This window comes from Elephas maximus, chromosome 2 (assembly GCF_024166365.1).
Source record: "Elephas maximus indicus isolate mEleMax1 chromosome 2, mEleMax1 primary haplotype, whole genome shotgun sequence".
Lineage (NCBI taxonomy): Eukaryota > Metazoa > Chordata > Mammalia > Proboscidea > Elephantidae > Elephas > Elephas maximus.
In genome coordinates this window covers 195,912,041-195,984,129 of record NC_064820.1, presented here as the reverse complement: position 1 = coordinate 195,984,129, position 72,089 = coordinate 195,912,041, and the positions used below count along the sequence as shown (strand labels likewise).

The 72,089-nt window shown below is 42.4% G+C and overlaps 1 protein-coding gene across 3 annotated transcripts; it reads left to right on the top strand.

Annotated features, from left to right (window-relative positions):
• The first annotated feature begins 13,358 nt into the window (after positions 1-13,358).
• On the top strand, positions 13,359-41,679 carry THOC3 (THO complex subunit 3). Of its 3 annotated transcripts, none has more exons than XR_007516190.1 (8): positions 13,359-13,665; positions 14,301-14,457; positions 15,844-16,048; positions 26,782-26,943; positions 27,074-27,174; positions 29,391-29,608; positions 30,343-30,407; positions 41,489-41,679. XR_007516190.1 is itself a non-coding variant. In XM_049874362.1 (6 exons), exons 1-6 carry the CDS (start codon positions 13,399-13,401, stop codon positions 29,552-29,554), a joined length of 1,056 nt encoding a protein of 351 aa, XP_049730319.1. In that variant the 5' UTR covers positions 13,359-13,398; the 3' UTR covers positions 29,555-30,187. The 3 variants fall into 3 exon arrangements, 1 of the variants encoding a protein (XP_049730319.1); XR_007516191.1 differs by having other exon boundaries at positions 30,359-30,407; positions 41,489-41,678; XM_049874362.1 differs by lacking the exons at positions 30,343-30,407; positions 41,489-41,679 and having other exon boundaries at positions 29,391-30,187.
• Positions 41,680-72,089: the final 30,410 nt, after the last annotated feature.

Genomic DNA, 72,089 nt, shown 5'->3' with positions numbered 1-72,089 from the left:
ATAGGACAGAGGAGAAGTGCCCCATAGCGTTTCCAAGGAGGGCCTGGTGGATTTGAACTGCTGACCCTTTGGTTATCAGCCATAGCACTTAAGTACTACACCACCAGGGTTTCCGTGGGGTATATATATATATCTGTTTTTCTCTTTATGTTAGCTAAGCATATAATAGAGTTGTACTACTATAAGCTTCATAATTAAAATTTTAAACTGCTGAAATCCAGCTTTGTATCCTTTTCTTACTTTTATTTCCTCACTTTCCTGCTAATTCTAATGAATCTACCTTGCCCAGGACACCCAGACCTTCCGCACCCTGTGATGGTCTCTTTGATGTGTCAAATTAGCTAGGCTATTAAAAAAAAAAAATTAGTCCCCAGTTATTCAATCAAGCGTTAGATATTGCCATGCAGGTATTTTGTAGATGTGATTAAAGTGCATAATCAGTTGGCTTTAAGTAAGGGAGATTATTCAAGACAATATGCGTAAGCCCGACTCAATCAATTGGAGGGCCTTAAAAGCAGGGCTGAGACTTCATGAGAGGAAATTTTACCTGTAAACAGTAGCTTTAGCCTGGGCTAAGAGCTGCAGCCTACTCTTCCTCATGGCTTGCCGCATGGAATTCAGACTTGCCTACCTCCCCCCTCCCGCAACACAATGATATAAGCCAATTTCTTGCAATAAATATCTTGATATGTATCTCCTACTGATTCTGCTTCTCTGTTTGGAACCCTGACTGTTACCTGGTAGAAACCCAAGGTCTTGCTAGACATGACTCATATTGGCCGATAAACGAGAGACTAGAGTAGGAGAGCAGAAAAGTGACTTTTATTTTGCTGTGCAAGGAAAGGAGGCAGTTGCAGCAGCTGCTGCTAAAACCACTCTGCAACGGCCAGGGGAAAGGTTACTTTTAAAGGGTTTACAAGCGGGAAGTTCATACGAGTTACATCAGCAACATTCTCAATCATAGTATGCAGGTGCAATGGGATTTACATAGTGTGGAATTACGGGGCTTGCCAAGCAAAGGAAGCAGAGTTCTAATGCAAAGCTGGGGAGTGGGAGCAAACAGGATTCTAATGCAAAGCTGTGGGGTGAGCTAAGCAAAGAAAAAAAGATTCTGAGGCAAAGCTGCTTGAGGCAGTGGAATTTTCCACAGCCTAAGAATCTCTGCCTCATGGCTGATACAGATTTTGGTACTGGAAGTGGTTCTAGAAGAACTGATTAAGGACGAGTTTTCTGAATTAACTCTTTGATTAGATTTCAAGGCATTAATACCTCTATTTCCAGTGGTAAAGAGGTCTGATAGTTCATGCATGTTGTGGCAAAAGAGGTACTCAAAATGTCACTATTGAATACTCCTAACCAAATACTGATACAGGTGAAGTTTTGGATGAATACGTATTTGCTACCTAAGAACATTTTAGTCAGAACAAGGAGAATAATTGCATTGGCTGGTTGTTTCTAATTGCCCTGGAGAAAGTGGGGAAAAGAAAGGGTAAGCTCTGGACTTCAAATTCCCAGCTCGAACTCTTTATAAATGACCTAAAATCTTCTATATTTGACCAGGTAGAAACTCTTATCTCCTGTACCTGCAGAGTTGAGACTTCTGAAAACCAAACTCAGAATCTCATCCTGTGAGTGCCTGAATTACAACTGAAATTGAATTCCCAACCTTGCAAGTTGTCTTCTTTAAAGCTAGACTATGGATTGGGAAGGACTGGGATCCTAAGAATTGGAATGGTCTCATATGGGCAGATCCTGATGAAGCTGGGGACATCATGCCGCTAAACTCTGCTGAGTCTTATTTGCCAGTAGAACCAGCCCTTCCACCCCTGCCTGAGGAGGTTAGCCCTCCTTTGGCTGGAGAACATGTGATGGCCTGGCAAGGTAGTTGCCTTGAAGAGACTGCTGGTTGTCCTCTGGACCCACTCCCCCATCCTTCTTTGCTTCTAGACCCATAACTAGACTCAAGCCCTAAAATGAGGTACAAAGCGTGAACCCTAAGACCGTACAGTATATGCAAAAGAACTGCAAGATTTTTCCAGTTTGTATAGACAGAAATACGGGATGTATATGGGAACGCATATTAAAGGATAGGATAAAAGTGAAAGGAACATAATGTTGAATCAGGCCAAATTTATTGGTCTGGGCCTGTAGGATTTTAGACCTATCCAATATGGATCCTGTCCATGAAGGAGTCCAGTATGAGTAGTTAGGCATTAACTGAACTCACCACGCTTCCCCCCTTCCTCCGGAACCAACAGCTACTTATTAGCAGACTTTAAGTGCAAATCCAGCCATTAGCAAAGTAAACTCCTCAGGGCCAGCACCCCCACCCCCACCCCAAGTTTTCAGACTTCCCCCTTACCACCCCGGCTGCTCTGGTGTCACATTCCTTTCTCCCTTTGTAACTCACCACTTTTTGAGTACATAAATGTCAGGAAAAAGCCCTCGAAGTGCACCAATATTATAACGTAGGTAATTATCAGTGCTTTGCAGTTTTGCCCGTGGGAATCTGCTGTCCTGTACGTAGGTTACCCCCTTATTAAAAACCTTTAGTCCAATCAACGTGGCTTTTGCTGTCCCTGTTTTTGGAATCCAAACGAAGCCTTTCCAAGAGCATTTCCAGGCTGCTTTACCTCCCCCCCACCCCCACTTACACCTTTAGTGCTGCCCCAACTGCTGGCCAGGTGGGACACAATCAAGGCCCACCAAGTAGAGAATCTGGATTCAGTGTTCTAGCTCGAGAGGTTAGAAAGGACTCTAAAAGTTTGTTTGATTGTTTGCCTGAAACTTGGACCCAAAGACGACTTACACTACATGAAGTTAAAATGTCAGGACTGCCTTGGTATACTGTAAAGGCAAGTATCCAGAGGCTTAGGGAGAGTGGAATATTAAAGTGGATTTATCATGTGAGGGCTACTTACTCACCCTAGGAGGGTCCCGAGGACACACCTTTCATCATGACTTTGAAAAATAAATTTGTCAGGGGAGTGTCAGCATCTTTAAGGAGCCCTTTGGTCCCTCTTTGTCGGCCAGAAATCACAGCGGGAACTACCACTGTTAAACTGGATACCTAAATGCAGTGAGGATAATGGGGCTGGGGGTAGAGATGGGGTGGTAAGGGCCAAAAGATAGCAGTTAATCAATAAGGACAAAGTAGGTGTGTGTGCCGCAATCGTGTAAGCTAATTCCTTGGCAATAAGTCTCTTAATACACATCTCCTACAGATTCTGCTTCTCTGGTTGAACCCTGACTGGTTTGCAATCATATGAAAAGACTTTGGCAGAGATGACAGGCTCCCACCTGTTTTGTTTGCAACAACAGCCATAGTCCCTGACTCTCGAAGGCTTACGCTTTGTCTTAGGCTAGGTTCTCTATAAAAGCAAAACCAGTAAAGTATATAAATATGTGTATATATAAAGAGAGAGAGAGACGGAGACAGAGAGAGATTTCTATCAAGGAAACAGCTCACACGATTGTAGAGGCTGGAATGTCCCAAGTCCGTGGATCAGGATAGAGACTTCTGATTCATGTAGCTGCAGAGGCTGGCAAACCCAAGATCAGCAGGTCAGAGAGCAGGATTCTTGCTCACAGGTTGTGAAGATGGACGAATCCCAAGATCAACAGTAAGCTGCTAGCTCAAGTCTCAAGAACTGGAGGTCAGAAGAATAAGAGGCAGCTGCAGGCTCCAGCAAGGGCAAAAGCCAGAATGTCCATTTATATTTGGATGCAGGCTACATGCCCAAAGAAACTCCCTTTCAACTGTTTGGCTACTCATAGCAGATCCCATCATGGAGGTGATCACATATAAACACTGAGAATCATGGCCCAGCCAAGTTGACACACAATTTTAACATACTTAACACACAATCACATACTTCAAGTCCTCCTTCTCCTTTCTACTTCCCCTTCACTGCAAGAGTCTTCCCGCCCTTCTTTGAAAATCCCCTCCAGATATCCTGCCATTTCTGGCATTACCATTTATGGCCTAATTCTGGCCCTGGGTGGTCTTAAAAGTCCCAAGGCTCCCAAATGTAAAAACATCCTTCAGAATTTGAGCAAAGACCAGCTTTACTCAAAAAGCTGGGTGACAGAAGGGGCTATGAAAATGGCCCATCAAGTGTATTCTTCAAAAATGTCAGTGTCATAATAGGCAAAGGAATACAGGGGCATTTTTACAGATTCAAGGAGACTAATGAGACGTGATAACAGGGTCCCAGACTGGATCTTGTACTGGTGGAAAAAGAATGCTATAAAAGACATTACGGTTGAAATTGACAACATTGAAGTGCATATGGTAGATTGGATAAAAATTCTGTGTTAATGTTTAGTTTACCAATACTGTGGGTAGGAAACCCTGGTGGTGTGGTGGTTAAGAGCTATGGCTGCTAACCAAAAGGTTGGCAGTTTGAATCCACCAGCCTCTCCTTTGAAACCCTATGGGGTGTTTATACTCTGTCAGAATCGGCTCGATGGCAGCAGGTTTGGTTTTAGGTGGTAGGAAATGGAATATTCGTGTCCTTAGGACACACTGAAATATTTAGGGGTAAAGGGTAATGATATATGCAACTTAATCTCAAATGTTAGGCGAAAGAATAATATGTATATTAAGACAGCAAATGGAGCAACATGTTAACACTATGTAAATCTGGGCCCTGGGAATAGCAATGCTCTTTATTGTTCTTGCAAATTTTTGTAAGTTCGAAAAAATTTTCCACGTAAAGTGTTTTTTAAAATGACCGTGACTCTGTTTCTCTGAATTTTATGTCCCCTTGGAGATTCTGTGACTTCAGTCTTACAGCTGCCACCTCACTCACAGCCTCCGGACCCATGGTATTTCAATTTCGGTTTCTGTCCCAGGCCAGAGCAGTGAGAGACACCACAACTGAGGTTCTAACGTTTTTAACAAGTGTTTTACAGGATACTGGAAAATAACATATAGGAAAAGAAATAAAAAATGCACAACATATAAAAATACAAAATAAATACAGAAATACAGTACGATTTACAACATGGAGGTTTCAGATACTAAGACGGTGTAGATTTTGGAGTCAGTCACGTCTGAGTTTGAATCTTTGCTGTGTCACATGCCAGTCATGTGACTCCAAGCAGGACATTTTACCTCTTCAGTTTCTTTATCTGGAATGAGGTGGCATAAATCCCCAGCGTAGGAACAAATGGTATGCTAGTATATGAAGAAGGGAAACCCCGGTGGTGTAGTAGTTAAAAGCTATAGCGTGCTACAGCTGCTAGCCAAAATGTCAGCAGTTCAGATCCACCAGGCACTCCTTGGAAACCATATGGGGCAATTCTACTCTGTTCTATAGGGTCGCTATGAGTCAGAATAGACTCGACGACAGTGGGTTTGTTATTATTATTATTTTTTGGTATATGAAGAAGATTCCCGAAAAAGAAGGGTAAGGAGGGAAAACTTGACACCAAGTAGTTTCCTACCCCAAGCCTTTAGTGACTTCATTGGTATTCTTTGGGATCTAAAAAAGCTTAGCAGCTTCCAATAATTTCTGGTTGCAGGGGAGTAGGGAAGGGAAGAAGGGAAAGAAAGAGGTCTCGTTTGTTTACTAAGGTCTTTCTGAGAGTCATATGCTTTATATGAGGACTCATGTAGAACTCAAGGCTTCACAACACTCCCCTACGTTGCTGGTGGAAGTATTGATTATTAGAACATTAGAACATCTTCATAAGCGTTTCAGCAGCATCTATCCAGATAAAGCGCACATGTGTGCAGTGACTTTTTTATAGGGATATTTGCTGCAATACAGTTCAAAAAGCAAATTAATGGACACTTAAATGTCCATCAAGGGAGATCAGCTGAATAAACTATGATACATTCTTATTAAAGATTGCATCCAGCAAGAAGGAAACAGAGGTGTGTATGTGGATAAGGGTGATTTTCTACATATGCATTCATTGTAGAAAGCAAGTTATGTAAGGGATGCTATCATCTGTGGGGGAAAGAAGATATACACACCCTATATCCCTCTCCCAGGGTGCTTGTTTACACTTGTGCTATCTCTAGAAGGCCATACAGAAATTTAACAATGCTCAGTTTTCAGAAGGTGACGTGAGAGGGAGGGAGGCTTCCTTTTCACTCTATTCCCTTTTGTACTTTTTTATTTGCTAACAAGTACATATGTTGCCCTCTTTAAAAAAAAAAATTTTAAAAATAGCCTCTTCTCAGCTGTGTCTGCAAGCAAGCTTCTGGTCCTCGGCCCCTGGGCCCCTTGGCCCGGCCTCTGTCCTGCTCAGGCAAGTGTTACAAATCTCTTTAGTTTCTCTGATAAGTGCCTGGGAGCACCACACTCCCCAGGAAGTCTCTTGCTCGAAGGCAGTCAGTTCTCTTGTTTCATGAATTGCAAACCCTCAGTAGCCACCTCGCTCCACATGTCAGGAGCCCATTGAGCAGTCTCATGCCAATTCTGCTACTGCCAGTTCCCTGCCATGCTTGCCACCCCTTCTCACCGTCTTGTACCGTCTCCAGTGTTACAGCTGTCTCCTGGGCCTAGGAGGGTCTCAGCACAGGGATCCTGGGTGGAAAGGATGCACGCCACTTCTAGCTCTTTTTGTTGGTGGTAGTGCCCCTCCCCTGTTTCTGTTTTCTTCTATCTTGTTTTATCTCTTGGAGGATGGAAGGTATGACTCAAGTAAGGGCATGGCTTGAATGAGGGTGGTAAGCGTGGTGACTAGGGTAAGGGTGGTGACTTGAGTCACACCCTCTCCTAAGGTGATGACTCAAGATACATCCCACCCTAATCCTGTCTCATTAACATAATAAACAACTCACTCACAAATGGGACCATAACTACAGGCATAGAGGCTAGGATGTACAACACATCACAAATGGAGGATAACTATATTAGATCACAAAATGGAGGATGACCACGTCAGTGCCTAATTGCCAAATATCGTTACATAACTGCCAAACCACTGAAAATCATGGCCAACCCAAATTGACACATTTAACCATCACAGGTCTTATACACCTTATTTGCATAGTCTCACCCAATCATTACTTGGAAGTCACAAAGACTATGGCTAGACAGGCCATATTAAATAATTCACTGCACTACAACTTTATACCCTTTATGTAATAGCATTCGTAATCATGTGCATGTTGTTTTTAGATGCTGTGGAGTCGGTTCTGACTCATAGCAACCCTATGTACAACAGAACAAAACACTGTACCATCCTCACAATTGCTGCTGTATTTGTGCCCATTGTTACAGCCACCATGTCAATCCATCATTGAAGGTCTTCCTCTTTTTCACTGGCCCTCTACCTTACCAAGCATGATGTCTTTCTCTAGGGACTGATCCCTCCCGTTAACATGTCCAAAGTACGTGAGACAACGAAGTCTTGCCATCTTCACTTCCAAGGAGCACTCTGGTTGTAGTTCTTCCAAGACGGATTTGTTCCTTCTTCTGGCAGTCCATGGTATATTCAATATTATTCACGAACACCAAAATTCAAAGGCATCAGTTGTTCGGTCTTCCTTATTCATTGTCCAGCTTTTGCATGCTTAATGAAGCATTTGAAAATATCACGGCTTAGGTCAGGCGCACCTTAGTCCTTAAAGTGACATCTTTGCTTTTGAACACTTTAAAGAGGTTTTTTGCAGCAGATTTGCCTACGCAATATGTCGTTTCCTGTCTTGATGGCTCCTTCCATAGGAGTCGATTATAGATCCAAGTAAAATGAAATTCTTCTCCATTTATCATGATATTGCTTATTAGTCCAGTCGTGAAAATTTTTGTTTTCTTTATGCTGAGGTGTAATCTATCCTGAAGGCTATAGTCTTCGATCTTCATCAGTGAGGGCTTCAAGTTCTCTTCACTTGCAGCAAACAAGGTTGTGTCATCTGTATATCGCAGGTTGTTAATGAGTCTACCACGTTCTTCTTCATATTGTCCAGCTTCTTGGATTATTTGCTCAACATACAGGTTGAGTAAGTATGGTGAAAGGATACAACCCTGACGCACACCCTTCCTGATTTTAAACCACGCAGTATCTATCCCCTTTTTCTGTTCAAAAGGCTGCTTCTTAGTTTATATGCAGACTCCACAAGAGCACAATTAAGTGTTCTGGAATTCCCATTCTTTGCAATGTTATCCATAATTTGTTATGATTCACACAGTTAAATGCCTTTGCATAGTCACTAAAGCACAAGTAAACATCTTTCTGGTATTCTGTGCTTTCAGCCGAGATCCATCTGACATCAGCAATGATATCCCTGGTTCCATGTCCTGTTCTGAATCCGGCTTGAATTTTTAGCAGCTCGCTATCGATGTACTGCTGCAACCATTTTTGAATGATCTTCAACAAGATTTTACTTGTGTGTGATATTAATGATATTGTCTGATAATTTCTGCATTCTGTTGGATCACCTTTCTTTGGAATGGGCACAAATATGGATCTCTTCCAGTTGGCTGGCAAGGTTGCTGTCTTCTAAATTTCTTGGCATAGATGAGTGAGCACCTCCAGAGCTGCATCCACTTGTTGAAACATGTCAACTGGTATTCTGTCAATTCCTGGAGCCTTGTTCTTTTGCTGATGCCTTCAGTGCAGCTTGGACTTCTTCTTTCAATACAATTTTTTTTTTTTTTTTTATTGTGCTTTAGGTGAAAGTTTACAAATCAAGTCAGTCTCTCATACAAAAACTTATATACACCTTGATGTATACTTCTAGTTACTCTTCCCTTAATAAGACAGCACACTCCTTCCCTCCACTCTCTATTTTTCCTGTCCATTCAGCCAGCTTCTGTCCCCCTCTGCCCTCTCATCTCCTCTCCAGACAGGAGCTGCTCACACAGTCTCATGTGTCTACTGCAAGAAGCTCATTCTTCACCAGTATCATTTTCTATCCCATAGTACAGTCCAATCCCTGTCTGAAGAGTTGGCTTGGGAATGGTTCCTGTCTTGGGCTAACAGAAGATCTGGGGACCATGACCTCAGGGGTCCTTCTAGTCTTAGTCAGACCATTAAGTTTGGTCTCTGTACAAGAATTTGAGGTCTGCATCCACTGCTTTCCTGCTCCCTCAGGGGTTCTCTGTTGTGTTCCCTGTCAGGGCAGTCATCGGTTGTAGCCAGGCACCATCTAGTTCTTCTGGTCTCAGGCTGATGTAGTCTGTGGTTTATGTGGCTATTTCTGTTTCTTGGGCTTATAATTATTTTGTGTCTTTGGTGTTCTTCATTCTCCTTTGCTCTAGGTGGGTCGAGACAAATTGATGCATCTTAGATGGCCACTTGCTAGCGTTTAAGACGCCAGATGCCACTCTCCAAAGTGGGATGCAGAATGTTTTCTTAATACATTTTTTCATGCCAGTTGACTTTGTTGTCCTCTGAAAACATAGTCCCCAAACCCCTGCCTCTGTTGCACTGGCCTTCGAAGCATTCAGTTTATTCAGGCAACTTTTTTGCTTTTGGTTTAGTCCAGTTGTGCTGACCTCTCCTGTATTATGTGTTATCTTTCCCTTCACCTAAAATAGTTCTTAACTACTATCTAGTTAGTGAAAACCCCTCTCCCTCCCTCTGTCCCCACTCTTGTAACCATCAAAGAATATTTTCTTCTCTGTTTAAACTATTTTTCGAGTTCTTATAATAGTGGTCTTATACAATATTTGTCCTTTTGCAACTAACTAATTTCACTCAGTGTGATGGCTTCCAGACTCCTCCATGTTATGAAATGTTTCACAGATTCATCATTGTTCTTTATTGATGCATAGTATTCCCTTGTGTGAATATACCACGATTTATTTATCCATTCATCTGTTGATGGGCACCTTGGTTGCTTCCATGTTTTTGCTATTGTAAACAGTGCTGCAGTGAACATGGGTGTGCATGTATCTGTTCATGTAAAGGCTCTTATTTCTCTAGGATATATTCCAAGGAGTGGGATTGCTGGATCGTATGGCAGTTCTATTTCTAGTTTTTTAAGGAAGTGCCAAATTGATTTCCAAAGTGGTTGTATAAGTGTTCTAGTCTCTCCACAACCTCTCCAACATTTATTTTGTGTTTTTTGGATTAATGCCAGCCTTGTTGGAGTGAGATGGAATCTCATTGTAGTTTTTAACTTGCATTTCTCTAATGGCTAATGATCGTGAGCATTTCCTCATGTATCCGTTAGCTACCTGAATGCCTTCTTTAGTGAAGTGCCTGTTCATATCCTTTGCCCATTTTTTAATTGGGTTGTCTTTTTGTAGTTGAGTATTTTGCAGTACCATGTAGATTTTAGAGATCAGACGCTGATTGGAAATGTCATAGCTAAAAACTTTTTCCCAGTCTGTAGGTAATCTTTTTACTCTTTTGGTGAAGTCTTTGGATGAGCATAGGTGTTTGATTTTTAGGAGCTCCCAGTTATCTAGTTTCTCTTCTGCATTGTTAGTAATGTTCTATATGATGCTTATGCCATGTATTAGGGCTCCTAGCGTTGTCCCTACTTTTTCTTCCATGATCTTGTTTTAGATTTTATATTTAGGTCTTTGATTCATTTTGAGATGGTTTTTGTGCATGGTGTGTGGTATGGGTCTTGCTTCATTTTTTTGCAGATGGATATCCAGTTATGCCAGCACCATTTGTTAAAGAGACTGTCTTTTCCCCACTTAACTGACTTTGGGCCTTTGTCAAATATCAGCTGCTTATATGTGGATGGATTTATGCCTGGGTTCTCAATTCTGTTCCATTGGTCTGTGTATCTGTTGTTGTACCAGTACCAGGCTGTTTTGACTACTGTGGCAGTATATTTATTTCTAAAATCAGGTAGTGTGAGGCCTCCCACTTTGTTCTTTTTCAGTAATGCTTTAGTCATCCGGGCTTCTTTCCCTTCCATATGAAGTTGGTGATTTGTTTCTCCATCTCATTAAAAAATGTCATTGGAATTTGGATCAGAATTGCATTGTATCTATAAATCGCTTTTGGTAGAATAGACATTTTTATAATATTAAGTCTTCCTATTCATGAACAAGGTATGTTTTTCCATTTACGTAGGTCTCTTTTGGTTTCTTGCAGTAGTGTCTTGTAGTTTTCTTTGTATAAGTCTTTTACGTCTCTGGTAAGATTTATTCCTAAGTAATTTATCTTCTTGGGGGTTACTGTAAATGGTACTGATTTGGTGATTTCCTCTTCGATATTCTTTTTGTTGGTGTAGAGGAATCCAACTGATTTTTGCATGTTTGTCTTGTATCCTGATACTCTGCTGAACTCTTCTATTAGTTTCAGTAGTTTTCTTGAGGATTCTTTAGGGTTTTCTGTGTATAAGATCATGTCATCTGCAAATAGAGATACTTTTACTTTTTTCTTACCAATCTGGATGTCCTTTATTTCTTTTTCTAGCCTAATTGGTCTGGCTAGGACCTCCAGCACAATGTTGAATAAGAATGGTAATAAAGGGCATCCTTGTCTGGTTCCCGATCTCAAGAGGAATGCTTTCAGACTCTCTCCATTTAGGATGATGTTGGCTGTTGGCTTTGTATAAATGCCCTTTATTATGTTGAGGAATCAACACCATCAGTTTTTGATCATATGCTACCTCTTGAAACAACTGAACATTGACCAATTCTTTTTTGTACAGTGACTCTGTGTATTTCTTCTTTTAATGTTTCCTGCATTGTGCAATATTTTCCCTGTAGAATCCTTCGATATTGCAACTTCAGGCTTGAATTTTTTTTTCAGTAGTTCTTTCAGCTTGAGAAATGCCAAGCATGTTCTTCCCTTTTGGTTTTCTAACTGCAGGTATTGTCACATTTCTTTATAATTCTTTACTTTTTCTTCTTGAGCCACCCTTTGAAGACTTCTGTTGAGCTCTTTTATCCAAGTTTCAGAGTCTTTTCTGACACGTTTTTAGTGTTTTCTTTCTTTCCTATCTTTTTAATGACCCTTTGCTTTCTTCATATATGATGTCCTACAACTCTCTGGTCTTCGTCATTAGTGTTCGGTGTGTCAAATCTATTCTTGAGAAGGTGTTGAAATTCAGGTGCGATATACTCAAGGTCATATTTTGGTACTTGTGAACTCGTTTTAATTTTCTTCAACTTCACCTTCAACTTGCATATGAGCAATCGATGGTCTGTTCTGCAGTCAGCTGCTGGCCTTGTTCTTACTGATGATATTGAGCTTTTCCATTGTCTCTTTCCATAGGTGCAGTTGATTTGATGCCTGTGTTTTCCATCCGAAGAGGTCTGCATGGACCTCCATTTCATTTTTGGTGACTTCCAATTTTCCTAGATTCATACTTTCCTAAATTCAACTTTCTTATTATTAATGGATGTTTGCAGCTGCTTCTTATTTTGAGTGGTGCCACATTAGCAAATGAACGTCCTGAAAGTTTGACTGCATCCATGTCATTAAGATTGACTGTACTTTGAGGAGACAGCTTTTGCCCAGTTGTCCTTTGAATGCCTTCAAAACTGAGGGGCTCATCTTCTGGCACTATATCAGACCATGTTCCACTGCTATTCATAAGGTTTTCACTCGTCAATTTTTTTTCAGAAGTAGACTGCTGGGTCCTTCTTCCAAGCCTGTCTTAGTCTGGAGGCTCTGCCGAAACCTGTGCACCATGGATGACCCTGCTGGTATGTGACATACTGGTGGCATAAGCCACCACAGTTTGACAAACTGATAGAATTATGGTGGCATGTGCATGTAGTATCTTTTAAAAACAAAGGATTTGTTTTTGGACTTATCTCCAGATCCGTCCTCAGAACCTCTTCCCTTCTCCCATAAGCCCTCGCCCTTTTCCCAGGACAAGCTTAGTAGCTGTCCTTTTCCATCCAGAATGGAGGGAGTAGTGAGCAGGAACCCCAGAAGAAAAGTTTTTTACTGATGGGAAAATTGAAATTTTGAGGGGTAATTGATTCACATCCTTTATTAAATATGGGTTAAAAAAATATGCCCTCCTGATCGTTATTGTGTGCTGCCCAGTCCATTCCGACTCATAGCGACCCTGTATGACATAACTGCCACAGAAGGTTTCCTAAGCGCAGTGTTTAAAAAGCGCTTGGCCGCTAACCAAAAGGTCTGCAGTTGGAACCCACCAGAGGCTCTGCAGAAGAAAAGACGTGGCAATCTGCTCCTGTAAAGATTTCAGCGTAGGAAACCCTATGGGGCAGTTCTACTTTGTCACACAGCGTCGCTGTTAGACTGGATTGGCAGTACAGAACATCTATACGACAATCTTAACGGGAAACAATCTTTAGGGAAATAATCTTCAAGAGAACAATAAGAGCCCTAAAAACCGCGGGATATTGTTAAGGAAATTTAAGAAACAATCCTTGCTATTTGGAAAGGCAAAGGCGGGCGTGCGCGGCATGCCGGGATTTGTAGTCCTTTCCGGAACATGTGCACAGTGAGGCTGCGCAGGGGGCAGGCGGGCGCTCTCTGGAGCTCGGAATGGCCGTCCCTCCGGCTGCATTGGGGGCCTCAGCGTTGGGCCAGAGTGGTCCCGGCTCGATGGCCCCTTGGTGCTCAGTGACCAGCGGCCCGTCGCGCTACGTGCTGGGGATGCAGGAGCTTTTCCGGGGCCACAGCAAGACGCGCGAGTTCCCGGCGCATAGCGCCAAAGTGCACTCTGTGGCCTGGAGCTGCGACGGGCGCCGCCTGGCTTCGGGCTCCTTCGACAAGACGGCGAGTGTCTTCTTGCTGGAGAAAGACCGGTTGGTGAGCTACCAGGGCTGGGCCCAGGCTTGGGAGAGGGACTGTGGTGAGAGAGGGGTGAAGACTGACGGTGAGGGGGGTGTGGAGATGAGGAGGGGGTGTGGTGGTGAGGACGATGTTGGTTGGGGGTGTGGAGGGAGCCTGATAGTGAGGAGGGGGTGTAGTGATGGAGGGGGAGTGGAAGGAGGGGATGTGAGGGAATGTTGGAGGGCGTTGTGTGGTGATGAGGAGTGGCAGGGGCAGCTTGTTAGAGAAGGGGTGTCCCTGTGGTGGTGAGGAGTGCCTCTACCCGGCGTCCTGTGGGAATGAACAGGTGAGTTGGGGGCCGTGGTAGTGGAGTAAAAAAAAAAAAAAGAGTAGGGGTGGAAAACTAGCATGAAGGAGGAAGACCAGGAACCACAAAAGGGTAAGGGAGTTGGGTGGAACCCAGCTTCAGAACATTTCAGAGTGTGGTTGGGGAGGAGGGTAAGGGGATATTCCGAAGAGTTTTAGAGAAAGGCCTTAGAAGGATGGGATTTTTTTTTTTTTATTAACCAGATCTTTTTTGGTCACAAGATACCACGGTTTGAATAAGGCCAAGAAGTTACATGTGAGGCAAGTACATATGTGTGAGTGACATTTGGCTTCTGCTCTTTCAGGTCAAAGAAAACAATTATCGAGGACATGGGGATAGTGTGGACCAGCTTTGTTGGCATCCCAGTAATCCTGACCTCTTTGTCACTGCGTCTGGAGACAAAACCATTCGCATCTGGGATGTGAGGACTACAAAATGCATTGCCACTGTGAACACGAAAGGTGAGTACTCAGAGAGGGCGTTAGGAAGATAAGCTACTTTTATTCATTCAATAAGTGCTTAACTGAACATGTTCTCTGTGCCTGGCTCTGTACTAGATGTGGGATCATGAGCTGAATAAGGCACAGTCCCAGCTCCAGAGACCTCATGGTGTAGTGCAGCAAGAGAGACAAGTAGAAAATCTAACATAGTATGATATGGTTCATCCTATATTGAAGATGTCTACAAGGTGGATACCTGGAATAGAAATGCCTAAGTCTACCCCGGGAGAGACAGGGAAGGCCTTACAGAACTGGAGAAGACTTGCAGAGTAATGGTAGGAATTTAATGGTCAGGATGTAGTGGGTGAGGGTCCAACATTTACAAAGGCATAGAGAATTTGGGAAACTGCTGATAGTTTAGAATGGCTGAAGCTTGGATTGTCTTGATTGATGGCCTTGGAGGAAATGACCAGAAAGTTGCACAGTGCATTAACAGGCTCTGTTCTTCACAGGCACTGTCCTGGGAACCTTGAGACCACTTACTGTGTTTCACTGACACAGAGATGTCACTGATTGTAAGATGTACCCATATTTTATGTGCCATTAAGAAAGAAAATAAAACTGCCAGATAACCATGATACATCATAGGTTTAGAGAGGCATCTTGATATTAAAATGTGAAAAAATATGCATCCTAGAATTGAAATTGATGGAATTTTTAATTGATAAGTTTGGTGTGGGTCACTGGGCTTTGCTAACAAGCCTCGTACCGGTAGATGGAGTGGTATAGTGCTTTTCCGAAGTATACGACTGTTGGCACACGAGTGATTTAGGTGGTATGTGGCTGAACCTTTACAAAAAAAAAAAAAAAAAGCTGTGTGTATTTTAATGTCTACTAGAAAAAATAACTGACTTACAGAATTTATTGCTTAAGATGAAGCTAAACTTATTTTAAGTATTTTTGAGACAGTTTTAAGAAAAATACTGAATAAACTCTAGCTGTCACATACATAGGACAGACATTTTGAAGGTGGCATGTGAATGACAGAAATTTGGGAAATGTTGGTTTAAGAGAATAAGGAGGTTTGGGGTTAGAACTGGGTTCAGGTCTTGGCTCTGTTATTTCATAGCTCTGACATTTTGGCTAATTTTTTACTTTTCATCTTTCAAATGAGGATGATAAAGTGTACCTTAGGAAATTATTGTGAGGACCAAATGAGGGGAAATTTGTAGATGAATTGGCTGGACTCAGTTGGTGATCCTTTAGTGGTAGTTCCCATCCGTGGTCTAGGACCTCAATAAATGAGCCTTTGAAGGACATTTATTCTGGCCTTTTTTCTAGGATAACAAAATAAATCCCTGGAGGATTATGGGCAAATTATCTTGCTGATTGTATCTGGGTTCCCAGGGGAGAACATTAATATCTGCTGGAGTCCCGATGGGCAGACCATTGCTGTAGGCAACAAGGATGATGTGGTGACCTTCATTGATGCCAAGACACACCGTTCTAAAGCAGAAGAGCAGTTCAAATTTGAGGTCAATGAAATCTCCTGGAACAATGACAATAACATGTTCTTCCTAACAAATGGCAATGGTTGTATCAACATCCTCAGGTGAGTGGTCCTAGCTTAGGACACTGTCATACCTTTTAGAATCATTCATTTGACAGCTTCAGCTGAGCCCCTCCTATGTGCAAGGTGCTGCGAGGGCCACAGAGGTGAATTAATGTGACTGTCTTAGAGGGCTTAAAGGGCAAGTAGTAATGAAGGGTTTGAACATCTCTTCAGCACCTTTGAGCCAGGCATCCTATTTTTTACTGCATCTTCCCAGAAATTTCGGGGGATTGATGGTATACTCCCCATTTGACCGATTAGGAATCAGTTTCAGAGAGGTGAAGTCACTAGTCAGCTAGTGAGTGCTATAACAGAACTCTTACCCTTAAAAGTCTCACATTAAAATTTAACTTTTTATTGTGCTTTAGGTGAAAGTTTACAGCTCAAGTTAATTTCTCATACAAAAATGTATACTCATTTTTTTTGTGACATTAGTTGCAGTCCCCACAATGTGACAGCATACTCCCTATTTCCACCATAGGTTACTTGTGTCCATTCAACCAATTCCTGTCTCTTCCTGCCTTCTCATCCTGCCTCCAGACAGAAGCTGCCCATTTGGTCTCATGTACCTGACTGAACTAATAAGCACACTCCTCACATGTATTATTTTTTGTTCTATAGTCCTGTCTAATCTGAAGAGTAGCTTTGTGAATGATTTCAGTTCTGGGTTACCAGAGCATCTGGGGGCCATAGTTTCGGGGGTTCCTGCAGTCTCTGTCAGACCATTAATTCTGGTCTTGTTACCTGAATTTGAGCTCTGTTCCACAATTTTCTCCTGCTCTGTCTGGGACTCTCTATTGTGTTCCCTGTCAGGGTGGTCATTGATGGTAGCCAGGCACCATCTAGTTCTTCTGACCTTAGGCTGGTGGAGTCTCTGGTTTATGTGGTCCTTTAGTTTCTTGGGCTAATATTTTCTTTGTGACTTCGGTTTTCTTCATTCTCCTTTGCTCCATGTGGGTTGGGACCAATTGATACATATCAGATGGCTAATCGCAAACTTTTAAGACCCTGGGCGCCACACACACCAAAGGAGGATGCAGAACATTTTCTTAATAGACTTTGTTATGCCAGTTAATCTAGATGTCCCCTGAAACTATGGTCCCAAGGCCCTAGCCCCAGCTTCTCTGTCCCTCAAAGTGTTTGGATGTGTTCAGGAAAACTTCATAGCTTTTACTTTGGTCCAGTTGTGCTGACTTCCCCTGTATTATGTGTTGTCCTTCCCTTCACTGAAGTTGATCCCTGTTTACTATCTAGTTAGTGATTTCACCTCCCTCTTCCTTTCCACCCTCCTAACAATCAAAGAATGCTTTTTTCTGTGTTTAAACCTTTTCTTGAGTTTTTATAGTAGTAGTCTCATACAGTGTTTGTCCTTTTGTGTCTGACTAATTTCACTCAGCATAATGCACTTCAGATTCATCCATGTTGTGAGATGTTTCGCAGATTCATCGTTGTTCTTTATCGACGCATAGTATTGCATTGTAGATATGTACCATAATTTCTTTATCCATTCTTCTGGTGATGGGCACTTAAGTCATTTCCATCTTTTCGGTATTGTGAACATTGCAGCAAAGAACATGGGTGTGCATATGTCTATTTGTGTGATGGCTCTTATTTCTCTAGGATATGTTCCAAGGAGTGGGATTGCTGGATTGTATGGTACTTCTATTTCTAGCTTTTAAGGAAGCACCAAATTATTTTCCAAAGTGGTCATACCATTTTACATTCCCACCAGCAGTGCATAAGTGTTCAGTGTGTCCACAACCTCTCCAGCATTTATTATTTTGTGTTTTTTGAATTAGTGCCAGCCTTGTTGGGGTGAGATGGTACCTCATCATAGTTTTGATTTGCATATCTCTGATGGCTGATGATCAGGAACTTTTCCTCGTATGTCTTTTAGCTGCCTGAAAGTCTTTAGGGAAGTATCTGTTCGTATCTTTTGCCCATTTTTAATCAGATTATTTTTGTTGTTGTTGTTGAGGTATTGCAGTATCTTATAGATTTTAGAGATTAGACCCTTATCGGATATGTCATAACCAAAAATGTTTTCCTAGTCTGTAGGTCCTCTTTTATCTCTTTTGATGAAGTCTTTTGAGGAGCATAAGTGTTTGATTTTTAGGGGCTTCCGGTTATCTAGTTTCTCTTCTGGTGTTTGTGCATTGTTAGTTATGTTTTGTATTCTGTTTATGCCATGTATTAGGGCTCCTAGCATTGTCCCTATTTTTGTCCTTCATTATCTTTATTGTTTTAGATTTTATATTTAGGTCTTTGATCCATTTGGAGTTAGCATTTGTGCATGGTGTGAGGTATGGGTTTTGTTTCATTTTTTTGCAAATGGATATCCGGTTATGCCAGTACCATTTGTTAGAGACTGTGTTTTCCCCCATTTAATGGACTTTGGGCCTTTGTCAGATATCAGTTGTTCATAGGTGGATGGATTTATGTCTGAGTTCTCAGTTCTGTTCCATTGGTCTATGTATCTGTTGTTGTACCAGTACCAGGCTGTTTTGATTATTGTGGCAGTATAATAGGTTCTAAAATCAGGTAGTGTGAGGCCTCATACTTTGTTCTTCTTCAGTAATGCTTTACTTATCTGGGACCTCTTCCCTGTTCATATGAAGTTGGTGATTTGTTTTTCCATCTCTTTCAAAAATACCATTGGAATTTGAATCAGGATTGCATTGTATCTATAGATCACTTTGGGTAGAGCTTACATTTTCACAAACTTAAGAGCCTTCCTATCCATGAGCATGGTACGTTTTTCCACTTAGCATAGGTCTCTTGGTTTCTTGCAGTAGCGTTTTGTAGTTTTCTTTGTATAGATCTTTTACATCTCTGATTAGATTCATTCTTCTTTATCTTCTTGGGGGCTATTGTAAATGGTAATGATTTGGTGATTTCCTTTTCAAAGTGCTCTTTGTGTAGAGAATTCCCACTGATTTTGTATGTTTGTCTTGTATCCTAATACTTTGCTGAACTCTTCTATTAGTTCCAATAGTTTTCTTGTGGATTCTTTGGGGTTTTCTGTATATAAGATTGTATCATCTGCAAATAGGGATACTTTTACTTCTTCCTTACCAATTTTGATGCTCCTTATTTTTTTTTCTTGCCTTATTGCTCTGGCTAGAACCGCCAGCACAATGTTGAATAAGAGTGTTGATAAAGGGCATCCTTGTCTGGTTCTCATTCTCAAGGGAAATGCTTTCAGTCTCCATTTAGAATGATGTTGGCTGTTGGCTTGGTATAAATGCCCTTTATTATGTCAAGGAATTTCCCTTCTATTCCTATTTTGCTGAGAGTTTTTATCAGGAATGGGTGTTGGACTTTGTCAAATGCCTTTTCTGCATCAATTGATAAGTTCGTGTGGTTCTTGTCTTTTGTTTTATTTATGTGATGGATTACATTGATTGATTTTCTAATATTGAACCATCTCTGCATACCTGGTATGACTCCCACATGGTAATGATGAATTTTTTTTTTGATATGCTATTGAATTCTGTTGGCTAGAATTTTGTTCAGGATTTTTGCATCTGTGTTCATGAGGGATATTGGTCTGTAATTTTCTCTTTTGTGGTGTCTTTACCTGGTTATGGTATCAGGGTTATACTGGCTTCATAGAATGAGTTTGTGAGCATTCCTTCCTTTTCTATGCTCTGAAATACTTTTAGTGGTACTGGTGTTAATTCTCTGAAAGTTTGGTAGAATTCTCTGGTGAAGCTGTCTGGGGCAGGGTTTTTTTTTTGTTGTTGTTAGGAGCTTTTTTATTCCCTCTTCAATCTCTTTTGTTATGGGTTTATTTAGTTGTTCAATCGGTTTGTGTTAATTTAGGTAGGTAGTGTGTTTCTAGAAATTTGTCCATTTCCTCTAGGTTTTCAAATTTGTTGGTGTACAGGTTTTCATAGTATTCTGTTATGATTCTTTTAATTTCAGTTGGGTCTGTTGTGATATTGCCCATCTAATTTCTTATTCAGGTTATTTTCTTCCTCTCTTTTTCTTTTGTCAGTTTGACCAGTGGTTTATCGATTTTTTTTGACCTTTTCAAAGAACCAAGTTTTGGTCTTGTTGACTCTTTCAGTTGTTTTTCTGTTGACTATTTCATTTATTTCTGCTCTAATCTTTATTATTTTTCTTTCTTCTGGTGTCCTAGGGCTTCTTTTGCTGCTCTGTTTCTATTTGTTCAAGTTAGAGGGTTAATGTTTTTATTTTGGCCCTTTCTTCTTTTTGAATATGTGCATTTATTGCTATAAATTGACCACTAAGCACTGCTTTTGCTGTGTCCCAAAGGTTCTGGTAAGATGTATTCTCTTATTTGAGTCTATGGATCTCTTTTTTCAGTTGTTGATTTCTTCTATAACCCAGTAGTTTTTAGAGGAAAGTGTTGTTCAGTTTCCATGTATTTGACTTTTTTTCTTTGCTGTTTCTGTTAATTGATTTCTACTTTTATGGCTTTATAGTCAGAAAAGATACTTTGTAATATTTCAGTGTTTTGGTTTGGATTTTGTTAAGGCTTGCTTTGTGGCCTAAAATATGGTCTGTTCTGGAGAATTTCCATGTGCGTTGGAAGAGAATGCATACTTGGCTGCTGTTGGGTGGAGCGTTCTGTGTATGCCGGTGCGGTCAAGTTGATCGTGGCATTTAGATCTTCTGTGTCTTTATTGAGTTTCTTTCTAGGTGTTCTGTCCCTCACTGAAAGTGGTGTGTTGAAGTCTCATTATTACAGTGAAGCTGTCTATTTCTCTTTTCAGTGCTGTTAGAGTTTGTTAATGTATTTTGGAGCCCTCTCACTGGGTGCATATATGTTTATTATGGTTATGTTTTCCTGGTGTATTGACCCGTTGATTGTTATATAGTGCCCTTCCTTATTGTTTGTGGTGGATTTTGCTTTAAAGTCTATTTTGTCAGAGATTAATATTTTCTTTTTTGGTTGTTTGCATGATATATTTTTTTCCATCCTTTGAGTTTTAGTTTGTTCATGTTTTTGAGTCTAAGGTATGTCTCTTGTAGGCATGTTGAGATGGATTGTGTTTTTTTAATCCATTCTGCCACTCTCTATTGGTGCATTTAGTCCATTTACATCCTGTGTAATTATTGGTAGGTATGAGTTTAGTGCTGTCATTTTGATTTGGTTTTTGTGTGTGTGTGTGTGTGCTGTAGGCAGTTTCTTTGTTCCACTTAATTTTCTGTGCTGAGCTGTTTTTATGTATTTTCTTTTCGTCTTTTTCATTATTGTTGATTTGTGTTTGATGAGTCTATTTTTCTTTTTTATTTTGATGGTTAGATTTGTTAGCTTCCTTTGTGGTTACCTTAATATTTACGCTTGTTTTTCTAAGTTTAAGCCTATCTTTTCTTGCTTTATTTCTCCTTGACTTCCTCTCCATATGAAAGGTCTATGACTACATTTTTTAGCCCCTCTTTTTTTGTCTTAATGTCGTCGTCTTTTACTTAATGATGTCTCTGTTTCCCTATTTTGAGCGTATTAGCTTTGATTTATTTTTGTGATTTTCCTATCTGGGTTGATATCTAGTTGCTCTGTCCTGTGTTCTAATCTCAGGTTGTTGTCTCATGTTACTGATTTTCTAACAGGAGGATCCTCTTTAGTATATCTTGTAATTTTGGTTTGGGTTTTGCAAATTCCTGAAACTTCTGTTTGTCTCAAAATGTCCTAGTTTTGCCGTCATATTTGAGAGACAGTTTTGGTGGATATATAATTCTTGGCTGGCAATTTTTTGCCTTCATGGCTTTATATATGTCATCCCATAGCCTTCTTGCCTGCATGGTTTCTGCCGAGTAGTCCGAGCTTAGTCTTATTGACTCTCCTTTGTTGGTGACTTTTCATTTATCCCTACCTGCTCTTAAAATTCTCTATCTTTGGTTTTGGCAAGTTTGATTATAATTTGTCTCGATAACTTTCTTTTGGGAGATACCTTGTATGGGATTCGATGAGCACCTTGGATGGATATCTTCTCATCTTTCACAATATCAGGGAAGTTTTCTGCCAACAAATCTTAACAATTCTCTCTGTATTTTCTGTTATCCCCCCTTATGTGGTACTCCAGTTGCTCGTAGGTTATTCCTCTTGGTAGTCCTACACAATTCTTAGGGTTTCTTCATTTTTTAAAATTCTTTTATCTGGTTTTTCCTCAAATATGTTGGCATCAAGTGTTTTATCTTCAGTGTCAATAATTCTGACTTCGATTGCCTTAATTGTGCTCCTGTGACTTTCTATTTAGTTGTCTAATTCTGAAATTTTATTGTTAATCTTCTGGTTTTCTGTTTGCTTTCTGTCTGTGGGTTCTTGCAGACTATTAAATATGTCATTATGCTCTTTTCTAATTTTCTTAAGTTCCTGTATCGCTGTGTCTGTATGCTCCTTGGCTTGCTCTGCATTTTGCCTGATCTTCCTGATCTCTTGAAGAGTTCTGTATATTAACCTTTTGTATTCTACCTCTGGTAGTTTGATATTGAGTGGTGTTTCCGAGCTATCAATAAGTTGTTGTATTTGTTTTGTGTTTGCTTGCTTTACCCTAGCTTCTTGTTCTGTTTTGTTTTGATATGCCCAGATAGGCTGCTCATGTGAGTTAGCTTGATTATTGGTGCCTTTGAAGCTCTAATGTTCTGTCACCAGGTGATTAGAGCTGTTGCTAGGTGTGTGAGTCCAGAAGTCCATTTATTTTTCTTGGATGGATTCAGCTCAGGTGTTGAGGTAGTTGGTCACCAAGTGTGCAGTACAGGCTCTCACCTACAGTCCTAGACGGCCAGGGGTGATTGGCATAGGCACAGGTATCTGACAGCAGTAAGGGGTCATGTACTGAGCAAGGCAGGGAGCTAACAGCTGCCCCTGAGGTCTGTGAGGAAAGCACATCCCTGTTCCATAGAGCGCATAGGCGGGTGGGTTTTACAGCTGGACTACGGGCACACAATTCTGTTGGCTGTAAGGACTGGGAGACATCACTTATTCTTGGACCCGTGTCGTGGGTGGCTAGGTGGCGTGGATGGAGCCACCAGTCCTCAGGCTCCTGATGTGGTTAGGTGAGGATCCTGCTTAATAGGCAGAGTGGTGTCAAATGTCATGAATCTGCCTCTTCACCATATAGCTGAAACAGTTGAGGTTAGACTCCAGGTATATACCCTGTTGTACTGTGCTAATAAGGACCTACACTGTTGTAATTGGCCCACACAGGTCTATGCAGGGGTGAAAGGCATTCAAAGTCCATGGACCTCTTATGCCTGTGCCTAGGCAAAGGAGCTGTTTCTGCCCTGAGTTCCCGACTTACGGGAGCAGGCAGATTATTTTTTCCCTGTTTGTTAATTTGTGCTCTCTCCAAGGCTGGGAGAATGGCTCAGGGTGTGTAATGGGTTCTACTTCAGGCCCAGGGACAGGGCACTCTCTGAAGCCAATTTGGACCCAGTGCAGAGTGGGAAGGGGGCAGGTAAGTGGGAGAGAGGTTTTTTCCAAAGGGTGTTTTTTGATCCGTGTGGTAGGTTAGACGCATGTACTTATCTTTTGCCAATTGAGCACCACTTTTCACTGATTCTGGAGGTGTGAATAGACTCTCCACCACTTGGTCTATCCTGATGTGGAAAATGTGTCCTGAATGGTACTGCTTGCTGCTAGCGCTAGCTGATCCTGGCCTGCAGGTTGCCAGTTTATGCCTGGTCAGGTCTGGCAACTCCTCGCTGCTTCCGAACCGCCTCTCCCTCCCCCTGCCGCTCAGTCCGATTCCTCAACTTTGACTTCGATGTTCAGGGCTCCAAGATTGTCGTACATAATTGATTCATTTGTTTTTTGGGGTCTTTGTTGTGCGAGGGACCACAGGAAGCGTGTGACTACTCTGACATCTTGGCCCCACTTAGTTACTCCTCTTAAAGTTGTCACTGTCAACTAAAAAGTGGCCAGTGTGAAATATTCCTGGGTTGAAGAATTCTTTATTGTCATGCAGCATAGAAGACAGTGATGCCAATGTATTCTTACAGTTGTAGAGGCTTGAATGCCCTGTGTCCCTGGGTCAGGGCAGAGGCCTCTCTTGATTCATGTAGCCACAGGGGCTGGCGAACCCAAGATCGACAGAGCCTAAAATGTCACTTTCTGCTCTGTCCTGTAGGGTCACTATGAGCCAGAATTGACTCAACAGTAACGGGTTTGGCTTTTTTCCCCCCTCCATTGAAGCCATCTCTACCACTCCCCCTGCCCCCCACCAAGATTAGAGATATGTTAGAGGCTTATTCTGTGTGCTTCCTGTTGGAAGCATTTCACTCTGTATTGTAATGGCATGTTTACTTGTTCGTATCTCCCATTATACTGTAAATTCCACAAGGGGAGGGCTGGGTTAACTTGTTTACTATGGAATCCCTACTGCCTAGGCCAGGACCTGATACACATAGTAGGCTTTCAGTAAATATTCTCTGAATGATTGAATGTGGAGTTGAAATTCAGGATTGTCTGATTCTCTTCTTTCTTCTGTCCCAGGTAAGCAATCCAAGACAAAGTGACATAGATTCTGTGATAGACAGGCTGAGAATTTGCTGGAAAGGAACATAATATTGACTGTGGGGTTTGGAGGAGGCAGCTTCTGAGTTTGACCTTGAAGGATGAATAGAATTTTAAGAATCAGCCAAAGATAACTGCACAGTTGACAATACAGGCACGAAGGAGTGTGACTTATTTGGAGAGTAGTTGTTTGGAGATCAGGGTTGCTGGGCAGTGGTGGTAGACAAGATATATGAAGAGAGGGCGTGATAATGGAAAGTCGAAGTTTTGAAATATAATTTGGAACCAGATTGTGAAAAGCTTTGAATTCTATGTTTAGCAACTTGGATTTTATTCTGTAGGCTGTGGAGATCCAATAAAGGTTGTTTTTTTTTTTTTTTTAATATTTTAACCTATTTATTGTAAAATAAAACACAGATAAAGAAAATCACACAAAACAAATTTAAAGCTTAATGAACTATATGTCTGATGCCTGTGTAGCCCCACCCAGATCAAGAAATAGTACTTTGTTAGCCACCTCAGATGTCTGTCCATGTGCTCTGTACAAATCACAATTCCCTCCTCTCAAAAGTAACCACTATCTTGACTTTTATAGTAATCATTTTATTGCTTTTCTTTATACTTTTATCTCCCTAGTGTGCGTACCAAGGTGCTCTAATCCTGCTCATTAAGAAAAATTTGATGTCTTTTAAGTTTGTTGAATTACAGGATCCCTCTCCATCCCTTTCTTTTCTTTACTGTCTGCTGAAAAACCAAACTGTTACCTGTGGAGATTTTCCCAGTCTCATTCTATTGATTCCGTAAGCTTCTCACTTACTATTTGGTTACCCAGTAATAGCATTCATTTAGGAATGGCAAGATAAATGCTTGGTTCTTTTCCTTTGTCCCAGTTTTCAAGATATGAACTGGTTCCCTATCACCTCCAAAGATGACCAGTTAATCCACATTTTTTAATGTATTTAAGCATAGCTGATATATTTCAATCTGTGATAGTTATTATCTGTATTGAAATTCAAATTATCCCATCTTTTGCGAATGGGAGCCTCTTCAAGTTGATTCCTGATAAGCTTAGTAGTCTTTTTTTTATTCTGTGTGTGTGACAAGATGTTCCAGGCTCGTCTTGTACATTTCCTGCCCCAGACTTTTACTCTAAGAAGAAGCCCTAAATTCTTTTACTGGAAATGACACTGGAGCTAGGGATGTCTGTGGCTGCTGGGTAGGTCATTGTTTCTAGGCCTTTTCAGTGGACAAAGCTAGGAAATATGTATATATATTCAAAGATAAAATACCTTATGAATTCATACTGATAAATTTCAATTAAAATTCAAGACTATAGGGATTTTATTAAAACTCTTTTATATTACAGATGTGTCTTCCAAAACATTACTCATTACCTTTATCCCATCTAAACCCAGCCCAGTGCCCTCAAGTCAATTCCGACTCATAGCGACCCTATAGGACAGAATAGAACTGCCCCATAGAGTTTCCAAGGAGCGCCTGGCGGATTCGAACTTGCACATGTAAATATCACAGAATAATAATACCGCCACTACTGTGATTGCTTAAAATACTAAAAAAAAAAAAATTTGGTTTTTGCATATGCTTTCCCCAATTAAAAAAAATAGTTGGTAGTATATATTGTCAGAGTATACAGCTGTTAACATACCCTTTACCATCAGCGCTTATGCTGATGATTCTGTCATAATTTTGGTTGTTGAAGCTCCTTTTCTAGTTAAGATTCCTCAGGAAGGGTTTATGGGAACAATATTCCCTGAGTTCTTTTTTTTTGCTAGCTGCTTGTTTATACTTATATTTTGCTTATTGTGTTCTTTATAATTTGAAAGTCAGTTTTTCTGGATATAAAAACTTTTGACTCACATTTTCCACCTTGTGTATCTTAAATATGTCACTCCATTTGTTTTGGCATAAAGTGTTGTTGTCAAATAGTCTGTTGATAATTTTCTTTTTCTTATAAGACATCTGTCCTTTTTGCTTAGAGAGCCAAAGGATGTTAAAGTCCAATAATTTTACTACTATGTTTCCTGATGTTGGTTGGTCTGGGTTCATACTCTCAAATATGTGGTGTGCTCTTTCAATATGTAGTTTGTATCTTTTTTATGTTGGGAAAGTTTTCTTGAATTAAGTTTTTGGCATTTGTTCCATTGTCTTTGCTGTTCTTCTTCGTGGTCTGTTATTAGCTCTACCGTCCTCTTCCTGTAGTTTGATTGCTATCTGTCCTGTTTCTCAGTTACCCAGAGCTGAAGCCTGTGCAGTCCATCAACGCCCATCCTTCCAACTGCATCTGCATTAAGTTTGACCCCATGGGAAGGTACTTTGCCACAGGAAGTGCAGATGCTTTGGTCAGCCTTTGGGATGTGGACGAGTTAGTGTGTGTGCGGTGCTTTTCCAGGTGAGCAACTCTGCCAGCACTTTCCTTGTTGGATACGTTGACTTGATTCATCTTGGGTGAAATTGTGCCTTCCTGATACCTTTATTTGTTGGGAGATTCTAATGCCTCTTCTGTCCACCCCATCATATAGGCTGGATTGGCCTGTGAGAACCCTCAGTTTCAGCCATGATGGGAAAATGTTGGCATCAGCATCGGAAGATCATTTTATTGACATTGCGGAAGTAGAGACAGGTAACTAATGCTGCCACTACCTTAACAAGAATCTTATGTCTTTGATCCCTGGCCATTAGGGCTTCTTGAGTGTCATGTATTTTTATCTCTCTACCTTAGTACTTTACAAGCATTATCATAAATTGTCTCCTTAAGACACGTTTGTTTATGTTGTCCACGTCGCAGTCAGGTAATGAGGGAGCAAAGAGCTGGTAAAGAAAGGGGCAGTTCTGAAGGAAAGTTGTTTAGGAAAACATTTTACTTTAGCCTTTAATTCTTCCACTGTAATGAAAATTTTAAAATACAGACTAGTAGGAGAAAGAAAAAAAAAGTCACCTGAGGCCCCACCACCTAAAGATAACCTCTTTTAAAGTTGTGGTATATTTCTATCTTTTACCTATATGTAAACTTAAAAATAAAGGTATTTTTTGTAATTTTAGGAAATTATCAGAGTAGATTTTAAAAACAGAACTTGAAAACAGAAAAACGAGAGTATATTAGATACATTTTGTGTCCTGTATATTTTTAATGGTTAAGTTTAAAACAAAAATTATTTTCATTTTATACCATACCGTATGTAACAGAACATATGTTCATTTTTTCACAGTCTAGTTGTTTCACATTTTCAGGCACACCATATATGTCGCATAAATCTATCGGAACTTGGATGGTCTGAAATAGTAATGTCAGTATTATATAGTCTGCACCATATGTATCTTTCAGAGGTTAAACTTCCCAGTAAATCAACAGGATTTTAAAGTTTATGGAGCCACATGGTTATTTTGGAAACATAGAAGGCCTCTTTATGTCTACTCTGGCTTCCTTGAACTGTGTCATTTTCTTTATCTTAACCAATTCCATAATAAGTGACAGGGAGTTAAAGGTCTCAAGAGAAATGAGAGAGGTAGCAGCCTCAGAAACCGTTCTTTATATCACTATAACTTAGAAATTTGCTCAGACATGTAACTATGGACTGCTAGATTCTACCTTCATGGACAGTGGCTTGTGAACTGTCCCTGGAATAAAAAAAAAAAACTAAAAACCTTATGTATATCTGTGTATGTGTGTGTGTGTTTGTATAATATTTTAATAGCTTTATTGAGACATAATTGACATACTGTCTTAGAGAGATGGAGAGATTTATCTCAAGCAATTATCTCACGTGATTGTGGGGGTTGGCAAGTCCAAAATCTGCGTGTCAGGTGGCAGGCTGGAGACTCCTGCAGGTTTGTGTCCCAAGTTGTGTAGGTCAGGCAATAGAAAGAGTGCAGAGTGAAGAGAGAGAGAGTTCTGCCAAAACATCTATTTATAGTCTGGGGGCTGATCACACTCTAAGGAAACTCTATGTTGCATTATATTACATTATGGGAGGTGATTGCATTACATTGCATTAGATTACATTCTGGAACAACAGCTAGATTTGTATTTAGCCAGACCGCTGGGAACCATAGCCTAGCCAAGTTGACACACAAGTGTAGCCATTACACATACCGTATAATTCACCTATTTGAAGTATATGATTCAGTGTGTCCTGCACTTTTTAATTAATACTGCACTGTAAATATTTTATTACATTAATCTTAACCCTGAGATTGAAAAAAAGCTATCCACAGCTAAAGGAATTAAAGCTTTGGAAAAACTGATGTATAACTTAACAAGTCAGAGAAATAAAATTTTGGAAAAAGAAATCTTGTTTCCAAGGCAACATGGTTTAGTAGAGCTGTGGCTTTGGAGACAGTTGCAGCTGAGTTCATGTACTGGCTCTGCTGCTTCCTTGAGCGGTAACTTTGTTAAGTCGCCTCTTTCTCAATGAGGTAAAATGAGGTTTGAAATTATCACCTGCCTTGCTGGGTTGTCTTTCTCAATGAGGTAAAATGAGGTTTGAAATTATCACCTGCCTTGCTGGGTTGTCATTGAAAGTCAGTAAAGTATAAACCATCTGATACGTGAGGGTACGCAACAAATGGCAGCTGCTGTTACTGTTTTTCCAGAGATTGTAGTGCAGGGGTTAAAAGCATAGGCTCTTAAATGAACCTACCTGCATCCAGACCCTAATTCTGACACCTGCTGGCTTGTGACCCCTCTGCCTCAGCATTCTCTGTAAATTGGAAGTAGTGATTGTACCTCTCTTATAGTGTTATTAAGCAGATTAAACAAGTTAATGTAGGTAAGTACATAATGAATGTTGGCTCTGGTTATTAGCATTGTGATTGGTTTCTCTATATTGATTTCTGTAGGAGACAAGCTGTGGGAGGTGCAGTGTGAGTCCCCAACCTTCACTGTAGCTTGGCACCCCAAAAGACCTCTGCTGGCCTTTGCCTGTGATGACAAAGATGGCAAATATGACAGCAGCCGGGAAGCAGGAACCGTGAAGCTGTTTGGTCTTCCTAATGATTCCTGATAGGAGGACCTGGGAGAGAGAGAGGAGGCCCTGGCAGACACCTTCCAGTGTGTAGTGAGTTTAGCCTGTTCTTTTGTAGTAATGGGCATCTTAAGTGTTTGTAAATTGATGTAAATTATAAAAGTCTTTTCTCACGCTGCCCTTTCCAATTCCCTTCCTGTTCTGTGGTGTTAGGAGCCTGTTTGCTTTCCTCCCCCACCCCTCCAGTTTGCGAATGGTGGCATAAACTTACAGCTGGCTTATTGGCCTCTGCCACCCTGTCTTGTGTGGCCTTTTGTTGTTCAAGGGACCTCCTGAAATCCTACCCCAGGGCACTGAGAGAGTAGTTCTCCTCTCAGCTTTTGTTAAAGTCCCTAATCTCCTTAGGAGTCTGTGGTCCACAACCAGCCTTGTCCATGCTGCCACATGAGGGCTCTGGAGTGTGAGTAATGTTAGCAGCACACCTTGGTCTCTGAGGGCCTCCTGTCTTCCAGCTCCTGGGTGTACGGGGACTTGGTTAGGCTTGCTATTGCTTGGATAATATGTTTGGAGCGGTGGGCAGGGAAGGGTGGGGTGGGAATGGAGATTTTTATAATTTAAAAAGAAAAATATATGTAATTTTGAGAATTGAGCATATAATAAAACTAAGTTTTTTTTTATTATGGGACTTTTAGGACTTTTAAACTTTTTTTGTTATAATTATTTATGTTATTACAGGGAGGTGTTGCAGTTTTACATTTTTTTTTTTACTTAAAAAAATTAAAAAATTGTTTTAAAGTTTCCTATGATTTTGTCATTTAATGTCTTAGCCAAAACCTCTGTCAGATGCAGGGACACAGCATGAAGGGCATGAGCTACAGCAATGCTTTTACAGGTCAGTGTTTACGTGTGTGTGTATCTGGCCCCATTCCACAACAGGTTTCAGGTGGCTTATGACAAATACAAGGAGCCCTGTTAATGCAGTGGTTAAGCGCTCAGCTGCTAACTGAAAGATGTGGTGTTGCTGGGTGGCAGTTCAAACCCACCCAGCTGCTCTGTGGGAGAAAGATGTGGCCGTCTGCTTCCGTAAAGATTTACAGCCTTGGAAGTCCTATGGGGCAGTTCCACCCTGTCCTATAGGATCACTGTGAGTCGGAATCGCCTCAGCAGCAGTGGGTAGGTAGCTATGACAAACACTGAGAAAAGAAGTAAAATATAAATAGGAAATAGAAAATCAGGATAAGACTGTTACCGGAGAGAATGCCCTTGGTTCTTGTCTTTGGTGTAGGAAGGAATTTGAAACACTGAGACAAATAGTGCCAAGTGAGCAGAAGTGTATTAGCTAGCAGAGGGTTAGTAGTGAAAATACACTTGACCAGGGAGTGTCAAGCGGGCTACTCAGATAGAAAGCCTGAGTGCCCCGATACAATTGTTTTCTTAGAGCTTTGTTCACTTTTCTCTTGCCTCCCACTTCTTTTCTCAGGGTGCCGCCTTCCCTTTTTGTTAACTTTCTATGGGCTGGAATGCTTTGTTGGCTTAAGGTTTAACTGCTGAGTCAGGGACCCCTGTAGGGACGATTTCCTCTCTCTCTTTGCTCCAGTACAAGTTCTTCCCTTGTGTTGACTTCCTGAGTCAGGGACCCCTGTAGGGACCATTTCTCTTCTTTCTGGAGTGCAAGCTCTTCCCCTCCCCCTTACAAGACAAGTATAAATTAGAATAGAGACTCAAGATTTGGGAAATAGAAATATGCAAAGAATAAGGGCCTAGTTAAATGATTGAATTAAAATTTAGCTCTGAATACCTTGGTGGCAAAGTAAAAAAAAAAAGAGAGCTAAATTGGTTAGCTAATTTTTATTACAGGTAGCCCTTGACTTACAACGGAATTCCATTCCAACTTGGTTATAAGTCAGTTTTGATGTAAGCTGAATACCTTTTTTTTTTAGTTTTCATTATTATTGCCTTTTATTATCAGTATCTTTATAAATCTGATCTTTGAACATCTGGGAGTGAATATTTGAGAATGATAACATCAGCAAATTATGTGCTGCAACATTGTATTACTAACGATTAGATGTACAAAAAAAAGATGGTCGTAAGTGTGGTTCATCATAACTCGAATATGTTGTAAGTTGGGGACTACCTGTATTGGAAAGAAAAATACATGCCAACTCTTCAGGTAAGGCAAAGCTTTTATCAGCTCATACCTCCAAAAGAAATGCCTCTTGTAGGAGATTGTTACACACGAAAAATATTGATGTTCATTATATTTGGATGTGTTTTGGGTATTAAAAAAAGAAGCAAAACAGAAGTATACCTCAGTAAGTGATGTTTGTAGAAAATTTTGGAAAAAGCAGGGAAGCAAAAAGAACAATCCCTAGCACCAAGATAACTTTTAGCATTTTGGTGTATATCCCTCCAAGGTCTCTAGTTGGCTGAGACAGTTTTGTGCTTGACTGCTAACCTAAAGTTTGGCAGTTTGAACCCACCCAGTGGTGCTGCAAAAGAAAGGCCTAGCAATCTGCTTCCGTAAAAATTACAGCGAACAAAACCCTATGGAGCAGTTCTGCTCCGTAACACTTCGGGTTGCCGTGAATTGGAATAGACTTGATGGCAACAGATGTGGTTTTTGTGTATTCTTCCAGGAGTTTTCCTGTGCCCATATTTGTATATAAAAGCAGGCTTATCTTCATAAATCTTCAGCGATAGACAAAGCAAGTATGACAAGATAGATATGCAAAGTGCTTAGTAGAGTGCCGGGCAGGATTCTGAACACTCAGGAAGTGTTTACAGACCTTTTTAGTTACTGGGCGTTCCCTGCGTGTTTGGGACTATAGTAAGCACTTTACATCACCTGTTACTCAGTTTCTGCAACAGTCTACTGAGGTTGGGTATTATCACCATTTTACGGCTTTGGGGAGTATAAGTAATTCAGTGTTACTCGATAAGTGATGGTATTTAGATTACAGGTTTGCTTAAATACTCATATGCCTGCCCTCCATTGCAGTGGGCTACTCTGTCTCCACAGATTTTGCTATTGCCATTTTACAGATGAGCAAACCTCAGCTCAGAAGTTGGCTTGACCCAGGTCAGCAGGTGGATAATTTCTTCAGACTTTGGAGTTTTTCCTCCAGCCCCCTGAACAGCCTCTGCCTCCCTCCTTCCCTGAATAATAGTGGTGTTTTCAATTGCAAACCAGCCTTCCATCTCCTGTCAGCAGTTCAGGGGCTGGAGGAAGTATGTCAGTGAGACAACACCTGTATCTGTTGTTTCTTGCATGTGCAATTATCTGATTCCTATGGTTCCTGCTCTATTTCTGTCTATATCCTTTGGAACCACATGCTGAAGGTTTGGTTTAGGTCTTAATATTTTATCTATTCTCTCTCTTTCATCCATGTGAATTTTTTTCTCCTTTGGGCTTCTGTAAAGTAGCAATCCACACCACTTAAGAGATTTAGTGCTTTTAACAAGTGGGGCACTTGTGAAAAGAAAACACATCAGTGAGAAAAGAGCTTCAGCTTGTGGCAGCCTCCGCTGGCTGTCAGGGTCTTGGTGACACCAATTCTCTGTGCCTTGGCTTTGGGGTCCTGGAGGGACTCAAAGGTTGGGTCCCTCCTAGGGAAATGACAATGTGTCCCAGACTGGGACCTTATGGTTTGAGTGAGTTTTCTAATCTGCGGAGCTGGAAGAATGCTATTTAGAGTCAAATCTGGCCATTTACTATTTGATCAGTGCAAGCATGTCATATAGTCATTCCTCTAAACCTAGCAAGCCAGAAGTGGGTGGTGAGTTCAGCTGTTCGCTACACTTCAGTTGGTAGGAAGATTTGGGATTTGCTGAGCCATTGACCCATTGCTGTGTTGACTGGAATTAGAAATTAAGTAGGCACTCAAGGATCCATCTGACATCAGCAATGATATCCCTGGTTCCATGTCCTCTTCTGAATCCAGCCTGAATTTCTGGCAGTTCCCTGTCGATATACTGCTGCAGCCGCTTTTGAATGACCTTCAAAATTTTGCTTGCGTGTGATATTAATGATATTGTTCTATAATTTCCACATTCGGTTAGATCACCTTTCTTGGGAATAGGCATAAATATGGATCTCTTCCAGTCAGTTGGCCAGGAAGCTGTCTTCCATATTTCTTGGCACAGATGAGTGAGCACTTCCAGTGCTGCATCTGTTTGTTGAAACATCTCAGTTGATATTCCAGCAATTCCTAGAGCCTTGTTTTTCGCCAATGCCTTCAGTGCAGCTTGGACTTCTTCCTTCAGTACCATCGGTTCCTGATCATATGCCACCTCTTGAAATGGTTGAATATTGACTAATTCTTTTTGGTATAATGACTCTGTGTATTCCTTCCATCTTCTTTTGATGCTTCCTGAGTCGTTTAATATTTCCCCTATTGAATCCTTCACTATTGCAACTTGAGGCTTGAATTTTTTCTTCAGTTCTTGCAGCTTGAGAAATGCCAAGCGTGTTCTTCCCTTTTGGTTTTCCATCTCCAGCTCTTTGCACATGTCATTATAATACTTTACTTTGTCTTCTCGAGAGGCCCTTTGAAATCTTCAGTTCTTTTACTTCATCAGTTTTTCCTTTTGCTTTAGCTGCTCGATGCTCAAGAGCAAGTTTCAGAGTCTCCTCTGACATCCATCTTGGTCTTTTCTTTCTTTCCTGTCTTTTCAGTGACCTCTTGATTTCTTCATGGATGATGTCCTTGATGTCATTCCACAACTCCTCTGGTCTACGGTCACTAGTGTTCAGTGCGTCAAATCTGTTCTTCAGATGGTCTCTAAATTCAGGTGGGATATACTCAAGGTCATATTTTGGCTCTCATGGACTTGCTCTGATTTTCTTCAGTTTCAACTTGAACTTGCATATGAGCAATTGATGGTGTGTTGCACAGTCGGCTCCTGGCCTTATTCTGACTGATGATATTGAGCTTTTCCATCGTCTCTTTCCACAGATGTTGTCAATTTGATTTCTGTGTGTTCCATCTGGCGAGGTTGGATCCTGGCTGAAAGCAGAGAATACCAGGAGGATGTTTACCTGTGTTTTATTGACTATGCAAAGACATTCGACTGTGTGGATCATAACAAACTATAGATAACACTGAGAAGAATGGGAATTCCAGAACACTTAATTGTGCTCATGAGGAACCTTTACATAGATCAGGAGACAGTTAGGACAGAACAAGGGGATACTGATTGGTTCAAAGTCAGGAAAGGTGTGAGTCAGGGTTGTATTCTTTCACCATACCTGTTTAATCTGTATGCTGAACAAATAATCTGAGAAGCTGGACTGTATGAAGAAGAATGGGGCATCAGGATTGGAGGAAGACTCATTAACAACCTGTGTTACGCAGATGACACAACTTTGCTTGCTGAAAGTGAAGAGGACCTGAAGCACTTACTAATGAAGATCAAAGACCACAGCCTTCAGTATGGATTACACTTCAACATAAAGAAAACAAAACTCCTCACAACTGGACCAATAAGCAACATCATGATAAACGGAGAAAAGATTGAAGTTGTTAAGGATTTCATTTTACTTGGATCCACAATCAACAGCCATGGAAGCAGCAGTCAAGAAATCAAAAGACGCATTGCATTGGGCAAATCTGCTGCAAAGGACCTCTTCAAAGTGTTGAAGAGCAAAGATGTCACCCTGAAGACTAAGGTGCGTCTGACCCAAGCCACGGTATTTTCAATCACATCATATGCATGTGAAAGCTGGACAATGAATAAGGAAGACTGAAGAAGAAATGACGCTTTTGAATTGTGGTATTAGCGAAGAATATTGAACATACCACGGACTGCCAAAAGAATGAACAAATCTGTCTTGGAAGAAGTGCAGCCAGAATGCTCCTTAGAGGCAAGGATGGCGAGACTGCATCTTACATACGTTGGACATATTGTCAGGAGGGATGAGTCCCTGGAGAAGGACATCATGCTTGGCAGAGTACAGGGTCAGCGGAAAAGAGGAAGACCCTCAATGAGGTGGATTGACACAGTGGCTGCATCAGTGAGCTCAAGCATAACAACGATGGCGCGGGACCAGGCAGTGTTTCGTTGTGTCTTGCACAGGGCAGCTGTGAGTCGGAACCAACTCGACAGTACCGAACAACAACAACACAAAGGCACTCAAGATTATAGTACAGTGAAACACGTGAGACCCGGAACTTGACGAGACTGCCTTGTTTTTCTGGGCCTTGCAAGTTGTCTGCCTTTGACTTGCCACTTTTCTGTTGTTCTCTATTAGTGGAAAATATTTGAGTTTTCCTTCTGTTTTATTTAGTGCTGCTTAACAGAAATACCATGAATGGGTGGCTTTAACAAACAAATTTATTTTCTCACAGTTCAGGAGTCTAGATGTCTCAATTCAGGGTACTGGCTCTAGGGGTAAGCTTTGTCTCTCTGTTGGCTCTGGGGGAAGGTCTTTGTCTCTTTTGAGCTTCTGCTGCTGAGCGATCTTCATTTGGATTGGCATCTTTCTTCCCCCATCTCTCTTCTTAGCTTTCTCCTTTAATCTCTTTTATATCTCAAAAGAGATTGACTCAAGACACACCCTACACTAATCCTGCCTCCCTAACATAACAAAACAACCCATTCCCAAATGGGATTATAGCCACAGGCATAGAGGTTAGGAATTACATATTTTGGGGGATACAATTCAATCCATAACAGCAACCATTCAAGCCAAGAGCAGTTTCCTGAATATTTGTTTTGGTAACTTAGGTAGAAAATTTAGGTAGAATTGGGAGGGTTGTCTGGTTATGCTGCTTCCTGCCTTGGGCTGTTTGTTTATCTTAGAAAATGACATATTGCCCTTCTAGAAGGGTAAAAAGAAAGGGCCAAGGTGGCAAGGGAGAAGAAGGTAGAGAAGGATTCTGAGCCTCTCAAAAAGTGGTCTGCACACTTGAGTGCTGGTGAAAGAGATGCGTCCTTTGCAGTCTTCGGTGTCAGTCCACTATTGAGTACTTGCAGGCTCTTTCTGGGAGTATCTAACTGTAGCACTCCTATGCTGTAGTTAGATAGCATTCTGTTCTTGAAGCTCAGTGGTTCCAACCAGCTTAGCCAGGGCCAGCAACACAGGTATGAGACCTTGTCGATCGCCCTTGTCTTTCTCGTTCCCTGGCTCTACCCTCAGCCCCTCCTTCTTTGCATGTGTACCCCCAGGTCAGACTTCCTTCTCTGGCTTCCTGACCTCATCTCCCAGCCTTGAGGAAGAGCCATTTCTACCCTCAGCCTCAGTTTCCCTGAAACCTCATATGCAGAGTGGCCCCCACAGCCACTCATGTGAGTAATGGTTGAAAAACTCAGGGATACTTGGTCTGGAAATTGGGAGACTTAGGCAGTGTAGATGAAAGTTTTCCACATATTCGTTCATTCATCAATTAAGGACCTACTATTTTTTTATGTGCCAGGCACTGTCCTGGGTGCTGGGAATGTTTGAAATTCATTTCCTTATTTGGGATCTTGGATGCCCCTGTTGATGGGAAAATGGCTTAAAACAGGAAGAAAACTGACAACTAGAAAGAATGAACACTAAAAGCGGCAGCATCTCTGTTAGTGCAGCTGGGAAATGTTGGGTGTGCAGACCTTGTGGGCATTCTCTGTGCCATCGGAGGGGAGGCTGGCCCTGTCAGACCCAGGCATGGGACAGGGGAAGCAGCCCTGCTCACCCCTCAGCTTCCACCGAAAGGACCCCAGATGGCTGTCCTTACACATCTTGTTGACTGGCTGCTGGGACAAGAGCGAATGAGAATTGGTAATGAGCTCATTAGTCTTTCAGAGAGCGTGAAGAAGGAAAGTGGAGATAGGATAATTCTCTGGTCTCAATCTATTTTTTTTTTTTCTTTCAATCTTAGCCACACAATCTCTTCTTCAAACCTTATCAGCGTTAGTATTGGGTCTTTTTTAAAACAAGTGAATTGGGCATTTTTATCAAGTGTCAGGAGAACTTTAAATACCCTCTTGCTTTACATAGGTTAAGACACTACCTTTTTCAATCTCACAGCAGAACTGTGAAGGAGGCATTATCATCATCCGCAACTTACAGGTGGGAAACAGTGACCCTGAGAGTTAAAACTTAGGCTCTGGAGTCAGCCAACCTGGGTTTGAGATCCATTGCTAGCGTTTGGTCATTTGCAAAACCTTAGGCCATGTCACTTCACCTCCCAGAGCCTCAGTGTTCTCACTCACGAAATCGGATGATTTAAAGTACTGCATAGGGTATACAAAAACAAGTCAAACCCATTGCCGTTGAGTCGATTCCAACTCATAGTGCACCTGTAGGACAGAGAACTGCCCCCATAGGATTTCAAAGACTGTAAATCTTTATGGAAGCAGACTGCCACATCTTTGTCCTGCGGAGCGACTGGTGGGTTCAAATGTCCAACCTTTCAGTTAGCAGCCAAGCGCTTTAACCACTGCACTACCAGGGCTTGTTCATAAGGTATAATAAGGTTAAATTAAATAGCATGCATATAAAGCATTTAGTCCAGTGCTAGACACAATGCTATTTCCTTCTCCTTTCTCTGGAGCCAGTAGGAAGACATCTCCCTTTCTAGCTCTTTGCCCCCAAGCCATTCAGGCAAGGGGTAGGCCACAGGGAAGCCTCAGTGATGCTTGGGGTGACTAGAGCGTGCTGAGGCCTCAAGAGCCCATCCCTCTGAAGCCTTCAAGTTCTGAGGTGCCTCAGAGCAGAGGTGCCAACAATTGAGGCTCAATTTTGCTGGCACAGGGAAATGAGGTGGTTGGAATCTGTCTTAGGCTGGGTTCTCTAGAGGAGCAACACCAGTGAGGTGTGTGTGTGTATGTATATATATGTGTGTGTGTGTGTATATATATGAACCCATTGCTGTTGAGTTGATTCCGACTTACAGCGACCATATAGGACAGAGTAGGACTGCCCCATAGGGTCTCCAAGGAGCAGCTGGTGGATTCGAACTGCCGACCTTTTATTTAACAGCCGTAGCACTTAACCACTGTGCCAAAAGGGCTCCATATATATATAGAGAGAGAGAGAGAGAGAGAGAGAAAGATTGAGAGAGACAGAGAGGGATTTATTTCAAGGAAATAGCTTATGCAAATTCCAAATCTGTGGGTCAGACATGAGGCTGGAGGTTTCTCCTGACTCATGTGATTGCAGGGGCTGATGAACCCAAAATCAGCAGGTCAGACAGCAGGCTGCTGGCTCACAAGGCTGTGGGAGCTGGTGAATCCCCAAACCTGCAGATCATATGGCAGGCTACGGGCCCATGTCCCAAGAACCAGAGGTCAGAGGATGATGAGTCGGATGCAGGATCCAGTGAGTGTGAGCTTTGCCAGAACATCTTTATCTATTGGATGCAGGCTGCACCCTCAAGGAAACTCCCCTTCCATCTGATTGGCTGCTCACATCAGATCACACTATGGAAGATGATTACAAAATATCTGCCTAACCACTGAGAATCATGGCCCAGCGAAACTGACACATAACCTTAACCGTCACTCCTCTGACAGGTTCCTGCTTTACACAGGTTACAGCTTTTGCCGAGATCCTACTGTCCCTGTGGCATAAGATCCAGGGCAGGGTGAACCTATTTATTATGCCATATGTTTCACTTGTGTGGGATGTATGTGTGTGCCTTGTGGTTTATTCCCCCAACCCCAATCCATGTGGGGATAGGGCCGTGCAACTGGGGTCCTAGCATAGGGCTCGGTGTGGGGGTTTGGGAGGCTGTAGCAGGAGTCTTGGCCAGAGGCAGTTAGATCCAAAGAGCAGGATGAGCCAAAAGCTGGCTAAGCTTTCCTCAGCAGGATAGCTGAGGTCTGGAGGACCAGAAGGGGAATCAGGAAGAGGCCACTCCTGGGAGATGCAGAGCAAAGTTTTTAAGAGCTGGTTGGTTTGTGATATGTGGGTGGGCTCAGTTTTTAGTGGCCTGGAATTGGGTAGACACTCCCTTAAACTCTTCCCTGATTCAAAGTGTATTCCATATATTAAAGTCCCTAAGACATTCAGTCACAAAAGGGGACCATGAAGTATTGTATGGATAAATAACAAATCAAATATAAAAAGTATCCACTTTTTCCTGACACCAAGTATGAGGATATTACAAATCCCCACTTTTCACTTCTATTCAGTTCTGACGCCAACTGCCCATTGCAGCACTTCTTCCTCTGACTATACATCTGGAGCTAGGCCAGAGCTCACACGTTAAAGGGCACACAGTCCTCCAGATGCCAGGTAGGCCCAAGTCTTCAAATGCCAGCTGCAAGTTTGGGAGTCTGCTAGGCCCCCTCTCTTCTGACCTGTTGGGTACAAAATTGGGGGTTCCCTCTACCCCATTAGGATACCAGCCATAAGCCCAGAGGTTCTCAGTGACCCTCATTTCTGACCTGCTGGCTCCCACTACTTTGGGTTTGATAATTCGCTAGAATGACTCAGAGAACTCGTGGCAAGTGCTGTACAGCTTTAGTATAGCAAAAAGCATACAAATGAAGAGGAGACGCATAGGGTGAGGTCTGAGAGGGTTTCCAACATGCAGCTTCCATGCCCCAAAGGGCCATCCTGCCCTCCTACATGCCTGGATGTCTTTCACCAGCCAGGAAGCCCACGGAGCTCCCATGTCTAGGTCCTTTACTGGGGCTTCATTGCATAGGCATGATTGACTAAATCATAACCCCCCACCAGCTGATATCAGGCTACATTGTGATCTTTCTAGCTTGACCAGCTCCCTCTAATTAGCACAAATCCTCAGGTAGGGTTTAGATTACAAAGCCACCTCAATTACTCAGGAAATGCCAAATGTTTAGAGTTATCTCTCAGAAAACAGGGACAAAGACCAAATTTCTCTGGGTAAAGTTAAATTCTTTACCCCACAAATGTGTATCCTTTTTTGGAAAGAAAAAACCCACAGAATTGTGGAAGGCAAATAATATATTTCAGAAGGGAAGTGGAGATTGTACATACAGAAGTGCTTTGCAAACTCAGAAATACCTATTTGTAGGGAAGGTAACCAGTGGCCATTGAGTCGACTCTGACTCATGGGGATGCCATGTGTGACAGAGCATTATTGTATTCCATAGGGTTTTCAGTGGCTGACTTTTTCAGTGGGTTGCCAGACCTTTCTACTGAGGTGCCTCTGGGTGGACTCGAATCTCCAGCCCTTCAGTTGGCAGCCAAGTGTATTAGCCAGCTGAGCATACGTTTAAACCACCCAGGGTCTGTAGACAAAGTATCGCCATCATTTCTCTCTTTGACACTGGTGCAGTAGAAGTAACATGGGCTTCATACTTGGACAGAAGTGGATTTGAATCCTGACTCCAGAATTTATCTGAACCCAGTTTCCTCATCCATAAAGTGGAGATAATTAACCTGCTCTTCCTTGGGTTGTTAGCAGAATTAAATATGATAAAGTATTTGTAAAGTGTCCAGCACAGCACCTGGGCACACGGGAGATGCTTAATAAATCCCTTCCGTTGAGGTGGGGTAGCTCCTAATGAGACCACAGGGGCTGACTGCAGAGACCTGCCATCAGCCTATCAGTGTTCTTGGTTCTAAATGCCACAGCCGAGTGAGCCATGTTCATCATTCCAGGAGTAGGTGCTGTGAAAGAAGGTGACTTATCAATCACCCCTGAGACGTGTTGGGAGGTTCGGAGGAGAAATATTAGATCTGCTTTCTGCTTGCAGTCTGTTTGGCACATGATGGATATGTGTGTATGTAAACAAGTGGAGCATGACTCCAAGCTCTGTATACCGATAGTCAAAAAGAGAGGAGGAGGATTGTGATGTGTTAACTTGGCTAGGCTGTGATTCTCAGTGGTTTGGTAGGTATTGTCATCCCCCATTTTGTGATCTGATATGAGCAGCCAATCAGTTGAAAGGGGAGTTCTCTTGGGGCCGTGGCATGCATGCAATATGTTTATGGATATTCTGGCAAAGCTTGCTCTCTCTATTGATCCTGCATCCCATTTGTCATCCTCTGACCTTCAGTTCTTGGGACGTGAGCCAGCAGCCTCTTGCCTGACCTGCAGATTTTAGGATTCGCCAGCTCCCACAGCCTCATGAGCAGGAGCCTGCTGTTTGATCTGCCAATTTTGGATTTGTCAGCCCCTGCAACCGTGTAAGTCAGGAGAACCCTCCAGCCTGATGCCTAACCGGTGACAGATTACCCAATAAGCAAGGTACATGCAGGCTTACTTGTGCTTACTTACTAATCTATAGTGTACAATTTCATGTTTCTCACCATATCAAAGATGTGATGAAACCCATGTGAAATTGTTCACTACAGATTAGTGAGTAAACACAAGTAAGCCCGTACATGTCTTGCTTACTGGTTAATCCACCCCTGTGCCTGACCCATGGATTTGGGACTTGCCAGCCTCCGTGTTACTGTGTAGGAACCCCAGGTTCTTACTCAGCATGACTCGTACTGGCCAATAAACGAGAGACTGAGGTGGGAGAACAGGAAAGGCACTGTTATTTCGTTGTACAAGGAAATGGAGTCAGAGCTGCTGCCGCCAAGACTGCTCGCCAAGGGTGGGCAGGCAAGTTACTTTTAAAGGGGTTTACAGGTACAGAGTTCATACAAGTTACGTCAGCAACACTCTTAATCATACTACCCAGGCGCAATGGGGTTTACATACAACCTCCAAGCAAAAGCAGGATTCAAATGCAAAGCTGGAGGTTGGGGGTGGAGGGGGAGCCCAGCAAAGGAAACAATTTTTCAATACAACACTGTAGGGGAGGAAGCCAGGTAAAGAGTACAGCACTGTGGGAGCTCTGTCCTGTCCACAGCTGCATAAGTCATTTCCTTGAAATAAATCTTTCTCTGTGTATTTAAATGTATGTATGCTTTACTGGTTTTGTTTCTCTAGAGAACCCAGCCTAAGACACTTGGTACCGAGAGTGGTTCTAGAGTAACAAAATTGTAAGGATGAATTTTCTGAAATGGTTCTCAAGTCTGGCTAGCCTGAAAGACACTAATGACTCTGTCTCCAATAGTGAGAGCACTGCTGATCTGTGGCGTGAGGTGGCAATACAAATATGCAAAATATCACCACCATTGGATCAAATACTTGTGAGAGAAAAGGCTGTAGGTAACTAGATAATTTTCTACAATTTTGTCAGAATGACAAGTGTAAGGAAGTTGGCTTGTTGGTCCTACTTTAGCTAGACAAAGTGATTAAGGAAAAGGATGAACTTTAAAGTATCAAGAGTCACAGCTCAAGCCCTGGATACAACACCTGAAAATGGTGTGGCGGCAGTGTCTGATCTCTAACTTCTTGAGTGGGAAAGAAAAACAAGATCAACAGCACAAGGCTGATTCCTACAAGGCAGAGGTCAGATATGCCTCCTGTGTTCACCATTTTCACCAACTCTGACACCATCCGTCCCTACCACAGCACTCTCTACTTCTTGGCGGGGTTTGATAATTGATTGCAATGGCCACACAGAACTCACAGACCATACTCACGATGATGGGGTTTATTTGGGAAGTAACATATTAAAATTCAGGCTCAGGAGCATGGAAGGATGCAGTTTTTTCATCAGGACAGCCTCTTACCAGCCGTGCTTGCAGGCATGCCTCTCCCTGGCCCTAGGCCTCTGTCCAAATGTACTCGGCTTTCTCTCTCCATGGGCTGGGAAGCCCACGATGCTGTCTCCTGCTCCTGGGTCTCTGCTGCCACTGTTTCTCAGTGTCTTCAGGGTTATAGCTCTCTCTCTCTCAGTTTCCTGCTTCCAGGAGCATCTCAGTGCAGGGATCCCAGATCCAAAGGACATGTTGGCTCTTGGCTTTATTTCTTGGTAGTGGTGGAATCTTCTCTTTCCCACCTTTGGGGTGGCTCATTTCAAATCCAGTGGGATGGCAAAACTGATCAATCCTCTCTGTGTGCTACAATTACCCTATCTGCACAGTCCCACCCAGTCACCTGGGTGGGAGTTATAAGACCATGGTAAGAAAGGCTGTAGGGTAATGCAATTCAGCTATATGCATCCCCTCCCTAATGGAATCAGCTTTGCTCTTCCCTGAAGCATGCTGGGATGAATTCGGGATGGCCTCGGGCTAAGGTACAAGGCCAGGAGTGGCATAACTGGGCCACCCGCCAAGGCCGAGGAATGAATGCCTTAGCAACAAGAAGGAAAACATCTGGGCCTGGATGTGAAGTCCTTGGGAACACTGACTGCCCAAGGACGTGGGTGAAAAACAATGAGCCTTGGTCCCAACTGGAATGGTATAGAAGCTTGGGTCCCTTGCTAGGTGGTTGCAGAAAATACTCCAGCTGGCCGCCACTGGAGAGCAGCTGCTTGCCTGTGTCAGTATGTTTCCCTGAATAAACTCATGAATCTGGAAAGGGCTACGTGTCAGTTCTTTGGATTATCTGCCAGGATGCACAGTGACAGTCTTTCCTTGCTGGGGCTGTCCCCTGACAAAAAAGGCCACACAAAAGCAATCCATTACACTGCAGCCTTATTTCTTGTAGTAACAGAGCAGATATTGCTGAAAAACAAACTCAGAGTCTTATCGTAAGAGTGTCTGAATTACAGTGCCAGTTGAATTCCCAACTTCAAATGGTGTCTGAAGTTAAAGTGAGGGCATTGATTGGGAAGAAATGGGATCCTGAAACTTGGGGTGGGACATATGGGCAGATAATCAGGAAGCTGGGGAAACAGTCCCTAAATTCCATTGAGTCACTTCTGCCAAAACAACCAGCCCTCTTACTCCCACCTAAAGAGATTACTCCATCTTTGTCTGCTAAGCCACCCTCCCCAGTAAAACCATTATCCCTTTCACCTCCATCTAATGAGATTAACCTGGCTGTGTCTGAAGAGTCTTTGAGATATTGCCTAAGGTGGTGCGTGGGACATTGCCTGGGGCTTTGCCTGAGGTAGATGCTTTACAAGACATTGCTGGATGTCCCCAGGACCCATGCCTACCACCCATTTTTGCTTCTAGACATATAACTAGACTTTAGTTCCAGTGAGCCCCAACAGCTGAAGTACAAGGTGTGGCCCATGAGGAGGTATGCCACACTCTAAAAGAACTGCTTGAGTTTTCTAACATGTACAAACAGAAACCTAGGGAGTATGTGTGGGAATGGCTATTAAGGGTGTGGGATAATGGTGCAAAGAATATAAAGTTGAATCAATCTGAGTTTATTGATAAGGGCCCCTGAGCACAGATTCTTCATTCAGTGCTCCAGCTTGAGAAGTTAGAAAAGAATCTAATAATTTATTTGGTTGGTTCACTGAAGCATGGATTAAGTAGTGGCTTACACTAAATCAAGTTGAAGTCCTGCCTTGGTATACTGTAGAAGAAGGTATCCAAAGGCTTAGGGAAATTGGCATGTTAGAATGGATTTTTCAGGTTAGACCCCCAGACCCACTCATGGAGTGCCTTGAGGACAGACATTTTACCACAACAGTGACAAACAGATTTGTGAAGGGAGCCCCAGCATCCTTGAAGACTGCTGTGATTACTATTTATGTAAGTCAGATTTGACAGTGGAAACTGCCCTAACTAAAGACATCTAACTACAATGGGGCTGATTGGACCTGTGAGGTCATAGGGGCCAAGTGGCGGCACTCAGTTGATAAAGACAAGGTGGGTATGGTTGCTGCAATGGACAGCACAGTAAAAACAGTAATCAGAATTCTCTGACTTGTATGGACTTATAACATTGGCTACTTAGTCACGGTGTCCCTAGGAGTGAAATAGCTGGCAAACGCTGCTAAATATTTAATTGATCTGACACGGAACAAGTGGAAGAATTCTAGGTCAAGTGAACAGCAGGATGGTGAATCGCCAGAATAGTCATGACCCCTCAATCATTTCCCAAACTTGAGCCAGACCCACGGGGGAGGCTGGGTCAACTTGAGGAAGGATCCCACTGCACTGCCAAAAATTTCTACTGTTAATCTTTCTCCCAGCCTTCCCAAAAAGGATCTATGGCCTTTTACAGGAGTGACTGTTCATTGGGGAAAAGGAAATATTCAGATTTTAGGGGATTACTGCGCACTGGCTCTGAAATGACACTAATTCCAGGAGACCCAAAACAACACTGTGGCTCATCAGTCAGAGTGGAGGTGTATGGAGGTCAGGTTATTAATGGAGCCTTAGCTCAGGTTCATCTCACAGTGGGCCCAGTGGGTCCCTGAGCCCTTCCTGTGGTGATTTCCCAAGTTCCAGAATACATAGTTGGAATAGACATACTCAGCAACTGGCAGAACCCCCAAATTAATCCCTAACAAGTGGAGTAATGCCTATTATGGTAGAAAAAGCCAAGCGGAAGCCATTAGAATTCCTGCCTAGGAAAATAATAAACCAAAAATAATACCACATTTCTGGAGGGATTGCAGGGATTACTGCCAACATCAAGGACTTGAAGGATGCACAGGTGGTGATTCCCACCACGTCCCTCTTCAACTCACCTGTTTGGCCTGTGCAAAAAAACAGATGGGTCTTGGACAAAGACGGTGAATTATCAAAAACTCAACCAGGTGGTGATCCCAAGTGCAGCTGCTCTTCCAGATGTGGTTTCATTGCTTGACCAAATTAATACATCTCCTGGTACTCGGTATGCAGTTATTGACCTGACTAACACCTTTTTCTCCATACCTGTTTTGAAGGACCGCTAGAAGCAGTTTGCCTTCAGCTGGCAAAGCCAGCAGTACACCTCCTGTGTCCTACCTCAGAGTATATCAACTCTCCAGCACTACATGATAATTTAGTCTGCAGGTAGCTTGATTGCCTTTCCCCTCCAAAAAACATCATGCTGGTCCATTGCATTGATGAAATCATGCTGATTGGACCTAGTAAGGAAGAAGTTTCAATGACTCTAGACTTATTGGTAGGACATTTTTGTACTGGAAGTTGGGAAATTAATCTGACACGAATTCAGCACCTTCTGCCTCAGTGAAATTTCCAGGAGTCCAGTGGGGGCATGTCAACATATTCCTTCTAAAGTGAAGGGTAAATTGTTACATCTGGCCCCCCCTACAACTAAAAAGGAGGCACAATGCCTGCTGGGCCTCTTTGGATGTTGGAGACAACATATTCCTCATTCGGGTGAGCTACTCTGGCCTATTTATCAAGTAACTCAAAAACTGCTGCTAGTTTTGAATGGGTCCCAGGACAAGAGAAGGCTTTGTAACAGGTTAATGCTGCTGTGCAAGCTGCTTTACCACTTGGCCATATGATCCAGTTGATCCAATGATTCTTGTAGTGTCAGTGGCAGATAGAGATGCTGTATGGCAGGCCCCTATTAGTAAATCATAGTGCAGACCCTTAGGATTTTGGAGCAAAGCCCTGTCAACCTCTGCAGATAATGACTCTCCTTTTGAGAAACAACTTTGACTTGTTACTGGGCCTTAGAGACTGAATGCTTAACCATGGCCCACCAAGTCACCACGCAGTCTGAGCTGCCCATCGTGAATTGGGTGTTGTCTGACCCACAGAGTCATAAAGTTGAACATGCACAGCCGCACTCCATCATTAAATGGAAGTGGTATATACGAGATCAGGCCAGAGCAGGACCTGAAGGCACAAGTAATTTACACAAGCAAGTGGCCCAAATGCCAATGGTCCCCACTCCTGTCACATTACTTTCCTTCTCCTAGCCTGCACCTATGGCCTTATGGGGAGTTCCTTATGATCAGCTGACTGAGGAAGAGAAAACTCGTGCCTGGTTTACAGATGGTTCTGTGTGGTATGCAGGCACCACTCAGACATGCACAGCAGCAGCACTACAGCCCCTTTCTGGGACCTCCCTGAAAGATAGTAGTGAAGGGAAATCATCTCAGTGGGCAAAACTTTGAGCAGTGCACCTGGTTGTTCATTTTTCTTGGAAGGAGAGGTAGCCAGATGTGTGATTATATACTGATTCATAGGCTGTGGCCAGTGGTTTGGCTAAATGATCACTCGCTTGGAGGGAACGTGATTAGAAAATTGTTGACGAGGTATGGGGAAAAGACATGTGGCTAGACTTGTCTGAATGGGCCAAAGAAGAGAAGACATCTGTGTCTCATGTGAACGCTCACCAGAGGGCAACCTCGGCAAAGGAGGATTTTAACAATCGAGTGGATAGGATGACGCATTCTATGGATACCAGTCAGCCTCTTTCCCCAGCCACTCCTGTCATTGCCCAGTGGGCTCATGAACAAAGTGGCCATGGTGGCAAGGATGGAGGCTATGCATGGGCCCAGCAACATGGACTTGCACTCACCAAGGCTGACTTGGATATAGCCACTGCTGAGTGCCCAATCTGCCAGCAGCAGAGACCAACACTGAGTCCCCAATATGGCACCATTCCTAGAGATGATCAGCCAGCAACATGGTGGCAGGTAAGTTACATTGATCCACTTCTATCATGGAAAGGGCAGAATGTTGTTCTTACTGATAGACACTCTGGATACAGATTGCCTTCCCTGCATGCAGTGCTTCTGCCAAACTTCCATCTGTGGACTTACAAAATGCCTCAATCACCATCATGGTATCCTACATAGCATTGCCTCGGATTAAGGAACTCACTTTACAACACATGAAATGTGGCAGTGAGCCCATGTTCCTGGAATTCACTGGTCTTACTGTGTTCCCCATCGTCCTGAAGCAGCTGGCTTGATAGAACTATGGAACGGCCTTCTAAAGACACAATTACAGTGCTGGCAAAGTGGCAATACCTTGCAGGGTTGGTGCGATGTTCTCCAGGAGACGGTATATACTCTGAATCAACATACGATATATGGTGCTATTTCTCCCATAGCCAGGATTCATGGGTCTAGGAATTCAGGGGTGGAAATGGGAGAACACCACTCACTACTACCCCCAGTGACCTACTTGCAAAATTTTTGCTTCCTGTCCCCATGATCGTATGCTCTGAAGGTCTAGAGGCCTTAGCTCTAATGCGAGGAATGCTTCCACTAGGAGACACAGCATTTATTCCATTGAACTGGAAGCTAAGAATGCCACCCGGCCACTTTGGGCTCCTCATGCCTCTGGATCAATAGACAAAGAAGAGAGTTACCCAATTGACTGGTATGAATAATCCTGATTACCAAGGGAAAATTGGATTGATCTTACATAATGGTTGTAAATAAGAGTATGTCTGGAATACAGGAGATCTCTTAGGACATCTCTTAGTACTACCATGCTCTGTGATAAAAGTCAATGGAAAACTACAGCAACTCAATGCCGACATGACTACTAATGGCCCAGACCCTTCAGGAATGAAGGTTTGGGTCACCCCACTAGGCAAAGAACCATGACCTGCTGAGATACTTGCTGAGGGCAAAGAGAATATGGAATGGGTGGTGGAAGAAGGTAGTTCTAAATACCAGTTATGACTGACCATGTGACCAGTTGTAGTAATGAGGACTCTAATTATTATGAGTATTTCTTCCGTGTTTTATTATATGTATATGTGTGCATATATATGTATAGCAAAGATCTTTGTTTTCTTCCCTTCCTTATTCCATTGCTTATTATGAAATATTAGATGTAAATAGGGCTAGTGCATTTTTGGCTATATGAATGTTAATTGTATCATGTTAGGCACAAGTATAACTTTATAATTGTCTTTATTTAGAAATTATGTATGGTTTAAGATGATGTGTACAGGTGCTGAGTTGACAAGAGATGGACTGTGATGGTTAAAGTTATGTGTCAAATTGTTTAGACCGTGATTCTCAATGGTTTGGCAGATATTATGTAATCATCCTCCATTTTGTGATCTGATGTGAGCAACCAATCTGTTGAAAGAGGAGTTTCCTTGCGGATGTGGCCTACATTCAATATATGTGGATTTTCTGGCAAAGCTCATACTTTCTCGATCCTGCATCTGAAGCGCCATCTTCTGACCTTTGGTTCTTGGGACTTGAGCAAGCAGTCTTTCACCTGACCTGCAGATTTTGGGATTTGCTGGCTCTCGAAGCCCCATGAGCCAGCAGTCTGCTGACTGACCTACTGATTTTGAGTTTGTCAGTCCCTGTGACCACGTAAGTCAGGGGAAGCCTCCAGCCTCACCCCTGACACACCCATGGATTTGTGACTTCCCAGCCTTCACAAATGTATGAGCCATTTCCTTGAAATAAATCTCCCTCTATATGTTTATATATGCTTCATTTTTTTTGCTCCTCTACAGAACCGAGCCTTAGACAAGGAAGATAAAGCTCTTATCTGAGGTTGTAGGGAAGGATGGAATGGAGAGGAGGTGAACTTAATGCAAGAGTTGAATGCCAAACCCACTGCTGTTGAGTCGACTCCGACTTATAGTGACCCTGTAGGACAGGGTAGAACTGCCCCATAGAGTTTCCAAGAGCAGCTGGTGGATTCGAACTGCCAACTTTTTGGTTAACAACTGAATGCTTAACCACTGTGCCACCAGAGCTCCGACTTGAATACAGTGGACATGAATTCAGGGCAGGGGACATGTGAGAGAAGGTACTGGAGCTTGTAGCTAAGCCAGGAGATGGGAGAGGGGTAGCCCTGTACTGGCATGGGGGAAGATGGTTTGGTGGATTGTGAGATGGGGTTGGTGAAAAAAGTGGGGTGCTGTCTGGCCCTGAACAATGTCAATTTGGACTGGGCGGTAGTGTGCCAGGTAAGTAGGGAAAAGCTGATAGACCTGGGTTCAAATCCTTGTTCTGTTGCTGCTAACTGAGTCACTTTGACCAAATTATTTCACAGCCCTGAGCTTCAGTTTGCTTCTCTTTAAAATGTGCATCATAGTAGTACGGCCTATGAGGCTTAAATGTGTTGACATATAAAATGCCTGACGCATTGTGGCAATAAACGGCAGCTATTATTGCCACATAGGTGCTAATACTATGTTTGTGTTCTCATGAGGTGTTCACTATCCCCTAGGCTCATCACATTTTGTGCAAAAGGAAAGAACACAGGGTTGTAAAGAAGATAGTTTATTTAGCCTTAAAAAAGAGGGGTGGGTGGGATGGGGTGCTATTTGAAGAAAATAGATATTAAATGCTTATTTTCTCAGCATGGATTTATAGAGCTGAGGCCTTTTGGAGTAGTGGAGCCAGCAGGTCAGAAGTTAAGGGTGCTAGTTTTTACTTGCTGTGAAGCCAGCTTTGGCTCATGGCAACCTTGTATATAACAGGAGGAAGTGTTGCCTGGTCCTGCACCATCTTTACGATCTTTGATATGCTTAGCCCTTAGATGTGGCCATTGTGTCAATCCATCTCACTGAGGGTTTCCCTCATTTTCACTGGCCCTCTTCTTTACCAAACATGGTGTTCTTTTTTATGCATTGGTCTTTGCTGGTGATGTATGTATTCAAAGTAAGCAAGGCGAAGTTTTGTCATACTTGCTTCTAAGGAGCATTGCAGTTTTATTTCTTCTAAGACTGTTAGTATTTAGGGACACTAAATGGAAAGCTATTCATTCAGTAATTACAAATTTACTAACATGTTTGGAAGTGTTGCTCAAATGGAGCCATAGGTTGTTGAACTTTAAGACGTCCAGCACTTCAGTCTTTCACCCTTCTGAAAAGCAGGCCAGAATGTGGAAATATGCCCGCCTGATCCTCAAAATCACAGAGAGAGAGTCACAGGGTACGTGTTACCCCCAGCTAGAATGTCGTCAAGTTCCTCTTCTGGTAATTACTCTTGGGGGTTTCTGCACCTAAAGGAAACAGTGATTACTGAGGTTACTGTGGGCTTGCTAAAAACAATTCTTGCCAAACTCACCTTATTTCTTTTCTACCATCTTGATATGGTTACTAGAAAGGAGGTCATGGAATGGTACAGATGCAGCAGGGACTGTCAAAACATCTAAGGGTGTCCTTGAGGACTATCTTAGTTATCTAGTGCTGCTATAACAGATATACCACCAGTGGATGGCTTTAACAAACAGAAATTTATTCTCTCAAGTCTAGTAGGCTAGAAGTCCAAATTCAGGGCCCCAGCTCCAGGGAAAGGCTTTCTTTCTCTGCGGCTCCAGAGGAACATCCTTGTCATCAGTGTTCCCCTGGTCTAGGAGCTTCTCAGTGCAAGGACCGCAGGTTGAAAGGACACATGCTCCTGGCTCTTCCTACTTGATGGTAATGAGGTACCTCTGTCTCTCTGCTTGCTCCTCTCTTTTGTATCTCAAAAGAGATTGGTTTAAGATACAACCTAATCTTGTAGATTGAGTCTCATCAACATAACTGGCACTAATCCCATCTCATTAACATCACAGAGATAGGATTTACAACACATAAAAATCACATCAGATGACAAAATGGTGGACAGTCACACAATGCTGGAAATCATGGACTAGCCAGGTTGACACACATTTTTGGGGGGGACACAATTAAATCCATAACTGAGCACAGGCTGATTTGTACCTGGTCATCAGCTGCACTCAGGAGTGTGGATTAAACTCAACTTGGAGAAGTTTCTCACCTGAAATGACACAAAGCTGTGGAATTTAGGTTGGAGGTGATCAAGCCTATGATTATTTATTGAACATTTATGACAGACTGCAACTCCTTTAAAATGACAGTTGAAATGCTTCACACAACACCTAGTAAAGAGGATGCCCTTTCTCCAGAATTTGTAGAAAGAAATCTTTGTTGGATTGACCAGAATTTGTCTGAGCTCCCTCTGCGTGCTAGACATTGTACATGGAAGAGAGAAAGGATAAATCAGACTTCTCTACTTTGGACCCATTTTACAGATGAAAACCAAGGTTCAGAGATGTTAGGCAACTTCCTGAGGTCACATGGCCAGTACATTAGTATGTAGTCTATGTTTCTTCCACTGTGTTATACTCCTCATTTGGGTCTAAAATCCCAACTATTTAAGTTCAGCCTAGTCTAGATGTGGCTTAACAGTAACACAGACGTAAAGCTTAGGAGTTTAGAAGATTGTTAACTGTCAATGTTGTCGTCCATCTGGTGCTTTGTGGCAAAGGTGTCATGCTGCTGATGGCAGAAACCAGGGAAGAGAGAAACTTTAGGTTGGTGAACTGAAGGGAAATAATATGTTCGATGTAAGAGTGTTCATTCATTTAAGCACTAACTCACTGTGCCAGGACTGAACTGGGCCCTGAGGTACAGATGTGAAGATCAGCTGGTCTCTGTCCCCATGAACCCACAGCCTGTGTGGAAATGGAGACAATACCGTGTGATAGTGGTTTCATAAAAGTAAGTCAGATCACATTTCATAACATGGAGGAACCTGGAAGGCATTATGCTGAGCGAAATTAGTCAGAGGCAAAAGGACAAATATTGTATAAGACCACTATTATAAGATCTTGAGAAACAGTAAAAACTGAGAAGAACACATACTTTTGTGGTTACGAGGAGGGGAGGGAGGGAGGGAGGGAGAGGGTTTTTTATTGATTAATTAGTAGATAAGAACTGCTTTAGGTGAAGGGAAGGACAATACTCAATACATGGAAGGTCAGCTCAATTGGACTGGACCAAAAGCAAAGAAGTTTCCGGGATAAAATGAATGCTTCAAAGGTCAGCGGAGCAAGGGCAGGGGTCTGGAGACCATGGTTTGAGGGGACTTCTAAGTCAATTGGCAAAATAATTCTATTATGAAAACATTCTGCATCCCACTTTGAAATGTGGCATCTGGGGTCTTAAATGCTAACAAGCGGCCATCTAAGATGCATCAATTGGTCTCAACCCACCTGGAGCAAAGGAGAATGAAGAACACCAAGGTCACACGACAACTAAGAGCCCAAGAGACAGAAAGGGCCCCATGAACCAGAGACCTACATCATCCTGAGACCAGAAGAACTAGTTGGTGCCCGGCCACAATCGATGACTGCCCTGACAGGGAGCACAACAGAGAACTCCTGAGGGAGCAGGAGATTAGTGGGATGCAGACCCCAAATTCTCATAAAAAGACCATACTTAATGGTCTGACTGAGACTAGAGGAATCCCGGCGGCCATGGTCCCCAGACCTTCTGTTGGCACAGGACAGGAACCATCCCCGAAGACAACTCATCAGACATGAAAGGGACTGGTCAGCGGGTGGGAGAGAGATGCTGATGAAGAGTGAGCTAATTATATCAGGTGGACACTTGAGACTGTGTTGGCATCTCTTGTCTGGAGGGGGGATGGGAGGATAGAGAGAGAGGGAAGCTGGCAAAATTGTCAAGAAAGGAGAGACTGAAAGGGCTGACTCATTAGGGGGAGAGCAAGTGGGAGTACGGAGTAGATGTATGTAAACTTATATGCGACAGACTGATTGGATGATTTGTAAACGTTCACTTGAAGCTTAATAAAAGTTAATAAAAAAAATCACTAGCATTCATTAATAGGAATCTACTACAGTATATTTAATCATGCTGTACGGATGGTCATTCATGTTATTTAGTTTATCTTTATCATAAATTCTGTTGAAATTAACTTCCATGATTTTATTTTGTATTTACTTGACTACCATTTCAGCTAAGCATCTTTTCTGTCCTTTTTTTACGGTTTTAATATTTCATTTAAATCTTCTATGAATTGTCTACTTAAGTTTCTTTACCCCTAAAAAAAAAAAAAAAGTAAGTCAGATCATATCTCTCCCTCGTTAAACACTGCAGGGACTTCCCCTAAACTGCCAATGTTGGGAGCCTCGTCTAACACGTTCGTTGATGAATCCTCATCTGTAGCATAGTGCCCAATACTACCAAGCAGGTTAGTTAATGTTAGTTAACTAAATGAATGCATGGGAAAGGAGTTAACTATTTGGGTGGAATGCCAACCAGGCTATGAATGCTTGCTTTGGGGTGGTGTGTGTAGACAAAGTGGAGGAAGGAAAGCAGCCAGGTAGGGGGGCAGTAAGAAAGACAACACCGTCGTTTAACCCTCACAGTGCCAGAGATAGATTGTGTAATCCCCAATTCACAAATTTCGAGACAGACTTAGAGAGGTTCGCTTCCTTGCTCAAATGATACAGATACAGCTGCCAGGCAGAGAGGAGCAAATCTAAACTTCAGTGTGCAGCTCCAAAGCCTGGGTCCTCTCCAGTTGGTCATGTCTTCTCAACTCTAATGTTCTTGACACCATGATCACCAACCTTCTTCTCCACCCTCTGTAGGAGATTCCAGCATCCAACATCAGGTGAGAACCACTGCCCTGGCCCTCCTGTTCCTGTGAGTGTAGAAAGGTGGGTGATTACCCAGAAGTAGCACATGGATTCCTGGGAATGTGGAGTGAAAGTCTTCCTGAGGGAGACATTTGAGTTGGTCCTGAAGTGTAGGTCAGAATTGGCCAGGCAGTCCTTGGAGGAGGATCTGGAAGGGAGAGGGGCTGGTCTAGGCAAAGGCATGGAGATGTAAGCCACCCTGGTCTGGTGTGGCTGACAAGGAGCCAGGGTGGAAGCTGTGGCAGTGGTGGCACTGGGCCTTCCTTTAACATCCTGGTCCTTGTATTCAGAAGAGGGTATCGACTCAAGCTTTTGGCTGTTCTATCTTGTCTGCCATGATCCAACCCATCTCTCTTCTGGGTATTGTCACCTAAGGATCCTCTCAGGGTTTTGGCCTCTCCCAGCTCCTGTCCCACTATTACTAGGGCCACAGAGAAGGAAGTCAGGGCTGAGATGTGCTCATGGGAGCTTTTTGGATAGAATCAGTGGAACCTTGGTCAGGTCACATTGTTAAACAAAGACCGGAACCTGTATTGCGGAGCCTATGCCTGTGTGGACATCATAGCCCTAGGTGTGGGGCCGGTCCAGCCTCCTAAAGAGTTTGACCCTCTTTGGATTGAAAGCCCTTGGGCTGTGGTGTCAGATGGTTCCAGCCCTCATCTTGGCCTTGCTGCTTGTTGGCTGCATGATGTGGGCACATCTTGTTCCATTTCTGATATTCAGGCTCCTCAATCTGGGCAGTCGGATTTTCCCACATCATGTATGCCCAGTACCTAGGGTGGGGCTTGCGCACAACACAGGAGGTGCTTAGCCAGTATCAGATTCTCTCCCCCTCCAGCCCCCACTTCTCACTGTTGTGGGAGGGGTGACAGGAGGAGGCTAGAGAAGTAGATTGGAGCCCAGTGGTGAAGGAGCCTGAGTGCCTGCTAAGGAGTTAGATTTAGGGCCTGCCAGTAGGGCTTTCAGAGGTTCAGCAGTGGAGAGTTGTGTTTTGGGAGGACCTATTGGTGCAGTGAGAAGTGATGATTAAGGGAGAGAGTTCCGTGCAGAACCTCTTAAGCTAAGGTAGAACTATTTTTGTTGTTGTTATTTGCTGTTGAGTGGACTGCGACTCATGGTGACCCCATATGTGAAGAGTACAACTGCTCCATAGGGTTTTCAAGGCTGTGACCTTGCAGAAGCAGATCGCCAGGCCTGTCTTCTGAGATGCCTCCAGGTTTCTAAGTGGGTTCAAACCATGAAACTTTTGGCTAGTAGTCTAGCACGTAAATGTTTTTCAACCAAACATTTAGAAGCATATGTTGCTAGCTCCTCCCCTCAGGCTTTATTGTTCCCTAGGTGGTGCAATGCAATGTTTTTTTGTTGTTGTTACGATCCACATATTTGAAAAAATGTGGCATCAGGATTGGATTGCAGATGACACAACCTTGCTCATCAAAAATGTCTTGAAGCATTTACTGATGAAGGTCAAAGATTATCTATCCTTCAGTATGAATTACACCTGAATGTAAAGAAAATGAAAATCCTCAAAGCTGAACCGATAAACAACATCATGATAAATGAAGATGAAATTGAAGTTGTAAAAGATTTTATTCTACTTGAATCAACAGGCGACATCCATGGAAGCAGCAGTCAAATGATGTATTGCATTGGGCAAATCTGCTGCAAAATACCTCTTTAAAGTTTTAAAAAAGAAAAGATGTTGCTTTGATGACTAAGGTGTGCCTGACCCAAGCCATGATCTTTTCAATTGCCTCAGATGAATTCAAAAGCTGGATAATGAAAAAGAAAGACAGAAGAATTGATGTATTTGAACTGTGGTGTTGGTGAAGAATATTAAATACACTGTGGACTGCCAGAAGAATGAATAAACCAGTCTTAGCAGAAATACAACCCTTAGAAGCGAGGGTGGGAGGCTTTGGCTCGCTTAATTTGGACACATCATCAGGAAAGACCAGTGGACATGGTATTTGGTAAAGCAGAGGGTCAGTGAAAATGAGAGAAACTGTCAATAAGATGGATTGACACAGTAGCTGCAACAATAGATTCAAACGTATCAACAATCATGAAGACGGCTCAGGATCTGGCAATGTTTCATTCTCTTATACATAAGGTCACACGAGTCAGAGCCTACTTGATGGCAGCTAACAACGGCAGGTGGTACAAATGGTTAATGTGCTTGGCTGCTAATAGGAAGGGTGGAGGTTTGGGTCTACCCAGGGGTATCTTGAAAGAAAGGCCTTGTGATCTACTTCTGAAAGATCAGCCATTGAAAATTCTGTGGAGCACAGCTCTACTCTGACACATACAGGGTCCCCATGAGTCAGAATCAATTTGACAGCAGCTGGTCCTGGTACTCATAGTGACCCTATATGACAGAGTAGAACTGCCCCACAGGGTTTCTAAGAAGTGGCTGGTGGATTCAAACTGCTGACCTTTTGGTTAGCAGCTGCAGCTCTTAACTACTGTGCCATCGGGGGTTGCTTTGAGTCAGAATTGACTGGACAGCAATGGGTTTAGGTACTTCGTTTTTGGCTTGGTGCTGGTACATTGAGATCTGGGCCTAAGCATTTGCATTTCTAGCAGATTGCCCGGGGGCTGCTGCTGCTGCTGATGAAGTGGTTAGGGACATGGGCCCTGGCCAGAGTGCTGTTGTTGTTGTTAGGTGCCATCCAGTAGGTTCTGACTCAAAACGACCCTGTGTACTACAGAACGAAATACTGCACCATGCTCACAATCATTGTTATGCTTGAGCCCATTGCTGCAGCTACTGTGCCAATCCATCTTGTTGAGGGTCTTCCTCTTTTTCGCTGACCCTGTACTTTACCAGGTCGATGTCTTTCTCCAGGGACTGATCCCTCCTGATAACATGGTCAAAGTATGTAAGATGCAGTCTCGCCATCCTTGCTTCTAAGGAGATTCTGGTTGTACTTCTTCCAAGACAGATTTGTTCATTCTTTTGGCAGTCCATGGTATATTTAATATTCTTTGCCAATACCACGATTCAAAGGCATCATTTCTTCTTCGGTCTTCCTTATTCATTGTCCAGCTTTCATGTGCATATGATGCGATTGAAAATCCCATGGCTTGGGTCAGGTGCACGTTAGTCTTCAAGGTGATACCTTTGCTTTTCAACACTTTAAAGAGTTTTTTTGCAGCATATTTGCCCAACACAATGTGTCTTTTGATTTCTTGACTGCTGCTTCAACGGGTGTGGACTGTGGATCCATGTAAAATGAAATCCTTGACAACTTCAATCTTCTTTCCATTTATCATGATGTTGCCTATTGGTCCAATTGTGACGATTTTTTTTTGTTGTTGTTGTGGTGGTGTAATCCATACTGAAGGTTGTAGTCCTTGATCTTCCTCAGTAAGTGCTTCAAGTCCTCTTCACTTTCAGCAAGCCAGGTTGTGTCATCTGCATATCACAGGTTGCTAATAAGTCTTCCTCCAGTTCTGTTGCCCCATTCTTCTTCATACACTCCAGCTTCTCAGATTATTTGCTCAGCATACAGATTGAATAGGTATAGTGAAAGGATACAACCCTGACACACACCTTCCCTAACTTTAAACCACACAGTGTCCCTTGTTCTGTTTGAACAACTGCCTCTTGATCTATGTACAGGCTCCTCATGAGCACAATTAAATTTTCTGAAATTCCCATTCTTCGCAATGTTATCCATAATTTGTTATGATCCACACAGTCAAATGCCTTCGCATAGTCAATAAAACACAGGTAAACATCTTTCTGGTATTCTCTGCTTTCAGCCAGGATCCATCTGACATCATCAATGATATCCCTGGCTCCATGTCCTCTTCTGAATCTGGCCTGAATTTCTGACAGTTTCCTGTCGATGTATTGCTGCAGGCACTTTTGAATGATCTTCAGCAAAGTTTTACTTGTGTGTGATATTGATATCATTCAATAATTTCCGCATTTAGTTGGATCACCTTTCTTGGGAATAGGCATAAATATGGATCTCCTCCAGGCAGGTGGCCAGGTAGCTGTCTTCCAAATTTCTTGGCATAGATGAGTGAGCACTTCCAGTGCCGTATCCGTTTGTTGAAACATCTCAGTTGATATTCCGCCAATTCCTGGAGGCTTGTTTTTTGCCAATACCTTCAGTGCAGCTTGGACTTCTTCCTTCAGTACCATCAGTTCCTGATCATATGTTACATTCTGAAGTGGCTGAACGTCGACCAATTTTTTTTGTGTAGTGACTGTGTATTTTTTCCATCTTCTTTTGATGCTTCCTTCTTTATTTAATATTTTCCCCTTAGAATCCTTCAGCATTGCAACTCGAGGCTTGAATTTTTTCTTCAGTTCCTTCAGCTTGAGAAATGCTGAGCATGTTCTTTCCTTTTGGTTTTCTATCTCCAGGTCTTTGCACATGTCATCATAATACTTTACTTTGTCTTCTCGAGCCACCCTTTGAAATCTTCTGTTTGGTTCCTTTCCTTCATCATTTCTTCCTTTTGCTTTAGCTACTTGACGTTCAAGAGCAAGTTTCAGAGTCTCCTCTGACATCCGTTTTGGTCTTTTCTTTCTCTTCTGCTTTCATAATGACCTCTTGCTCTTTTCATGGCTGATGTCCTTGATGTCATTTCACAACTTGTCTGGTCTTGGGTCATTAGTGTTCAACGCATCAAATCTATTCTTGGGATGGTCTCTAAATTCAGGTGGGATATACTCAAGGTCGTACTTTGACTTTCATTGACTTCTTCTAATTTTCTTTAGTTTCAACTTGAAATTGCATAGTAGCAATTGATTGTTCTGCAGTTGGCCCCTTACCTTGTTCTGACTGATGATATTGAGCTTTTCCTTTGCCTCTTCCTACAGATGTAGTTGATTTGATTCCTGTGTGTTCCATCTGGTGAGGTCCACATGTATAGTTGGTGAAAAAAGGTATTTGCAATGAAGAAGTCGTTGGTCTTGCAAAATTATAATCATACGATCTCTGGCATCATTTCTATCACCAAAGCCGTATTTTCCAACTACCGATCCTTCTTCTTTGTTTCCAACTTTCACATTCCAATCACCAGTAATTATCAGCGCATCCTGATTGCATGTTCGATCAATTTCACACTGCAGAAGCTGGTAAAAATGTTCAGTTTCTTCATCTGTGGCCTTAGTGGTTGGTGCATAAATTTGAATAATTACAACTATCAGCTGGTTTTCCTCGTAGGCATATGGATATTATCCTATCACTGACAGCGTTGTACTTCAGGATAGATCTTGAAATGTTCTTTTTGATGATGAATGCAATGCCATTCCTCTTCAAGTTGTCATTCCTGGCATAATAGACATATGATTGCCTGATTCAAAATAGCCAACACCAGTCCATTTCAGCTCACTAATGCCTAGGATATCGAAGTTTATGCATTCCATTTCATTTTTGAGAATTTCCAATTCTCCTAGATTCGTACTTTGTACATTCCAGGTTCTGATTATTAATGGATGTTTGCAGCTGTTTCTTCTCATTTTGAATCATGCCACATCAGCAGATGAAGGTCCCAAAAGCTTGACTCCATTCATGTCATTAAGGTCAATTCTACTTTGAGGAAACAGCTCTTCCCCAGTTGTCTTTTGAGTGCCTTCCAACCTGGGGGGCTCATTTTCTGGCACTGTTTCAGACAATTTTCCTCTGCTTTTCATAATGTTTTCACTGGCTAACGCTTTTCAGAAGTAGACTGCTGGGTCCTTCTTCCTAGTCTATCTTAGTCTGGAAGCTCAGCTGAAACCTGTCCACCATAGGTGACCCTGTTGGTATCTGAATATGAGTGGCATAGCTTCCAGCATCACAGCAACATGGAAACCCACACAGTACGACAAACTGACGGACACGTGGGGGCTGAGAGTGTTACAGAGTGTAAAACTTCAGCTTTTCTACTTATAGCTAGTCTTATGGCCTTGGGCATGTCCTGAAACTTGGTTTCCTTATCTGTGGTTACTACTCACTTCCCAGGGATGTGGTAAGAATTCAATGAGATAATGTATGTAACCACTCAGCATAGTGCCTGGCAGTCAGCATTCGGTAGAAGGTTGTTTAATTTTATTACTACTAGGGAGTTTTGCAGTTTCAGAAGTCCCAGGGAAAGATGAAGCTAGGTCAATGGTTGAGAAATAAGAGGGGATGGGGTTTCTCCCAGGAACTCAAAGCCCTCATCATCCCTTACGTTTTACCTCCTTCCAGCAGTTGGCGCTCAGTTAATTAAAGCCTGCCTGCTGGTTCTTGTTTGACCACAAGAGGGCAGTGGAGCCAAGGCTGCAGGTGGACTCTGGCGCTTACTGTAGGTTGGGGGCTGGTTTGTGCCTCCAGCCTTCTTCCCTTGTTCTGAAGCCTGATTGTGCATTTGCACTGGACTGTCACCTCCCTTCTTTGCCTGTGCCCTTGTTGGCATTTTTGAAAAATAATTCCCGTTGAAGGGCACCTCTGAGCTCCTGCTTGTTGTGTGGTCCAGGATTATCTGTGACTGAAGCGTTCCGTTTCTGGCAGTGGTGTTTATTTCTCAAGGGCACAAGTGGCCCAGAACATGGGGTCCTGCACCTTTCAGCTCCGCAGGGCTCAGGATGAACCACAGTTGCTCTTCTGGCAGTTCAGAACTTGGGGCCTGATCCATATTACGCCCCTTCCCAGCCCTTGCCAGCACGCTTTGATCTTGTGTGTGGAGAAATAAGGGAAATTCCAAAGCCTTCATCCATTTTGAAGGTTGTGGGAAGCAGGGCTTTCTAGAGTTCTGGAAAAAAGCGCTAGTTCAATCATTTCAAGAAAGTATGGGTTCTCTTTCAAAGTCATAGGATGCGGTGAGGGAAAGAATAAAAATTTGAAGGACATTTATAATATTTGACAGTGTATGTTGTGCCAAGCCCTGCATGCTGACAAGGTGCTTCATTTAATAAGAAAAAGTACCAATGACAGCAAGCTTCACTTACTGATTGTGTGCTGTGTGCCAGGTGCTGCGCTCTTTACATATTAGCTCTTTTAATAACAGCCCTATGAACCCATTGTTCCAGCTGATTCTGACTCATAGCGACCTAATACTGAGGAAACCAAGGCTCAGAAAGGCTAAAGTAGCATGCACGGGGCCATAGAATGGTGCTGTTAGAAAATCAGAGCAGTCTGTCTGACTCTAAAATCTGAGCTCTTTCCTTCAGAAATATTGAGTATGATCAATTCCACCTTGAGCCAAGCCCTTTCCAGAAGTAGAGTTTATTATAGAGATTTGGAAGAAGGCCAGACTTATGAGAAAACAGCCTATTAAGTACTCTTGATCGAGCAGCATAGGGTACCAGTTAAGAGCATGCATCTGGAGCCAGAATGCTTGAGTTTAAATCCTGGCTCTGCCACTTACCATCTCTGTGACCTTGCAACAATTACTTGATCTCTGAGCCTCAGTTTCCTCATCTGTAAAATGGTGATAATAGTAGCTAACTAATTAGTTTGCTTCAAAGATTACATGAGTTTACTCATGTAAAATACTTCGAACAGTGCCTGGCAATAAATTGTAGCTGCTGCTATCATTATTATCACTATAATCATCATCATCATTTTTAGCTTTTTTGCCTTATTCACCCCTCTAATTTCAGCGTGGAGCCCTGGTAGCACAGTGGTTAAGAGCTTGGCTGCTAACCAAAAGGTTGGCAGTTCGAATCCACCAGCCACTCCTTGGAAACCCTATGGGGCAGTTCCACCCTGTCCTATAGGGTTGCTGTGAGTCGGAATTGACTCGATGGCAATGGGTTTAATTTCAGTGTCTGGTACATACTAGGGGTTGGCAAATATTTATTGAGTGAAATGATCCCTTGGTTTGAGAAAGTATTTTCTGAGCTCTGGAGGGTGCAGGTGCTGGCTTGATCCATCAATGAGTCCATTTCAGACCCTGTTCTGAGGACCGTGCAGTCTGCAGGGAGGTCAGGAATGGGCACTGTCATGGGTTGAATTATGTCCCCCCAAAATGTGTGTATCAATTTGGCTGGGCCATGATTCCAGGTATTGTGTGATTTTCCTATATGTTGTAAATCCTGCCTCTAGGATGTAAATGAGGGAGGATGGGCAGTGGTTGTTTCAGCGAGGCAGGACTCAATCTATGAGATTGGATTGTGTCTTGAGGCAATCTCTTGAGGTACAAGAGACAAGTGAGCAGAGAGACAGGAGAACCTCATACCACCAAGAAAGCAGTGCTGGGAGCAAAGTGTGTCCTTTGGACCTGAGATTCCTGTGCAGAGAAGCTCCCAGAACAAGGAAAGATTGATGACACGGACCTTCCTCCATAGTGGACACAGAAAGTCTTCCCCTGGAACTGATGCCCTGAATTTGGACTTCTAGCCTACTAGACTGTAAGAGAATAAATTTCTCTTTGTTAAAGCCATCCACTTGTGGTATTTCTGTTATAGCAGTACTAGATGACTAAGACAGGCACTGATTACTGTACAAGGCAGGTCATGATTAGAGAGGGACAGAAATGGCCCATGGAGGTCCTGATGTGGGTGAGGGCACTTGTGGAGTGGGGAGGGTGCTGTGGGCCAGTTTCAGAGGAGGCTGCCTTTGAATTCGGCCTGGGAGGATGGGTGGGGGAGAAAAGGCAAAGTGTCGGTTGAGCCGGAGAATTCAGGCTTCTTGGGCCTAATATGCCTCTAACCTCACAAAGGATCGTTGAGTCATTTAGGGTTTTTAGTCATTTAACGTATGTTTATCAAGCATGATTGGAGCCAAGCTTGAGACATAGAGATGGTGTTGACACAGTCTCTACCTTTGAGTGACTCTTGGGTCTGGTGGGGCAACAGCCAAGGAAACAAGGGATCATAATTCAGTGTGATTAGGGGACAGTATTGTCTTGGAGCTTCTTAGGTGCAAGTGAGAGACCCTCAACTCAGACTGGGTGAAGCAGAAAGGAAGTTCACTGGCTCATGTACCTGGAGTATATTCAGGCATGGCTAGATCCTGGGCCTCAAAATATGGCCTTAGGAAAACATCTCTGCCTCTCTCTTATTCCTGCTTTTCTCTGTTGGCTTTACTCCCTGTCAGACTGTCCTTTTGTGGTGTCACAGGTGGCCCTCGGCAATTCCCATCTTCCATATCGACAACTCAGGAACCCCAGCAGAAAGGGTGTGCCTCTTTCTCAATAGTTTCCTCTAGTGTCATGGGATTGAGTCTCATTGGGTATCTTTGGTCACATGCTATCTCTGAAGCATTCACTATGGCCAGAGGCATCACCTGCATACACCTGTAGCGGGTAGGGAGAGTAAAGGGCGTATCAGTCCCATCCACATCTCAGGTACTGGGAGAAGGTGGGTAGGAGGGGAAGGTTTAGTGTGGAATGGGTGTGATTCCCAAAGAAAATTCAGGTGCTGTAATCAGAGGCTGGTAGAATAGATGTTTAGGCAAAACCATAGATGCCCACCACAGATACCATGTGGGAACAGAATAATTCACTGGTCAAAAGTCTTGGCTTAGGACTCCAATTCCTGGGGCTAGAATCTCAGTTCCACCATTTGTAAGTTGTGTGACCATGGCTAGGTCACTTCTCCTGTCAGCCTGAGTCTCAGTTTCCTCATCTACCAAATGGGAGTGATAATGATGTCCATGTCCAGAATCATTGGCTTAAATCAAATGGGAAAGCATATCACAAAGGGATCCAGAAGATGTCACTGCAATTTGGTGTGACATGATGTGTGAAGTCTTTGTATCATCTGATCAGTTCCAGGGCAAAAGTCCATAGAGAGGCAGTCAGGCACAGCAGAAAGAGCCAGTCTACCCTGAGTTCAAATCCTGAACCTTTCTCTTACTAGTTACAATGGCCTCCTCTATGGAGTGAAGATTATCATTCTTTCCTCACCCGGTTGTTGTGAGAAGTATTGGGTGATATATATCAAGTGCCTGGCACATATAGTCTGTAACTAATGAGAAATGCTGTTCTTAGTGTGATGATTACTCCAGAGCAAGCTAAGAGTCCAGGTGTGACTCTAACAAGGCAGACCACGTGGCCTGTGAACAAACAACCATCCTTCTCGAAAAAGAGTACATTTGGACAGCATTCAAGGGCCCTGGGAAGGTTTTGTGTAGCCCGGTCCTTCCCTCTTTTCTTTTAACATGAGGTGGGTACAGCCTCACAGAGGTTCATGTTTCACTGTTAATTACCCCTCAGGCTCTGCTATCAGGCTGTCTTTCATTTCCACTACAAAGCTTTCAGCCAGACAGTTTGAACAGAATCTCATCTGGAGTGTGTTAACTCTTCTCCCCCGTTGCTGGCAGAGATTTGGGATCAGGTCTGTGTTAGGACAAGTTGTAAGTAAACACACATTTGCTCAAGTTTAGCCCCTCCTCCCATCCCATAGACTTAGATTTGGGCAGCTTCAAATCAGGCAACCTTAGAGTGTTTGGAAAAGACCTTAGAAATGATTTATTTCAGCTTATCCATTTTATAGGCTAGTAAATTGAAGATGTTTGGTCAAGTTGTTTGTGGTTACATAGATAAGGATGCGGATAGAACTAGAAATCAGGTCCCCTGACTCTTAGTCCAAAAATTTCATCACAATTACCCAGTTCTTCAATCATTTATTAACTCCTTCAATAACATTTATTGAACATTTACTTACTCTATTCCAAATCCTATTCTGGGGACTGTGAGAACAGGGATGAATAAAAAATAATTTCTGCCCTTGAAGTTACCATGATCTTTTCATCCATCCATCCATCCATCCATCCATCCATCCATCCATCCATCCATCCATCCATCCATCCATCCATCCATCCATCCATCCATCCATCCATCCATCCATCCATCCATCCATCCATCCATCCATCCATCCATCCATCCATCCATCCATCCATCCATCCATCCATCCATCCATCCATCCATCCATCCATCCATCCATCCATCCGTGTCTCTACCTCTACATCTGTCTATCCATCTTTTCAGTTCTCTATATCTCCATCCATCCATCTAACCATTCATCTATCCATCATCTGTTCATTTTCTATCAGTCTACTTCTCTCTCCATCCATCCATCCATTTATCTTTTCATTCATCCATCCATTTATCTATCCATCCACCTATCCATATATCCATCAAGGCTTAATGTGTCTGTATGGTCCCAAGTCCTAGGCTGGTGCTAGGGATCTAGATAATTAAAAAACAGCGTTTACTTTTTAGACTTTTGTATCTAGTTGGGGAGGACACCCAGAAAGCTGTTTCTAAGGTATGTATAAAAGGCTCTGGTTTGACACAAAAGGGGACTTGCAATTCTGTCTGGAATTTCTGAGAAGGTGTTTTCCTGATGGTGAAAATAGAGCTGGACCTTCGGTAGGAGTTTCCCAGTAGAGATGATGGGGAAGGACCTTCTATGCTGAGTGAACAACAGGGCCAAAGGCAGGAGGATGCCTGGTGGATCTCGGAGGGAGAGGAATTCCATTTCATTTGATGACTTCTTCGTGGGGTGAGCTGGCTAGTTAATAGTCAAGTAAGTGAAGGGTATTGAATATGAGTAAAGAACCTTGAATGCCAGACCTGGAGCTAGAATGTCAACGTTTGGGCATTGGGGAACCACTTTGGGGCTTTCAGCAGAAAGCGCATAGATCAGTGAGTGTTTTAGTAAGGCCACTTCAGGCAGTTGGATCAGAGGGAGAGAGACTAGAGGCACGAGGAATGTTCTAAAAGCCCTAGCAAGAGCTGACATCGTGGCATGAATCAAGGTGCTGACAGTGCAGATGGAGCCTTGGGGGCTGGGTTTGAGTAACGCGTAGAGGAAGAGTTAACATGACTCGAATGGTGACCTATCATAGGTGGATCGTGAGGGAGAGGGAGGAGTCCGAAAAAACTTGGAGATGTCTGACTGGGTGACAGGTGATGATGCTATTTGCTAAGTTAAAGAGCACAGGAAGAAAAGGTCCCCCCCACCTCATGGGGAGGTTGGGGACAGTAATGTGTTGGTTTTTACACATGTTGCCTTTGAAATGTCTGTGAGATAGCTGTGGCGGTATCTAGGATGCAGTTTATTATAAGGACCTGGAGCTTATGGGAGATGTCGCTGGGGTTGGAAATGGGGAGAAGTCTGGTGTGTGGAGAGTATGGACTGCACACAGAGGAGAAGACATAAGCTGGAGTGGAGGTCTGGGTCTAAGGCTACTGTGATGGTTAAGGTTGTGTGTCAACTTGGCTGGGCCATCAGCCTCAGTAGTTTGGCAGTTATGATGTAGTTTGGCTACTTTTTGATGATGTAATCAGCTCCAAAATGAGATCTGATATAATGTGATCACCTCCATGATGGGATCTGTTGTGAGCAGCCAATCAGTTGAAAGGGAGTTTCCTTGGGGGAGTGGCCTGCATCAATGCAGGTGGACTTTCTGACAAGGCTCACTGGCTTTTGCTCGCTGTGGATCCTGCAGCTGGTTCCTGTTCATCGGACCTCTGGCTCTTGGGACTTGAGCCAGCAGCTTACCAGCCAATCTTGAGATCCATTGGTCTCCACAGCCTGTGAGCCAGAGGCCTGCTCTCTGACCTTCCGATCTTGGATTTGCCGGCTCATGTGGCTACATGAGTCAGGAGAAGCCTCCAGCCTGACCCACAGACTTGGGACTTTCTAGCCTCTACAACTGAGTGAGCCATTTCCTTGATATAAATCTCTCCCTCTCTCTCTCTATATATATATATTTTATATTTATACACTTCACTGGTTTTGCTTTTCTAGAGAACCCAGCCTAAGATACCTACCTATTGTAGGGACAAGGCTCCTGGACTTCAGCAAGCTGTCCTAGAAACGGGGAAGAGGGAGGGTTAGAACAGTGTAGATTTTGACTATTGTACCATGGTTATGTAAGATGTTAACATTAGGGGAAGCTATCATTGTTATGCTTGAACGCATTGTTGTAGCCACTGTGTCGATTCATCTCGTTGAGGGTCTTTCTCTTTTTCAATGACTCTCTACTTTACCAAGAATGATGACCTTCTTCAGGGACAGATCCCTCCTAATAATGTGTTCAAAGTATGTGAGACGCAGTCTTGCCATCCTTGATTCTAATGAGCAATGTGCCTGTATTTCTTCCACGACAGATTTGTTTGTTCTTTTGGCAGCCATGGTATATTCGGTATTCTTCACCAACACCAGAATTAGAAGGCATCAATTCTTCTTTGGTCTTCCTTCACTGTCCAGCTTTCACATGCATATGAGGCAATTGAAAACACCATGACCTGAGTCAGGCACACCTTAATTCTGAAGGTGACATCTTTGCTTTTTAACACTTTAAAGCAGATTTGCCCAATGCAATACGTCTTTTGATTTCTTGACTGCTGCTTCCATGGATATTGATTGTGGATCGAAGTAAAATGAAAGCCTTGATAACTTCAATCTTTGTTTATCATGATGCTTATTGGTCCTGTTGTGAGGATTTTTGCTTTCTTTTTGTTCAGGTGTAATCCATACCGAAGGCTGTAGTCTTTGATCTTTATCAGTAAGTGCTTCAAGTCCTCTTCACTTTCAGCAAGTCAGGTTGTATCATCTGCATATCACAGGTTGTTAATGAGTCTTCCTCCAATCCTGATGCCCTGTTCTTCATCTAGTCCAGCTTCTTGGTTTATTTGCTCAGCATACAGATTGAATAGGTGTGATAAAAGGATACAACCCTGATGCACACCTTTCCTGACTTTAAACCATGCAGCATCCCCTTGTTCTGTTTGAATAACTACCTCTTAATCTATGTACAAGTTCTCATGAGCGCAATTAAGTGTTCTGGGATTCCTATTCCTCCCAATATTAGCCATAATTTGTAATGATCCACACAGTCGAATGCCTTTGCATAGTCAATAAAACACAGGTAAACATCTTTCTGGTATTCTCTGCTTTCAGCTAGGATCCATATTACATCAACAATGATATCCCTGGTTCCACATCCTTATTCTCTGCTTTCAGCTAGGATCCATATTACATCAACAATGATATCCCTGGTTCCACATCCTCTTCTGAATCTGGCTTGAATTTCTGGCAGTTCCCTGTCAATGTAGTGCTATAATTGCTTTTGAATGATCTTCAGCAAAATTTTACTTGTGTGTGATATTAATGATATTGTTTGATAATTTCTGCATTCTGTGGGATCACCTTTCTTTGGAGTAGGCATTAATGTGGATCTGTTTCAGTCGATTGGCCAGCTAGTGTCTTCCAAATTTCTCGGCATAGATCAATGAGCACTTCCAGACCTGAATTGGATTGTACTGGGGGCAGCACTGCATTCTTTATACATGCATTATCTTTTTTTTTTTTTAAGCAGCTTATTGATGTATAATTGGCCTACAATAAACAACACATATTTAAAATATACAGTTTGATAAATTTTAACATATGTATTCTCTTGTGAAACTCATCACCACAATCAAGATAGTGGATATTCCATCACCCACAGACATTTCTTCATGTTTCCTTGTTACCCATCTTCCCTCTCTCTCTCCCACTGGGCAACCACTGATCTGCTTTGTATCTGTATAGATTAGTTTATGTTTTATAGAGTTTTATATAAATAGAATCATACAGTATGCACAATTTTGTCTGACTTCATTCAGTCAGTGTAATTATTTTGATTTTCATCCATGTTGTTGTTTATATAAATAGTTGATTCCTTTTTGTTGCTGAATAGTGTTCCATTGTATGAGTATATCACAAGTTGTTTATCTATTCACTTGTTGATGAACAGTTGAATTGTCTGCAGTTTTTGGCTATTACAAACAAAACTGCTATAAGCATTTATGCCCAAGTCTATGTATGGACACGCACATATATATGTTTTACCCTTTTTCTTGGGTAAACACCTAGGAATGACTTGGCTAGATCATGTGGCGAACTGTTTCTCAGAGTGGTTATACCACTCAACACTCCCATCAGCAGGATATGAGAGTTCCCAGTTCCTTCACATCCTCACTAACACTTTTTAAGATGTCTTTTTATTTTAAGCCATTCTTATAGATTTGAAGTGGTGTCTCACTGTGGTTTTAATTTGCATTTCTTTAATGACTAATGATGTAGAGCATCTTTTCATGTGTTTATATATTCTTTGGTGAAGTACTATTCAAATTCTTTGCCCATTTCTTAACTGGGTTGTTTGTTTTATTGTTGAGTTTTGAGAGTTCTTCATATATTCTGGATATAATTCCTTTATGAGATATATGCTTTGCAAATTTTTTCCTACTCTATTCCTTATCTTTTCCTTCTCTTAAGGGCATCTTTCAAAAAGCAGAAATGTTTAGTTTTGATGAAGTCAAATTTATCAATTTGTTCTTTTATATATTATGCTTTTGATGCCCTATCTAAGAAATCTTTGTATAACCTAAGGTCACAAAGATTTTTCTCCTATATTTTCTAGTAGAAATTTATATCTTTAGGTTTTACATTTAGAAATTTAGAAAATTTCAGACATTATTTTTTCAAATATTTTTCTGTCCTTCCCCCTTCTCCTGCCCCCTGCCCCCGAGCTTCTTCCAGAACTCCAATTACATGTATGTTAGGTCACTTGAGGTTGTCCCATATTTCACTGACACTCTTTTCATTTTTATGCTCTTTTTTATTAATACACTTTATTTTTTAGAACAGCTTTAGGCTTATAGGCAAATTATGCAGAAAGTACAGAGAGTTTACATATACATTCTCCCCTCCCCCTAAACACAGTGTCTTCTGTTATTAGCATCTTTAATTAATGTGGTACATTTGTTACAAGTGATGAACCAGTACTGACACATTATTACTAAATCCATAATTTACCTTGGGGTTCACTCTGTGTTGTACAGTCCTATCGGTTTTGACAAATGCATAATGTCAAGTGTCCATCATTACAGTATCCTACAGAATACTTTCGCTACCCGTGCTCCACCTATTCATGCCTTCCTCTTTATTCCTGGGCCTCTGGCAACCACTGATCTGTTTGATGTCTCTCTAGTTTTGCCTTTTCCAGAATGTCATGTAGTTGGAATTGCATACTGTAGCCTTTTCAGACTAACTTCTTTCGCTTAGCAATAAGCATTTAATGCTCCTCAGTATCTTTTTGTGGCTTAATAGCTCATCTATTTTATTGCTGAATAATACTTCATTGTATGGATGTACCAAAGTTTGTTCATCCACTCACCTATTGAAGGACATCTTGTTTACTTCCAGTTTTTAGAAATTATAAATAAAGCTGCTACAAACATTAGTGTACAGGTTTTTGTTGAACATAAGTTTTCTTTCCACTGGAACATATGGTAAATCTATGTTTAGCTTTGTGAGAAAATGCCCAAATGTCTTACAAAGTGGCTGTGCCATTTTACATCCTGACCAGCAATGCATGAGAGTTCCTGTTGCTCCACATCCTTTCCAGTATTTGGTGAGGGTCAATGTTTTAGATTTAAAATGTTTTTGATTTAGACAGAAGAATTGATGCATCTGAACTGTGGTGTTGGTGAAGAATATTGAACCTACCATGGACTTCCAGAAGAACAAACAAATCAGTCTTAGACAATCAGTTCCTTAGAAGTGAGAATGGTAAGACTTTGACTTACTTACTACATGGACATACCAGAAGGAAAGACCAATCCCTAGAAATGGGCATCATGGTTGGTAAAGTAGAGGGCCAGAGAGAACAAGGGAAACCCTCAATGAGATGTAGTGACAAAATAGCTGCAACAATGGACTCGAGCATATCAACGATCATGAAGATAATGAAGAGTTGGGCAACATTTTGTTCTGTTATACATTGGTTTGCCAGGAATTGGAGTGACTAGACAGTAACTAACAACAACAACAATAGGCTTGTAATGGTATCTCCTTGTTGCTTTGATTTACAATTCCTTGATGACATGATACTGAGCATCTTTTCATATGCTGTCTTAGTCATCTAGTGCTGCTGTAACAGAAATACCACAAGCGGATGGCTTTAACAAAGAGAAATTTATTTCCTCACAATAAAGTAGTCTGGAAGTCCAAATTCAAAGCACCAGCTCTAAGGGAAGGCTTTCTCTCTCTCTGTTGGTTCTGGAAGAAGGTACTTGTCATCAATCTTCTCTTGGTCTAGGGACTTCTCCACTCAGGAACCTCAGGTCCAAAGGATGCACTCTGCTCCTAGTGCTGCTTTCTTGGTGGTATGAGGTCCCCATGTCTCTCTGCTCACTTCTCTCTTTTATATCTCAAAAGAGATTGGTTCAAGACACTATTTAATCTTGCAGATCTCACCAGTATAACTGCCACTAATCCATCTCATTAACATCGTAGTGATAGAATTTAGAACACATAGGGAAATCATATCAAATGACACAATGGTAGACAATCATACAATACTGGTAATCATGACCTAGCCAAGTTGACAGATATTTTGGGGGGGATACAATTCAATCCATGACATGTGCTTGTTGCCATCTATATGTCTTCTTTGGTGAGGTGTCTGTTCAGATCTTTTGCCCATTTTTAAATTTGGTTGTTTGTTTTCTTATTGTTGTATACACCTACTCCTCACTTACCAACTCTCTCATTATCTGACATTTTGCATTTACAAC

Excerpts from the sequence above, each read along its gene's own strand:
- THOC3 (XM_049874362.1), top strand. The coding sequence starts at position 13,399 with ATGGCCGTCCCTCCGGCTGCATTGGGGGCCTCAGCGTTGGGCCAGAGT. Across the intron at positions 14,458-15,843 it reads TGCCACTGTGAACACGAAAG|GGGAGAACATTAATATCTGC; the intron begins GTGAGTACTCAG and ends CTGGGTTCCCAG. Across the intron at positions 16,049-26,781 it reads GGTTGTATCAACATCCTCAG|TTACCCAGAGCTGAAGCCTG; the intron begins GTGAGTGGTCCT and ends CCTGTTTCTCAG.